This window comes from Lygodium microphyllum, chromosome 20 (genome assembly GCF_053477565.2).
Source record: "Lygodium microphyllum isolate KBCC chromosome 20, Lygodium_microphyllum_v1.1.10, whole genome shotgun sequence".
Taxonomy (NCBI): domain Eukaryota; kingdom Viridiplantae; phylum Streptophyta; class Polypodiopsida; order Schizaeales; family Lygodiaceae; genus Lygodium; species Lygodium microphyllum.
In genome coordinates this window covers 48,061,598-48,133,686 of record NC_141154.1, presented here as the reverse complement: position 1 = coordinate 48,133,686, position 72,089 = coordinate 48,061,598, and positions in this window count along the sequence as shown.

Below are 72,089 nucleotides of genomic sequence, written 5' to 3'. Positions count from 1 at the left end.
TTATAGCAGTCTTTAGCCATATGATCCATTTTACCACAATAGTAGCATTCAACATTACTGTTTGCATTTTGGCCTCTTTGCCATCCACCACGACCTCTTTGGCTCCCCCTGCCTCTAGAGTTACCACGTCCTCCTCCATAGGACTGGTTTTCTTGAGTTTGCTGCATATTCTGATTTCTACCATGGCCTCCAAATCAGCCTCCTCTACCTCTGCCTCTACCTCTTCCAGCATTTGAGTAGAAGTCAGCTTCTTTTGAAGTTCCTCCTGAAGAAGATGCACCACCATTTCTCTGCTCCTCAGAAATTAGAAGAGCAATCAACTCCTCAAAATCAGGAAATCTTTCACGGACGGAAATGGATGTTCGGAACTGTGCATAATCCTTTCCTAGACCATTCAAGGTCACAGAAACTAAATCATCATCTTCCACTGGCGACCCAATGGAAGCAAGTGCATCTGCAATCTTCTTCACCTTTATGTGGTAGTCATTGATGCTCATATTTTCTCTTTGCACATTGTGCAACTCTTGCTTGAGCTGCATTTTCCTGGCTTGCGTATTTGTACTATACATTTTTGACAAAGTATCCCATGCCTCCTTTGGCGTACTTGCATCTTGAATATGCAAAATCATAGAGTCTGAAATGCTGATAGACAGCCAGTACATAGCTTTCCTGGCTCTCTCATGCCATGCTTTAAATGCCTGCATTTGCTGTTGATTGGAAACATCAGGAAGAACTGGTTCTTCTTCATTTCCTGCAACAAATTTCCAATATCCTTTTCCCATAAGGAAATTCGTCATTCTAAACTTCCATGCTTGGAAGTTGTTCTTGTCAAGCTTTTCAGTGACAATCTGTGAAAGAGAATCAGATGCCATTACAGAACACTGCAAAAAATTTTGTCACTGCAAAGAACACAGCTTCAGCCTCACAAGGGCAAATCTGCAAAATTGGCGAAAGTGGTATTTGACCATACAGTCACTTCTTAGTGACGATTTTGCATATACAGGAACCAAGGATGATTCTGTAACTCCCAATGTCTCTGCACACGAGCATACGATGCAATATCTATGGTAACTTTTCACAGACCTGTAGAACAGTGGTCGCACAACATAAAATAGGGCTTTTTCCTAAGTGCATGCAGAAAACTTCCGCCTCCAAAACAGGCCCCGAAATGGCCTCAAATCAAAAAAACAGGGTCGCCAAGGGCTAAAGCCCTTGCCCGCAGCATATACTGCCCTCTTGCTTCACCGCGAAGGGCGTCTCAACCTGAGACAATGCACTCTTGCAATTTCCGGATGTGCTGCTTGCAGAGATCTGCTCCCAAAACAGAAAATGAAAGCAACACTGCTCCTCTTACCAGAACACCGCGAGCTTGGCTTGCTTTCTTGAGCTCCTTACCACGAACAAGGCTCTGGTACCATGTCAAGATTGTGGGAGAGAAGGAAGGAGTCTCACTTGTAGCTTTCTTGCTTGCACAATGGGGGAATACACACAAAGGTGGAGGCTAAAAATAGTTTTTCTCTTCTTAGTTGTGTAAGCCAAAAAGAAATCAAGTACAAAGAAATAGAAGAACCCTATATATGGGTCTCAAACCAAACTCAACTAACTAAGGTGGCATACTAACTGAGCCACGAACTAGAGTAGATAAGGATAGCTGTCATCTAGCTATTATTCATGGGCGGTGTACCAATCGCATCTGCAACTGACATGTCGGTGACATAAATACACAACGGTCACCCTGGCATATCACGAGTGGAGCTCGATATCTCAACAAAGTAGTCCATATCTTGAAGCATCTTTGAATTGCATATCAAGGCCTCAAAAAAAGCATCTGAAAAATTCTCCAGTTGTGGAGCATCATACAAAGGACTCTCTATCTACATAGCCTCTAGCTCATAAACTGTTTTAAGACAACAACTTTGTCCTACAAGTCATGTACATCTAGTAAGTCATGGATCTCCCTCTCAATCCCTACATCAAGTAAAACATGAGCTTTGTATGCCTCTTCATATGCACTAAGAAAATCTACATATGCAATGAGGCTGACTCTTTCAATAGAGGTTCTTCCAAGGCATCCATGGTATGGCTAGTCAACTTATTACTAGTCTTTGAAAATGTTTTTTGCTTTTTTGCATCTAGTAATACATGAGACTCATAGGCTTCTTCATAAGCACTTAGACAATCTACATATGCACTACCCTTGTCATCCATATCAGGCTCATTCAAGACATCATTTGCATAAGTACTCTCAGTATCAAAAGTATCTGCATTAACATCATCTATGTGGTGACTTAAAGCATCCATAATAAATATTGAGACCTCATTAGTATGGCACCTCAAAGAATTTCTAGTCATTGCATAAGCATCCTCTATAGCATAAGTGCTCCAGTCCTCAATAAGCTCATTAAAAACATTTGTAGCAATTCGACACTCAGCCTCAATAGCAAGAACTGAAGGCTTCTCCTCTCAAATCCTTTATTCTTCCTCTTTCTGTTTCACCCTTTCTTGATAAATCACCCACTATTGATAATTATATGCCACAATAAGCCTCATACATAAATCCCTAAATCTCTTCCAAAATTCATAATTGACGTAAGTTACATATCCAAGCTCAATCATCTATACATTGAAATTCACCATGTATCATTTGTTCTATGCACAAAACATATTTTTATTTCTAGAACCATCTTGTGTCGTCAAGAACTTAAAAGCTTCACTGAGCAGTAGCCATATAACCCAAATTTGTGTTCCAATTGCATCATCTATGTATCTAATCTCAAGCAACTTTTGAAGATACTCCATAACTTGCTCTAAATTTTTTCCCAAAAGGATTTGTGCATCTACATCCATACCTACATGCATACCTAATTCTTCACCCCCGCCTTCACATCGAGTTCATAAAAAAGATATAAAAATAATCCACACATATGCGAGCAAGAAGATACCACATCTCTAGTTGTGGGAGTGAATAAGAGTAGTAATGGATAGGTAGATGTATATAATGATAGAGAGATTCTTAAGTGAGGACTAATGGTATTAAGGGATTATGCAGATTCTTTTATGAGAGAAATGATGATGATAGAGATTACATAGAGTAGAGTGTAACGTGTCCACCTATTATCTTCAAGACACGTCTTAGCAGTCCATTCGAAAGTATATCTAGAAGGCTCTGCCCGGCACTCCCATGGAATGTTACGGGGTTTGCGATCTAGGACTCTCCGCGTCTGACACGTAGCGGAAGTATTCCGGCCGTTCCCACTTAGGACCAACCTGAATTAGGGTTTTCCTTGTTGGTCATTTCCTAACGGCAACTAACGTCGAACCCAAGCAAACTACTTTACGCAGAAACTCCAGGTTTGAAGCGGATTCACGCTGCACTTGGTTCAAGGAGAATGGGAAACGAAAGAGATGCCAAGCTCAATCTCTCTGCCATAAGGCATAGTCCCATTCTGTTCCCCTAAAACAACGTAAATCGGGATTAATTATAACTCTAGGTCAACGTTGTTGTTCGTGTTCTTTTGAATGATCTTCCTGCTGTCCATCATGATTTGAGAAAAGTTCCTGGCTAACCGGGACCACCCATCCATAGGACAACCTATGGCCCATCCACTGTACTTTCGTCGGGTTGCTTTAGTTATTTAATTACCTAACACATTTAGTTGGACATGTATCAATCAGCTTCCTTAATTAGCCGATTAGGCACTGGTTCCTTCACGTAATCATATCACTTGACATAGAAAAGCAATGTTAAACAAGTTCCTTGTTAATAGGTTATCATATTTATCTTGGAAATACATAACGTCGAGCCCGTAGGCTTATTCACAATCCGCCCGAAGGCTATCCAGCAATCCACAAGGATTACCAATCCAAGATTCCGCCCGTAGACTAGTATGCGGGCCTCGAGATTCAATCCTGAGTCATGTTAGCCTCTTGTGCAGGGCCCGGAAGGCGAGGGATTTACGGCCAGAGTCCCCTCTGGCACCCAAGCGTCCTCTTGCTCCAAGTAGCGCTTAACGGAGAGATCTTCCGCGGCAGGTTCGGTCCACCTTCCCGGCACAGTAAACAACCCCCTTGGTTAGGGTCAGGCAAGCAGTCGGGGGTAACTGAAGCTGCTTCTCCCTTCAGGCCTTCAACCTGAAGCATTAGATATTCATTTATCCTTTAATTCATTGATCAAACAAAGCAAAACAATGCTCTTAAATCTGTAACAAGCACAATCATTTCCATTGGTCGTTATTGTTGACCAACTGCTAAGGAGTGAATCCTTCTTTCCGAATGCCCCAGCACTTGATCCGGGAATCAATTGCGGTTTGGCAAGATCCCCTATATTCCAGGCTAGGGCGTACCCTATTAACCCGACTTGGTCAAAACCTTAAGTTCATAGGTTATCCCAATTTATCGACTGGTCTTTTGCTTCCAAGCAATTATCTTTACTCAAGAAAGATACTATATTAGGAAGATTATTCATCCTCTTGCAAGATAACTTGTGTAAGGATCTTCCAATCTCATTTTGAGGAATTGGCCATTCCCTTGTGATCCAATCACAAGATCATGCGACTCTACCACTTGTTGTACAAGTGTCGTATCAACTATGGGACTATTTACCCATCGAATGGAGTCACAAAATAGTCTATTCTTGATGGCATTAGGCTAACTTGTTAGTCCTATGGTTTTGAGTTTCATCATTTTAGCGAGAGATTCTTAGGAAAACCCTAGATCACTTCTCGCAAGTACGTCCTACTATCCCTACATTCCGTGAATGTGGGAAAGTATTTAGGGTTTAGGAGTTTCTGTTTTTGGCAATGCGTGCGACTAGGTAAATGTCTCCACCGGGCTAACCCTCGTCAGTTCCTTGAGATACGTCGTATTGACTTAACCCTTTTCTAAATGAGTACTCCGCAGTTTTTAGGTGTTTAGGTTTATGCCAATTTTAACCTATCTATTCTTGAAGATAATTATGCTATTATTTCCATAGCCACCTAACTTATTGTCTATGCGTAAGTTGAATTTTCAAATCCTAACTTTTCGATTTAAGATCAACCATAGATTAGGTTATAGCCTAATTCCGATCAATCATCCTATAACTTGCGAACAAGGTTCATGCTAAAACATGCAGCCTTTTCTATTAATTATACAATTGAAAAACAATATTTATACAAATTTATGCAACTTAGGAATCATTTCATACCTTGCAATTTCCTATGGATTATTAGCACTTTCCTTAATGACTCATTGAGAAGAAGATATGGCCTAATAATGCTACATGCAATTTTCTACTTCCATGCCTAAACGGAGTGCACTATCTTAATTCCGTTTTTGTAAATATGGACTAAATGCATATCAATTTTCTAAAGCATGTAAGACGAAAAATTCATCCTATTTCCGACAATTATCCTCGCACGATTATAACAATACCAAATAAAAATAAGAAAGGAAAACCTGGACTTGTGGTGAGATGTCCACGTGGATGCTAGGAGACGATCCTCCTGCGGTTGCGCCTTCGGCTTTTTTAGGAGCCATCGCAAATGCAGCCTTTCCGTCTTGGATGCGACTTTGCAAACTCCCTTTTGAAATACCACCGTCCTTTATGAGTCTTCTGTTCCTTCCTTTCGTAGAAGCTCTTTGAAGGGATACTTGTGGAGGAGGGGAGAAACCACGGAAAGGGTTTAAAACCCAGGAAGGGGGGTGTTTTCAAAAACCTCCATGAGTAAGGCCCATTAAAGCCACGGGAAGGGCTTAATGGCTTTCTAAGGACCCACAGGAAAGGAGAAGATAAAAGTTGTAAAAGACCTTTATGAGGGTTTTTGTATGGGGGAAGAAGGTGTCAAAAACCCCTAACAGTGGATTTTGTGTGGGGCTTAAAGAGGGGTCTTTTCATTTTGTGTGGAGGGGGAAAACAAAGATATAAAAGGACTAAAGAAGGGATTTTTGCATGGGGGAGAACAAGGGGCTTAAGGACCACTTAAAGGTCCTTCAATGGCAAATTAGGGGGGAAAAAAGGGCCTAAGGGAGCCCTTAGGAGGGAATTATTGCGAGGGTGGGGAAAAAAAGCTTAAGGGTCCATATGAGGTCCCTTCACGGCAAAAGTCAGGGGGGAGGGGGGGGAAGGGGGCTTATAGAGCCCTAAGGGAGAAATTTGAGGGGGGGGGTAGTCTTAAAGGCCACAGGAGGGGGGGCTTAGGAAGCCCACCCTTGGAAGCTTCTAAGAAGCTTCTTGGAAGCTTCTGTGCTTGTAAGGTGGCGTGGAGAGGGACAGCGAATTAGTGTTGGGGACTGATGGCGATGACAGCTGCGACCTGAGACGGAGTTGGCGGCAGCATTCAGCAACAAAGCTCCTCTCAGGCTTGCAGCGATCCGGCTCAGCTCCTTCTCTCCTCTCTCGGCTGGCAGTGCAATTTATCACCCCTCCTGCTCATCACCCTTCCAGAGCGTCTCGACTATTCCTTTCCTTCTCAAGGCTCCCCATAGCACGAGTTTTATAGGGAGAGGGAGAGGGAGAGGTTCCTCTCTCCCCTACGCGGCAGCGGCATGGCCTCCTTCCCTCTGCAAGCTCCAGCAAGGAGCTTGCACATACCTTCTATTCCCCTTCCCCTCCAGCACGATAGTCGGAGCAGTGGGCGAGAGAGAGAGGGCTTGAGGGAGGGATAAGCCGAGGGCATTGCCACTCTGCACAGATGAGGGCTGCCGAGTCGCTAGCCGCCTGTACGTCGCCGCCAACAGGCGGCTCCAAAATTCCCCCCCGTAAGCTTTTGGAAGCTTAGAAGCTTCCAAGGGGGGGCCTTCTTAGCCCCCTTTCCTTTGGGCTTGAAACCCCCTTTCCCCCTGCTTTAAAAAAATTCTTAGCCCCCTTTCCCTTGGACTTTGGAATTACTCTCCATCCCCCCTCCCCCCCCTGCCCCCCCGTGTTTAAATCCTTAAGCCTTTTCCCTTGGACTTTGGGATTACTCCCCACCCCCCCGTGTTTAAACCCTTAAGCCATTTCCCTTGGACTTTGGGATTACTTCCCCCCCCCCCCCCCCGCGTGTTTAAACCCCTTAGCCCTTTTTACCCTTGGAGCTTTGTTTTTTTCCCCCCCACTCGTAAATGAAAAGAGAGTGTTGAGGGTCTTTTTACACTTCCCCACGCAAAAGCCCTCGTAAGGGATTCCACACCTTTTCATTCCTCGTTTGTGCGAGTCATTACAAGGCCATTAAGCCCTGCCCATGGCTTTAATGGGTCTTATCCGCAAATCATTTTGAAACACCCCTTCTTTCGAAATCCCTACTTCAAGGAGGGAGCCTTCTAAAACTGCTTCCGACAGACGGTGCAAGTTATTGCAAAAGGGAGCCACAGTGGAATGTCAAAAAAGGAGTTGTAAAGCTTCTTTCACGTCCGAAAGACTACAATTGTGATGCCTCCTAAGAAAGTGCAAGGCGCAGCCGCCGCGGGAGGGTTGTCTCCCAACATCCACGTGGACATCTCACCCCAAGCCCAGGTTTTCCTTCCTAATTTTTATTTGGTATTATTGTAATTCAATCATGCAAGGTTAATTGTTAGAAATAGGATATATTATTGTCCTAAATGCTCACGACGAAGGAACTTAGTCATTAATACTTTTAATGAAACATGCAAAATAAAGAAAGCATAAATGCATTTCTAGCAAATAGCTTTATGCATTGAAATGAATTAAAAATTAGATTATTGTCCATTAAAATAGTATACTTCATTTAAGCCTAGAAGTATAAACTGCATATCACACTATTAACCCATATCCTCTTCGCAACGAATCATCGTGGAAAGTGCAAGGCATGAAATGATTCTTACAATGCATAACTCTAAGAAATTATCGTTGTCAACTGCATAAATTATCAAGTAAAAGGTTTCTTGTTTAGCATGAATTTTGTTCGCAAAGTATAGGAAGATTAGTTGGAATTAAGCTAACCTATGCTTGACCTCAAATCAATAAGTTAGGGTTGAAAAATCAATTTACGCATAGGCAATAAGTCATGCAGAAATGATCACATAATTATTTTCTAGAGTTAAATAAAGTGGCATAAACCTAAAACACCTAAGCCGCGGAGTACTTGTTTAGTATGAGTTAAAATCCAAGAAATTCACTAGGAAATTAATACATGACCTAATCGTATGTATTGCTAAAACTGAAACTCCTATACCTTAAATACTTGCCCACATCCACTGAATGTACGGACAGTGATGTAATTGGAAAGTGAGCTAGGGTTTGTCCCTAACAATCTTACAAGATGAAACTTGGAAACCCTAGGTCTAACGACGTTAGACTAAAGTAACTTGAAATAGATTGTTTCGTGACTCCAGAGTCTCATAGCTCGATGCGACACTTGCGCAACAAGTGCAGAGTCATATGATCTTGTGATTGGATCACAAGGGAATGGCCAAATTCTTGCAACGAGGATGGCAAGTCCTTACGCAAGTTATCTTGCAAGAGGATGAATAATCGTCCTAATTTAGTATCTTTCTTGAGTAAAGAAGATTGCTTGGAAGCAATAGACCAATCGATAAACTGAAATAACCTATGAACTTAAGGTTTGACCAAGTCGGGTTAATAGGGTATGCCCTAACCCAGGATATGGGCGATCTCGCCAAGTTGCAAGTCATCCCGGATCGAGTGCTGGACGCATTCGAAAGGAACGATTCATTCCTTAGCAGTTTGCCAACAAAAACGATCAATGGAAATGTTTGTGCTTGCTACAGATTTTAGAGTACTGTTTGGCTTTGTTTGATCAATGAATTAAAAGATAAATGGATATCTATACTTCAGGTTGAAGGCCTCAAGGGAGAGGCAGCTTCAGTTACCCCCGACTGCCTACCTGACCCTAACCAAGGGGGTTGTTAACCGCGCCAGGCATATGGACCGAACCCACCGCGAGAGGTCTCTCCGTTCAGCGCTACTTGGAGCAGGAGGATGCTTGGGTGCCAAGCGGGGCTCTGGCTGTCAATCCCTTGCCTTCCGGGCCTTGCACAAGAGGCTAACGTGACTTGGGATTGGATCTCGAGGCCTGCATCCTAGTCTACAGGCGGAAAACTTGGATTAGTGATCCCTGCGGATTGCTGGATAGTCTTCGGGCGGATTGTGGATAAGCCTACGGGCTAGACTCTTTATATTTCAAAGATAGATATGACAACCTGTTAATAAGGAACTTGTCTAATATTTTTTTTCTATGTCAAGTGATAAGATTACGTGAAGGAACCAGTGCCTAACGAGTTAATTAAAGAAGCTGGTTGTTACATGTCCAACTAATGTGTTAGGTAATTAAATAACTAAAACAACTCGAGGAAAGTGCAGAGGATGGGCCATAGGTTCGTCCTATGGATGGGTGGTCCCGGTTGGCCGGGAACTTTTCTCAAATCACGATGGACAGCAGGAAGATCATCAAAGAACACGAACAAGAAAAGCGTTGACCTAGAGTTATGACTGAACCCGATTTACGCTGTTTTAGGGGAATGGAATGGGACTATGCCTTATGGCAGAGAGGTTGAGCTTTGCATCCCTCTCGTTTCCCATTCTCCTTGAACCAAGTGCAGTGTGAATCCGCTTTGGACCTGGCATTTCTACGTAAAGTAGTTCGCTTGGGTTCGAGACTAGTTGCCATTAGGAAATGACCAATAAGGAAAACCCTAATTCAAGTCGATCCTAAGTGGAAATGGCTGAAATACTTCCGCTACATAGTAGACGTGGAAAGCCCTAGATCACAAACCCCGTAACATTCCATGGGAGTACCGGGCGGAGATCTCTAGACATCCTTTCTGATGGACTGCTAAGACGTGTCCTAAAGATACAAGTGGACACGTTATACAATGGTAGCTCTTCCTAACTGCATTGAGAGTCTTGGCATAGCCAAAATGTCCTGAGAAAGGGGAATCATGAGCTTCCCACAATATCTTCTGCTTAAGTGATTTGCTTGCCGGTATGCATAGCCTCGTTCTATAGTAGACAAGTCCATTATGGACAAAGAATTCATGATACTTAGCCTGCAGCTTTTGATCCTGATCCTTGATAGAGATCTCCCTTAGCATCTTTTAATAGGCTGGATCATGGCATGCTTCATCTCTAGCTAACTCAAGTATTGGATTGTTTGGCATAGATACTTTTGTAGCTAGAGATCTAGCCGTTGATGGGTTCTACAAGATTAGGGAATTAAGGAATGCCTTGCGACTAAGTGCATCGGCAACTACATTCTCTTTTCCTGGTCGGTACTTGATCTCAAAGTCATACTCCTCCAGCACTTCAATCCACCGACGTTGCCTCATGTTGAGCTCTTTCTGGGTAAAGATCCACTTGAGACTCTTGTGATCCATCACTAGAATAAACTTATTACCCAACAGGTAGTGTCTCCAAAGCTTTAGAGCATGGATGACAGCTAGCAATTCCAGATCATGCGTAGCATAATTCCTCTCATGACTCTTCAATTTCCTTGAAGAGTATGCTATAGGATGAGCTTCCTGCATGAGCGCACATCCTAAGGCAAGTGCGCTAGCATCAGTTACTACCTCAAACTCCTTACTAAGGTCTGGAAACTTTAGGATAGGTGTTGATACCAAAATTTGATTCAATCTGCTAGTTTGTTCGGGAGTTAACCATGCAATGGATATTTGCTTATTCAGTAAGTCCCTGAGAGGTGTTGCAATCAAAGCATAGTTTTTTATGAAGACCCTATACCATCCTATCAATCCAAGAAAGCTGCGTATTTCTTTGACAGATGTTGGTATTGCCCATTCTAGCACATCTCGGACCTTGGCTGGGTCCATTGAGATTCCTTCCGCTGATACTATGAATCCCAGATATTCAATCTGACGCTTAAAGAATGCACACTTCTTCATTTTAGCATACAGCTTATGTGACCTCATTGTCTCAAGGAAAATCCGAAGTTCGGGTTCATGGTCTTCTTCCTGTTTAGAATAGACTAAAGTGTCATCGAAGAAGACGAGCACGAATTCATCAAGATATGGCCTAAAAATATCTTGCATTAACCAGTTGAAGGTGTCAGGTGCATTCGTAAGTCCAAATGACATAACTAGGAACTGAAAGTGCCCATATCTTGTGTTGAAGGCTATCTTTGGCATATCTTCTTCCTTGATCCTTATTTGATAGTAACCTGACCTGAGATCAATCTTGGAGAAGATCTTTGCACCCTTAAGACGATCAAGAAGCTCATCTATTCTAGGAATAGGGTACTTGTTTTTTATAGTTGATTGATTCAATCCTTGGTAATCAATACATAGACGAAGTGTTCCATCTTTTTTTTTCTGGAACAGTACTGGAGCTCCCCATGGTGAACTGCTAGGATGGATGTAGCCCTGATCTAGCAGTTGCTTGAGTTGTTCCTTCAGCTCAATTGCTTCCGGTATAGACATTCTATAAGGTCTCTTTGCAATTGGTGCAGCTACTGGTACTAACTTAATCTCATGATCCACTTCTCTTTGAGGCGGGAGTTCTGTTAGTTCTTTAGGAAATACATCCGCGTATTTCTTTAGCCAAGAAGGTCCTTCACTAGACTCCTGCTTCTCATCTAAATTGTTGAGCTTAATCAAGTAGACAGGTAGTCCCTTTCTGACTCCCTTTATAATCCGAGATGCCTTGGCCAATTGAATTTTTGGCACTCCAGCCTCACCTTGAGTTGTGATTAAATCCCCTTCAGAGTTATGAAAGGAAATTTGGCCCTTCCCACAATGAATGTGGGTGTCATTAGGCTTAAGCCAATCCATTCCGAGTAGACACTCATGGATACCTAAATTCATGACTCTGAATTTGATCGAAGTCATTTTTTCTCCCAGAAAGAATTCCACCTTAGTCGTTTGCCTGGTACAAGTAACCTTACGACCATTTGCCAATTCCACAAGCAAGGTAGGTGCTTCTACTGTGGCTATTCCTAATCTTTTTGCACAATCTGGTGAGATAAAGGAATGTGTACTGCTACAATCAATCAAGGTCTTGAACTTTTACCTTGATAGTCTGACGGTGTCTGAATCACCGAGAACTAGCAATTCGGCTCTTTCTTGTGAAGAGCGGCATGGACTGTCGCCCTTTCAAATTTTGCTTCCATAGTTGGATCTTCTTCTTCTTCGCATATTTGCCTATTGGCAATGCAGGCGGTTCTTCCTTTGCCTCGGGTAGCGGCTCCCTAACCACGGCCTGTTCCTTGGAAAGGTGCTTGGCGATGTCCTCCAAGCTTGGGACATTGCCTCTTGAAATGACCAAGCTCGTTGCAGTGGAAACAACAGAGATTTCGGTCATTGCTTTGAGTAGGGACAAAGTTGTTGATGTTATTAGTTCTTGCTTTCTTTCTTTGTTCCTGATTCTGTGCTTGAACTCTCTTCATTTGAGGCCTGAATGCTCCTTTGTTCAGGTCATTATGAGACCAAGTTTTGTTACCCCTTGGTCTAGCCTGCACCTCTGAATTATAGGCGCAACTCGAATGAGAGCGTCCTGAAGATTTGATGGATGCATAGATTTGAGACAGGTATTCACTGCTGGGTTTAAACCAGCACAAAATTTGGACACCTGCTGTGTCATGTCCATCTGCGGTGCATACTTAAGAAGTGAGACAAATTTGGAGTAGTATGCATCGAGAGTGAGTCCCAGCTGTTTTAGCTCGTAGAACTCATTCATTTTCTGCGTGCAATATGAAGGTGGTAAATATCTTCCCTGCACACCTTTCTTCAACTTCTCCCAGGTAACAGATCCTTCCGCGATCCCTTGATCCCTGCACCATTGATTCCACCAAAGCCTGGCTTCGCCGGTGAGCTTCAGCTTGGCGAGCATAGCTTGATTGGCGGGTGTAGTACCGGCTGCTTCAAAGTAATCCTCCATGGATTCAATCCGAATTTCAGCATCTGCTTGAACGTTCCTGCCTCTCCCATCAAATTCAGGTGGCTTAATCTGCTTGAGAAGAAACTTCTTCTCCTAGATTATAGCAGTACTTGATGTAGGAGGCGAACTGGGAACTTGTACGTGGGGTTGTGCCTGGATAAAGGTTTCTTAATGTTATTACACGATAATCGTTATTGATTTATATTGCATCTCCAATTCCACTATCACCCAAGCAATCTAACCACTTAACTTTTTATCAATTCTCATGCAACAATCAGACATTGATAAAAAGAAGCCTTATTTGTATTTATATGGGCATAGCCCTTTCGGAATACAACATTTCTTGCGATGATAAGCCAACTGTTACATTTAGTTTGGGGAGAATAATGTTGTATTACATTTATCTACAGGAACTGTATAATAGTATGGTTTCGGATCATGGATCTTCAGGAATCGGTAAGTCATTGGAAGTTCAGGGTATCCTTTCCTTTGGAACCCATTCTTCTCATGGAGCCCCAACACTTTAATCCTGTCGGCAGGGATTACACGAGTCACTTCCTCATATACATATGAGTTCAGTTCAACCCTCCGACCTCAAATATGTAAAGTTGAGTTTACGTGAGCTTCCACAAAAATGAACAGCTTCACGACTTTTAGGTCTTCCAACCACTTGATCCTCTTTAGGTTGGTTTGAAGGTATGCAAACCGGTGGGCAACTATATAGTAGATTCCTGAGGCACCTGTCCATCTTTTTTCCATGTGCAAAGGTGATGGATTATAGATTCGCTCTAGAATGTTTATCATCTCAACCCTTTGTCGATAATGAGGGGAATGCATCACAGTCATAAACATGACTCGAAACACTAAGAACTTGTTCCATGCTTCGTAATTCTGTGAGACAGCATTGAAAGTAAGGAAATGTTTGGACAGCAACATTTGCTTTACTTTATCTTATTAAGAATTCACAAAAACAATTCCTTTGTTGGTTCGCTCTAACACCAACTGTAACATGTCCACTTGTTATCTTCAGGACACGTCTTAGCGGTCCATCGGAAAGTATATCTAGAAGACTGTGCCCGGCACTCTCATGGAATGTTATGGGGTTTGCGATCTAGGACTCTCCGCGTCTGCCACGTAGTGGAAGTATTCCGGCCATTCCCACTTAGAATCGACCTGAATTAGGGTTTTCCTTATTGGTCATTTCCTAACGGCAACTAACATCGAACCCAAGCGAACTACTTTACGCAGAAACGCCAGGTTTGCGACGGATTCACGCTGCACTTGGTTCAAGGAGAATGGGAAATGAGAGGGATGCCAAGCTCAATCTCTCTGTCATAAGGCATAGTCCCATTCTGTTCCTTTAAAACAACGTAAATCGGGATTAGTTATAACTCTAGGTCAATGCTCTTGTCATTCGTGTTCTTTTGAATGATCTTCATGCTGTCCATTGTGATTTGAGAAAAGTTCCTGGCTAACCGGGACCACCCATCCATAGGACGGACCTATGGCCCATCCATCACACTTTCCTCGAGTTGCTTTAGTTATTTAATTACCTAGCACATTTAGTTGGACATGTATCAATCAGCTTCCTTAATTAGCCCATTACGCACTGGCTCCTTCACGTAATCATATCACTTGACATAGAAAAGCAATGTCAAACAAGTTCCTTGTTAATAGGTTATCATGTTTATATTGGAAATACATAAAGTCCAGCCCGTAGGCTTATCCACAATCCGCCCGAAGGCTATCCAGCAATCCACAGGGATTACCAATCCAAGATTCCGCCCGTAGACTAATATGCAGGCCTCGAGATTCAATCTCGAGTTACGTTAGCCTCTTGTGCAGGGCCCGGAAGGCGAGGGATTTATAGCTAGAGCCCCCCTGGCACCCAAGCGTCCTCTTGGTCCAAGTAGTGCTTAACGGAGAGACCTTCCGCGGCGGGTTTGGTCCACCTTCCCGGCATGGCTAACAACCCCCTTGGTTAGGGTTAGGCAAGCAATCGGGGGTAACTAAAGATGTTTCTCTCTTCAGGCCTTCAACCTAAAGCATTAGATATCCATTTATCCTTTAATTCTTTGATCAAACAAAGCAAAATAGTGCTCTTAAATCTGTAACAAGCACAATCATTTCCATTGGTCGTTATTGTTGGCCAACTGCTAAGGAGTGAATCCTTCTTTCCGAATGCCCCAGCACTCGATCTGAGACTCAATTGCGGTTTGGCAAGATCCCCTATATTCTGGGTTAGGGCGTACCCTATTAACCCGACTTCGTCAAAACCTTAAGTTCATAGGTTATTCCAATTTATCGGCTGGTCTTTTGCTTCCAAGAACTTATCTTTACTCAAGAAAGATACTATATTAGGAAGATTATTCATCCTCTTGCAAGATAACTTGCGTAAGGATCTGCCAATCTCATTCCGAGGAATTGGCCATTCCCTTGTGATCCAATCACAAGATCATGCGACTCTACCACTTGTTGTACAAGTGTCGCATCAACTATGGGACTATTTACCCATCGAATGGAGTCACGAAATAGTCTATTCTTGATGGCATTAGGCTGACTTGTCAGTCCTATGGTTTCGAGTTTCATCATTTTAACGAGAGATTCTTAGGAAAACCCTAGATCACTTCTCGCAAGTAGGTCCTACTCTCCCTACATTCCGTGAATGTGGGCAAGTATTTAGGGTTTAGGAGTTTCAATTTTTGGCAATGCGTGCAACTATTTACCCATCGAACGGAGTCACGAAATAGTTTGTTCTTGATGGGCTAACTTGTCAGTTCTATGGTTTCGAGTTTCATCATTTTAGCGAGAGATTCTTAGAAAACCCTAGATCACTTCTCGCAAGTAATTCCTACTATCCCTACATTCCTTGAATGTGGGCAAGTATATAAGGTTTAGGAGTTTCATCATTTTAGTGAGAGATTCTTAGGAAAACCCTAGATCACTTCTCGCAAGTAGGTCCTACTGTCCCTACATTCCGTGGATGTGGGCAAGTATTTAGGGTTTAGGAGTTTCTGTTTTTGGCAATGCGTGCGACTAGGTAAATGTCTCCACCGGGCTAACCCTCGTCAGCTCCTGGGGATATGTCGTATTGACTTAACCCTTTTCTAAATGAGTACTCCGCAGTTTTTAGGTGTTTAGGTTTATGCCAATTTTAACCTATCTATTCTTGAAGATAATTATGCTATTATTTCCATAACCACCTGACTTATTGTCTTTGCGTAAGTTGAATTTTCAAATCCTAACTTTTCACTTTAAGTTCAAGCATAGGTTAGGTTATAGCCTAATTCCGATCAATCATCCTATAACTTGCGAACAAGGTTCATGCTAAAACATGTAGCATTTTCTATTAATTATACAGTTGAAAAATGATATTTATACAAATTTATGCAACTTAGGAATCATTTCGTGCCTTGCAATTTCCTATGGATTATTAGCACTTTCCATAATGACTCATTGCGAAAAAGATATGGCCTAATAATGCTACATGCAATTTTATACTTCCATGCCTAAACGGAGTGCACTATCTTAATTCTATTTTTGTAAATATGGACTAAATGCATATCAATTTTCTAAAGCATTTAAGACAAAAAATGCATCCTATTTCCAACAATTATCCTCGCACGATTATAACAATACCAAATAAAAATTAGGAAGGAAAACCTGGACTTGTGGTGGTGAGATGTCCATGTGGATGTTAGGAGACGATCCTCCTACGGTTGCGCCTTGGGCTTTCTTAGGAGCCATCGCGAATGCAGCCTTTTCGTCTTGGATGCGGCTTTGCGAACTCCCTTTTGAAACACCACCGTCCTTTATGAGTCTTCTGTTCCTTCCTTTCGTAGAAGCTCTTTGAAGGGATACTTGTGGAGGAAGGGGGTGTTTTTAAAAACCTCCGTGAGTAAGGCCCATTAAAGCCACGGGAAGGGCTTAATGGCTTTCTAAGGACCCACAGGAAAGGAGAAGATAAAAGTTGTAAAAGAACTTTACGAGGTTTTTTGTATGGGGGAAGAAGGTGTCAAAAACCCCTAACAGTGGATTTTGTGTGGGGCTTAAAGACATAAAAGGGCTAAAGAAGGGATTTTTGCATGGGGGAGAAAAAGGGGCTTAAGGACCACTTAAAGGTCCTTCAGTGGCAAATCACGGGGGGAAAAAGGGGCCTAAGGGAGCCCTTAGGAGGGAATTATTGCGAAGGTGGGAAAAAAAAACTTAAGGGTCCATATGAGGGCCCTTCACGGCAAAAGTTGGGGGGGGAAAGGGGGCTTATAGAGACCTAAGGGGGGAATTTGAGGGGGTGTAGTCTTAAAGGCCACAAGAGGGGGGGGCTTAGGAAGCCCACCCTTGGAAGCTTCCAAGAAGCTTCTTGGAATCTTCTGTGCTTTTAACGTGGCATGGAGAGGGACAGCGAATTAGTGTCGGACTGATGGCGATGACAGCAGTGACCTGGGACGGAGTTGGCGGCAGCATTCGGCGACAAAGCTCCTCTCAGGCTTGCAGCGATCTGGCTCAGCTCCTTCTCTCCTCTCTCGGTTGGCAGCGCAATTTATCACCGCCTCCTCCTCATCACCCTTCCACAGCGTCTCGACTATTCCTTTCCTCCTCAAGGCTCCCCATAGCATGAGTTTTATAGGGAGAGGGAGAGGTTCCTCCCTCCCCTACGTGGCAGTGGCATGGCCTCCTTCCCTCTGCAAGCTCCAGCAAGGAGCTTGCACATACCTTCTATTCTCCTCGCCCTCCAGCACGACAATCGGTTGAGGGGGGATAATGGAATATAAAAAAAAAAAGGGCCATTATCTAATTCAATTAACCTTTATAGAGGCGGTTCATGCGTGAAGTTTGGAATGTTACATAGAGACCAATAAGAGAAGAAACAATATACATTGAAGAGATCAGAGGCTCAAAGTATCCCAAAACCAATCCTTGATCAAGAAAGCTTGTTTATAGTGAGTCTTCCCTTCACCATATCATATTTTACAATGTTATGCCCAAAAACTTGCACTGAATATTAGCTTCTACTCTATTTCTTAGATGGAAAATTTGATGGCTCCATTGGATTTGAAAGGGTGTAAAACTCTAGGACACCTAATCAAAACTCTCCCAGATTTCTCCTTCTACACTCCTTCCCCACCTCGAGTGTTGTTTGCTATCTTCCAACTGCGATTGCATGTGATGCAAATTAAGGAGCCCTTCTTTCTCCATGAGATCTCCAAATTGACTGAGAAGCAACTTGTTTTATGCATGACACCCTATTCTAGAACTTTCATCTAGCTTTTGAGGAAGAAACTATGTCAAAAATGTCAAAAACTGTAAATTATTCAAAAATCCCATCATTTTGAACCACCCATACTATGGACACTAACACTAGTGACTAATATGACATTGATCCTCTAGATTAATAAGAAAGCTAGATGGTGATGCACTTGAGGGTTTTTCACATTGTGTTTGCATAGTGACTTGACAATGTTACCAATGATAACCCTCACATTCGGTCAAGCTACATAAAAATCTCTTGGTGCATTATTTCATGCTTGCATTCTCCATCCATCATCAATAACTATTGGCCATCTATTGTTCTTATAGAGGCTTCCTACAATAACCTTGATCTCTAAACCATTATCAATAAGTGCAATATATGGTGTTTCAACTTACCTTGCTAGTGTCTAAAGGTTGAATCCAAACATGAATTCTTAATCGCATTCCAAACCTCTATCCTCAAATTTAAAAATAATTCTCTTAATACTTTCTTAAACTTAGTTCAAAATTTGCATCTTTCATATAAAACTTAGTGACATGTGACTTTATTTTATGCACTCAAGCCACATCAAATACTAACTCCAATCAATTTCATATATCCCTGAATATCCAATTTGTGCATACATCATTAGATAGGCCAAAAAATTCTAACCATCACACAATTTCAACTAGCTTTCAAAAGCTTGCAAACATTTAGTGACAATAAATTCATGCTTTATAGATGTTTATAGAATTGTTCCGAATAGCATCACCCATCTTATAAATTTCAAATGATCTTTCACATTGGATTCACCAAATATTTGGGGGTTTTAAGTGAAAGGCCTTACTCACATGGATTCAATAATAACAATCACAGAGAAGAGAAATAATAAATATCTAAAAGAAACTTTTATATTCTACAATAAAGAGATAAAGAATATAAAAAACCCAACTAGTACAATAGATTCTTTGTAGCCCAACTATGGGAGAGTCTTTGAATCTAATCTTACATAGCATATAAGAATCCAATTCAAATAAGTTTGATATCATAGCTCAATATAATTTCAATAAGATGATAGCTCAAAAATACATTGCATGCATCAATCCAATCACACTACACATGATCCAAAATCAAGACATAGACCCCTTTCCTAGGAAGAGAACCCATATAGATATAGATTCCATTCAAGTTGATGTAGCCCACACAAATCCAAAATTCCTATGCTAGATCTCTTACAAGACAATTATTTCAGCCCAAAATAAACTCTTGCATGAAGAGCTTTAGTAGTAAATCAAGAAATTCTCAAATCTATCCATACTATATCTCACAATGTTAGCTATAGGTAAGACAATTTACCTAGATTTACAAAGCTATGATTGTCAAAGCTATAGACTATCACTGTTTAGCCTATATACATTGTATTATAGTAGTAATGTACTATATATTAGACCAAAATAGTCCTCAAATAATTCTCCTCCAACCATCAATACTTGCACTCTTAGTGATTCCCTGATATTAGAAGCTTGAGATCATGACCAAAATGCATATAGATCGGGAAGAGATAAGGACAATAGTAGTGCTGCCCCTATTATGCCCTACATTGAGCCATGAAATACTATTGATGTGTTTATAAAAGAACTCCAAGAACTCTCTTTCTCTTCAAGATATTTTCTCTCTTTATGTTACCCTACTATTAGTTACTTCTCTTCATGAACAAAAAGTACAAGGTATCTTCATTTTCTTTAATAGTTTTCATTAGTCACATCCAATTTCAACTCAAAATCCCCTTAATAAAGTTACCAAGAACATACATTAAGGCTAGGTAAAATGCTTCCTATGTAAAGTGTCCAATGGACATCTAAACTTAATCAAGAAATGCATGAACTTTTCAAGTAACATAAAGAAGACAAAAGTTCTATTGAGCATGTAAGACATTGTTAAATCTCCACATTCAATCGACTGAAGTAACTCAACTCCTCATGGAAATAACCCAAAAAGTGTCTATAGGTGTATAATGAAACTCCTTATAAAGACTATAAGGAGATAATATTTTACTATTTCATCCATTCAACATGATTCAACTAAGATGGCATTCAAACAAGAATTGATTCAACTAAGTCCACCCTTAATGAAAGGAAAAATAGAAAGAGTAAATAAAGTCTTGGGATAATCTCTCTAACAATCTCTCTAATATGTACAATCAATTATCATCAAGATAATTGGGTGGATTACTTTCCTTGGATGAATTCACATATAATAATGATATTCATATCTCCACTAGGTAAACTCCATTCCTTGCCAATATGCAAGAAAACCAAAGTGGGTATTTATACAAGTGATGTAGTGAAGAATCTAGTAGGTATGAATCTAGCCAAACATTTGCCAGTTGAAGAATCTAGTAGCTATGAATCTAGTCAAACATTTTCTAAAGATATGTAAAGAGTTAAAGTCTACTACTTAATGATCCCAAGAAAAAATAAAAAGATAATGTTAATCACAATTGATGCACCACCCAACTTACGACATTAGAGATCAAGTTTGGCATTTCTTGCCAGATTTTTGTTCCTTTCACCCTTCTCAAAATGTGGATTATCCAACCTTGAGTCATTCAATTTTTTTTTCTTACAATAAGATCTATGATATTTTCACCCTTCCTAGAAGATGCATGATCAAAATCAAGATCAATGCTCTCCTCCTCTTGCCCAAAAAATGAGTTGTACTAGACTTGGGCCACTCAAGATAATTTCTTAAGTGGATCCTATCACTTATCATCTCTAGACTCACCACAATCCATGAGGCTTCACCTAGTAATTATGTGTTAGTGTTGGAGCCTTTCTCTATATCCTAAGAAGTAGGACCCTACAACCACCACTACTTCTTGAAGTTGGAGGTCACCTAGAGTGAGAACTTGGGACTATCCTTGATTCGATAATCTCTTGCAATAGAGGCTTGAATACCTTGCTTAATAGGAGGGCTATGCTGTTATTATGACAGAATATGCAAACTTTCCTCACACCTTCATGAAGAAAGTATTAAAGTAAAGGACGTTGATTAAAGACGTCGATTGAAGCCAAAAGTATTACACCAAACTACCCCATCGCTCCACATGAAAATCACCGCTAAAGGAAGGGGTAATATCATGGAAACCAAGGAACCTAGCATCTTCTAGAAACTTCTAAAAGATTCAAGTCTTAGAAAGCTCTAAGAAGGTCCTAGAAGATTTTTTGAAATGTTGTAGAAGAGTGCTTGCATCACATTGCTTAATATCATCCCTTATATTAGCGATGCTTATGATATTAATGATGTCATCATCTAGAAGCTCTCCTTGACCTCCTCAATAGGCATCTACATTTGCTACTCTTCTTTTATTAGAGCATGTAATCCACACTTCATTTAGTGTACTATTAGTTTCTCGGGGAAGTTACTATATGTATATCTTCTACATCACGTGTGTTGAAGGCCTATTTATAAATATCCTTATCTATGATTTTTTCTTGAAAATTCATGAATAAAACATGATCCTTTTCTATTCAATCTACAAATAACCCCTTTATATTACACCCTTCTGTATGTAAAAAATGCATGAAAATGTTAGTTTAAAAAAACCTTATTTTGAGCCCACGTGATGCACACATATATTCATGAGTAACTTGCTCGAGATTAGTTTATGGCTCATTTGAGTAGCTATAGCCACACATTTTAGTCATAGAACGTTGCTCCTTCGTATAGTTTCCTATGTGCTATGCAAGCTTCTTAATGGAAGCACATGGTTGCCAAGCATTACCTATTTATTTTATTCAAGTAGTATAATCAAATATTATGATTTTGTATGTTCTATATTTATCCCTATCTTCAAAATTTCCTATACTCTGATAACATCATGTTTTCTTATAGGAAGGTAGATGTTTTATGCTTATGAGTGTTTCTATGGCACATTCTTGGAAAATCAAGGAAACATAATAATATTATATGACAAGTATGGATTGATTATTCACTTCTAGAGAGGACGTGTTTATCATGACCTTGTCATACATACTATCAATGTGAGTAGAGATGTGGATTTGGATTAGGTTAGTAGTTGGTGTACGCTAATAGCAAATGTAATGGGAGATAATGATGTTAATAATTAAAAAACTAGTAAAACAAATCATCAAAGGAAAGAATATAAGTTCAAAGGACTCAATGCTAACATTCCTTATCCATTTGATCTAAATAAATAAATAACTACATGTTTGTGTGTTTATTTGGGCATAAAATGAATTTGTTATTCATAAACATCAATAGTTTAGTTAATTGAGCTCCAATTATCCCAATGAATGCCATGGGCATTGATAATTGGTTGTGTCCTAAAAGAATATACGAATCTTGAGTGGGCATACAAGTCCCAAAAGAATATATTGTCATTAATCTTGAGTGGGCTCTTGATGATGGTTCTTCCTATGTTCAAATCCACAGCAAGGATAATGAATGAGGTGTCCAATTTTTTACTGTGTGTGTTAACCATCATCGAAAGAGAGATTGAATGCGTGATTATATTGTGTTTCCTAATGCCCGAGAATTCAAGGGTTTTCAGGCTACACTACTATAAAAGGAGGCTATGGCAGTGCGTCATGTAAAAAGATTGAACCTCCTTACACTACAAAAACAGTGTCTCTAGCAAATTTGTATATATATACAGCCAATAGTATGGGCTGTTATAAATCTCTTCCACCCATGACTAAAGCTGAAAGAAAATATTTATGTCATGTAAAAAGGGTGCTGAAAACTTATGACATGATGGCTGAAAATGAAAATATTTCAGGCATTTTTTTTAAACTGATTACTACTGACACATTGGTTGAAATATATGCAGCTACTCATACAGAAAATCAGGTTGAAAATCAGTCCATAGAAGTATGTACATTGAATTTTTATCAAACAATTCAAGAAATTGTTGAGCAGGAAGACATTAGTTTACTCAACAAGGCTAAAGCGCAAGTGGAGACAAAATACAATACAATGGATAAGAAAGTCAAGCCTATGGTAGTCCCACTGCTTGTTGAAAGTGAAGGGCTGCTGATAGGGCACCAAATCAGCAAGTTCTTCATGGGGCAGGAAATCAACCAAATCTTCTTGATCCTTCCAACATTGGTCAAAAGTTCACATGTGAAAGTATAAAAGAGCTTAAAATAGGTGAAAATTATTTCCTTTCGCCAGCTGAAAAATACTCTTTTATGCAAATGCTAATGAAACATGGAAGCTTTTGCATTTCAACCAAGTGAAGTGGCTTCTATTGTCATTTTTACGATCCCACATGTGCCTTGGAACCTCAAGCCCATTCCCGTTCCAAGGGCGCATTTGCTCAAATTATTGGAACTTCTAAATGAGAAGATCGCAATGAAGATTTTAGAACCTTCTTCAGTACCTTACTCAAATCGATGGTTTACCGTACCCAAGAAAAATGGATCTTAACGACTCATCCAAGATCTACAGCCTGTTAATCATGTCACAATCCAAAATGTTGGTTCGGGTCCAATTGTTTACGAGTTTGCTAAAGCTTTTGTGAGTAGAGCAATGTGTTCTATGGGCAACCTATATTCAGGATATGACCAATTTTAGCTTTCATTAGAAAGTCGAGACATTACCACAATAAAGACACCTCTTGGATTGGTCTGCATGTACACTCTACCATAAGGTGCAACAAACTCCATAGCCCATATGATGAATGACATGCACAAAGTCTTAAGGGACTTACTTCCACAACTTACTCTTCCATTTCTTGATGATGTACCTATCAAGGGATGCAAAGTTAATGAAAGGAATGAGGAGCTTGATGAAGATGGCTGCAGAACATTTGTAGTTAACCATATTCATGATTATGATAGGATTTTGGCAAGGCTAGAAGAGGTATATCTTACCCTTTCTAGAGCTAAGTCGATTTTTGGAGTAGAAGAAGTCCTAGTGGTCGGGCATCTATGTGGCCCCTACGGACGTAACCTTCACCAATCAAGATAGATGCCATAAGCAAAGTGCAAGAAAAATGAACAAATATTTCAGAGGTGAGAAGATTTCTTGGTGCATATGTATTCTATCTCATATGGATACCACATTTTGCTCATGTAGCCAAAAATATCTATCAATTATTAAGAAAAGGCCAAATATTCTATTGGGGGAAAGAGCATAAACAATATGCATTTATAAGACTTCTACTATAAATTGAGAGGATTTTTTGGATGCTCTACCTAATCAAAGATTATTTAAAAAGTTGCAATTTGGAAAGTGGATGTAGATGAAAATATTGAGATGGACTTGGGATTGATACGAGTAAGGACAACAATAAAAAATAGATCATTGTTATCCTAGTGAAGGCTACCTTCAAGATTTAAGAAATACTAGATTTTGATGTATTAAACAGAGCTTCATGGTGGATAGGGAGACATTGAGGCACTTTTTTACAATATTACCATACATGATCCATGATTTCAACCTACAAATTTAGGAAAAATGAAACTAGCTACTCAAGAACTACATGAAAAATGTATCCTCATCAAGCTAAGTGTAGATGAAAAGTTTAGATGGACTCAAAGTGTACAAGATTTTGGATAAAATGACAAGGACACCCTTGATATAAAGGGTATCATCAAGTTATTCAAATCACCACATTCTAATGCATCAAATGGAGCTTGATCTCAAGGATAGAGAGAACATACTACTTTTCCATCACACTAGTGCATGCAACCCATGTTCCTGATCGAGAAAGCCCACCTAGATATGAATTTATAATGAGTGTCATCTTGTTTCAAACATTTTACGTCTTGGTTTTATATTTTTAGGAAAACTTTTTGATGAGTTAAAGGGTACCATGGCCATAAGAGCTCATTCTATTTAATTCTAGAATCTTATTATTATTACAGTTTACTCTATCATGAAGTTTTCATGCATCAATAGAGAGACAAATAGAGAGAGTAGGAGGGAGAGAAATAGAGCAAGAGATCACACATATATTCTCAGGGTGCATATATCCTTGGCATATATCTTAGTATTGGCCACCCAATCACAAAGAAACACTATAAGATATAGGCCTTATACCAACGTTAAAAGTGACGAAAATGTAAATAACAAAATCTACCCCCGTCATCGCAAAAAGCGTCGTTATTGGTGATGGCATAGAACAGTCGGTATCAATATCGGTATCAGCATCGTTATTGGCGTCGCTATCAGCTGATACCAACGCCAATAATGACGCTGATATCGACGTTCTACGATGATAATAATGACACCAATAACGACATGAGCAGTAAATTTGCGATGCTAATAGTGACGGTAACAGGGGAAAAAAAATTGTGGCAAGGCAGCAAGCTGCCCTGCCACATATAGCACTGTGTGCTTTATTTGGGCCATACAAAATAGTTTCTGCACTGTGTATAATGCTCGTGAAAACAAAAAAAAATTATACTGAAATCATAACACTGATACATGAAATAAGTACACGATCGCATAATGAAAGCGATTGGTACAATCATGACAAGATATCACTAATACATAGAAAATGTCTACACATATCAGGTGACCAAAAAAGAAAAGTGTGTAAGCTCCAGGGATCCAAGGGCGAGCTACATATCCTCGCCATGCAAAAGCTTGTCCTGCCACAAAGGAGCATCGAACAGACTCTGCAAAAAAAGAAACAACAACACATCAGTCCACCATACAATAATGCATTCTAATTAAACATGGTAACTACGGACAAGAAAGATGAGTGACTTATAGGGCTATCGTGTCTATACAATCAGTCGATCAATGCAGTGAGACCGTGCCTCTCTGTATATCGAGTCTCAAGGCCAGTCGGATCGCAATTTGTAATGGAGTGCTGCAAAGAAAACAAAATACTAACTGTTAGAAACATGATTATCAGTATAAAGGATATTGCAAAAAAATAAACAAGCAAAACAAAAGAAAAACTTACAAAGTCCTCTAAATATGTCCTGTGGCTACCACTCCCAAGATGATGGACCACTCCAGCCTCGAGTCATGTCCTCACCGCATTGCGATGCTGACTCCAACATCCTGGAGAATCTGTATCCTCCTCCCTCAGTCGGCACAAGTCGTTCGCATCTAACCACTTGGGCTTTGCAACCCCACTCTTGAGTGCCTTGCATGTGTCCGATCATCTGTGTGACATATATGCACGTATACAATCCATCATCCAGCCCGTAGAAAATCTATCTACTGAGACTGGAACCCGAAACTCCTCATGCAAGGATGCTACTATGTAGTCGTTGCTCCCCTCCAGTATGTTCTTCCAATGATCTAAGACATTGTGCCAAAAAACTTGTTGGCACAACTCTCTCATGCGAGCCATCACCCTCCTCCCCTCATCATTCATGATGATGGCTCCTAATCTATCATCGACTAGATGTGCATATCCCCTTGGGGTATGTCTAAGATGGGTCCTCTCCCATCTGCGTTCACGCTACTTAGCATATCCAGGAGACCCCTGTGCATCCGGTCTACCGACCGGGGTAATATCTATCGGAGTGGCACCCATAGGGGTGCCACCTGTGCAGATGGCTGAGCAAAAGTCAGAGTAACTAGAGTAGACGTCCCCACAGGTGTGACAAATCCCGGAGCTGACGCAACTCCAGCTGAACAATGAGACAGAGACACCGCGTACGTGCCTCCACAGCATTTACCTGAGCCTGAGCCATGCTCCCTAGAACCGCCATGAGAGCGAGGAGTCACACCTGTATCCCATGCCGATCGAGAGCTCATTGCCTCCGTATCTTTGCAAAATCCCTCTGACCCTGAAGCACTCCCTCCCTCTGGCCCAAGTTTGGAGTGTTGACCTTGTCTGCTCGAAGCTGAAGCATCCGATTGCGCAGAAGTAGATCTAGCAGAGCGGCCTGACGATGTCCGAGACAACTCCTGGTTTGCCATATCTTTGAATCTCACGATCTGTTCTGGAGACATGCTCGTGAAGATATCCTGCAACTCCTTATCGCTCATCCCTCGACTCATCCTGAAAATATCACCTACACAGACAAAAAATGATGTTAAAATAATCAATTTAAATCATACAAAGCACGATAATATAAATCCTAAAAAAATAATCTCACTTAAAATGCATATCTTATGTACCTTTATAAGCGATTGGTAAATGAATTGAGTAAGTGCATGCTCCAAGTATGAAGTATCCTATGGTCCCATGTCAATCTCCTGACACAACTCCGTATACACTGGAAGATCGATAGACATGTCACCACAAAAGGATGAGTCCACCTCGTTCTCAAAGAATTCTTGGACTCCTATATTTCCATCATTGTTAGTTTATGCTGGCTCCAAGCTTTTGGTGGCCTCCACCCCTTGCAATATCGACCCCTCTATTTGCATATTGTCTTCATCTATGCTCGAAGCATCGCTTTTATCATATACTCTCGCACTTCAGGGAGCTGAAGGTATAACATACCACCATTGAGGTTGTCGGGCGTTAAGATAGAAGATTACCTGTTCACAAACATGTACAAGAGAGCTTAAACTATTGTGACATGTATCATGTCGTAATACAATTAACAAAAAAATGAGTCAATGCACCTATTCACAATAGGCCGGCAACACAAAGGTATTGCACAATTAAATCCGTCAATTTTTTTTCAGAATATATTTCGAGAAATCGAGATGGACCTTGTCGAACTGTTGCTCCAACTCCTTCAAGTACCACTTTGAACCACTACACATCGAATAGTATCATGGTGAAGCTACGGTAATCCACCGTAACAATACTTTGCAAGTTTCCAAAATACTCCATCTCATCTATAACCGTGTTTAGATCCGTTGCTCGTCACCCGCTCTCTTGCTCAAACCTTGCCATGATACCACAGTCCATTGTGGAGTGCATTCTGTCAATATGCTCCATGCGAAAATGATGTCCACATGACGATGCTGCACTATATATTTTGTATTGTACATTGAAACACTCAAATTAGATGTCGCATATAAAATATAGATACGAAAAATTCTAAACACCTCATCACCTTTGAACTACATCCCCTCAAGAATTCCCACTCCTCCATTGAGACCTCAGCCCCTTCGTGAGACGCTACGGTCAAAGCTCCATGCAACCATCATGTTGACATGAATCGTGCCATCTCCTCCATGCCTAGGGATATCAAATCGGTCAATGATGCGTACTACGTTGGAATTCAGATCGCGCTTCCTCTCTTGCCTAGCGATCTCGTACTTGGCGAGCCACGTCTCCATAGAGTCATGGTGCAACATACAAAAGCGATTCACCTTCTCCTCCATTGTAGCATCCATTCTTTTTTCTACCCCATTTCCAACCACCACATCTCCAGTCAGTCTATTATTGTCCTTCAGCGCGACCACAGCATTTTGTTGTCTGGATCCACCGTTGGTAGCCATTGTGAAATATGCACTAGCGCCTTAGACACCAACCAACCTTCAGCCATGCTACCTTCTGGCCGAGCTCATTGTCGCACAAAGCCTTTCAAGGTTTTCATGAAGCGCTACAAGAAGAACATTCATTGTGTATGGACAGGTCCAGCAATCTCCACTTCATCTACAAGATGCACAAGAAGGTGGATTTGTATCGTGAGCATGTTGGTGGAAAGGTATTTCTCAAAGAGACAGACCGTCTCCACTGCTCCCCGCCTCGCGGATTCAATAGAGGATGTCTTAATCTACTTCTGTGAGATCCATTGCACCAAAGTCGACAACCTGTACACGGGCCCGCATATTTCTGGAGTAAGACATCCTGCGATCGCGATCAGTAGTACAAACTGCGATAAATGAGAAAGCATTATGAATAATGGCTACACTCCAAATAGCAAAATGCGCACGCCAATTACAATCCATTTGTAGTACAAACCTAACATATCTTATGTGAGTCACGGGATTTTAGCCCTGATAATTAGTCGTCTTTAAAAAATACAAACCTGAGAGAACACATCATACCCGTTGGAGCGGATAGACTTGACTACTTGCTTCACAATGCGCTCTTCATTAGTGGACAAAACCTAAGAAGCACGAGGTAGCTGCATGAGACTATCAGCACTCGATTGCGGCCAAAGCGCCTCCATCTTACCTACCTCCTTCAAATCCATTCCTGCCCCTATAGTGTCTCTCTTTCCTGTGATGTGGTCCCATAGTAAGCTGCCCATATTCTTGAAAATATGCATGGGATCCAACAAGTGACCTGTAAGTGGGTCCAATATGGCAACTCGTAGAAAACTGAGAACTGCTACATTCTGTTTGGATGTGACTCCGCGTGGACCATTTTCAGCTTGTACCAGCTTGCAGCGTTCATATGTGTTGGAGGTCGTCCAAGAAAACCTTCCTTGAGCATGATCCTCTGGCAAGAAAGCGGCGCGTCCTTGATATACCATCTTCTTCATGGTTCGTGACCTTCGGGAGTCTAACTGTAGTCTGCACAATGGACATGCATGATAACCTGAGGTAACCAGACCTGTTCCAACACCACGACCTAGTGAATACAAGCTTGAATGAGATAAAATATAGATATTACCAACGAGAACGAAGGCCTATTCACTTGAGCACTCTCCTAGTCTCGGAAAGTCATGCATCGTCCACATGAGAATGGGTCGAATATTGGCAGACCGCCGACCATCACGCTTGCTCATATATTGCATGGTGACCCCCTCCTCCCACAAAATCTTAAGTTCATCGACTAATGGACGAAGATACACGTCCATATTTTTGACTTTGTAGCGACTGGGGACGAGTAAGCTAAGGATGAGATGTCCTTTCTTTGTAGAAAGCCATGGAGGGATATTGTAGTTGACAAGGACTATAGGCCACACACTGGAAGAAGTTGAGTGCTGATCGAATGGGTTCACGCCATCCATTGGAAGACCGAGCCGAAGATTCCTTGGCTCTCGGGCAAAGCCTGGGAAGGTAGAGTCAATGTGGCTCCATACACGTGAATCCGTTGATATTCGTTGAACTCCATCCGTGGACCTATTCTGCGCATGCCACGTTGTTAAGCTCGCCATGTCGGACCTACGAAACATGTGGTTTATGCGGGGGGATAAGTGGATAGTGTCTGAGAACTTTTTGAGGGATGGTTTGCCCTTGCAAGTCCTGTCGATACATGTGAGCACCACAATTTGGACATGTCTCCATAGTCTCATATTCTTCTCTAAACATTATGCAATCACTGATACATGCATGGATGTTGTTGTAGTCTATGCCAAGCTTTCGTAAAACATGTCGTGCGTCATCACGAGACTCAGGCATGGTATTTGCAGGTGGTAATATATAATATTTCAATAACCTGAAAAAAATCATAAAACACCTTGAAAAAACACAAATTTTTTAAATAATAGTGCTGAAAAAAATCATCGAAGCGTATGTACAAGGTACTTAAACAACCGGTCATACTCGCAACTCTCCACCCGTATTTTGCTTGCACACTTAAGAGTGCAAGCAGTGTCTTCAGGTGAGATACTCGACACCCATCATATAATGGTATGGATGCTTACTCTCTAAGCGGATCAGAAGTTTCGACATCCATGGGAATCAATGCATCGATCATTGCCTCCATCTCAGGCTCCAAGATTGTAGGCACGTTTGGAAGGCTGCATGTCTCCTCTGGCATTGACGGTATAGATTGGCCTTGCAAGCGGTGGATTGCCTCATGTACTCCATCCATCGCACGCCCATGAACTCTTCTAATTGGCCGCACAGGGTGCACTCCTCCTTGGGACGAGAGGTCACCTCCCTAGATAGAAAATTTTCCATCCCAACCTAATCTTATTGTATATGATATTCAATTAGATTGCAAGTACAATGCATGATTGATATTAACTTTTCTTACCGTGTGCTGAAAATCTGCAATTGCCTGATCAATGATCTCAGATTGAAACTCGCTAAATCGTCATATGTGTTCTATAGACAATCGACGTTTTCGTCTAATTGCCAGCTTGCATTGAGAGCAAGGATATGGGAATGCTGATTAAGATATGTTTCGCGATCTTGAACAACAAGACCTTCATCGTTTTACATTTTGTCTATGTTACGACAAATAATTTGTTTTTGCTACCATTCTTTTTTTTTCTTAAATTGTTATCCTCTCCTTTCATCTCTCTCTTTTTTTTTCTTTCTTAAATTGTTATCCTCTCCTTCCATCTCTCTCTCTTTTTCTACGTTATGACTACGACCACGACCATGACTACGACTACGACCATGAGCACAACTACGACCACGACCACAACCATGACCACGACGACCATGACCACGATGACTATGACCACAACTACAACAATGACTACGACCATGACCACGACGACCACGACCATGATGACTATGACCACGACTACGACAATGACTACGACCATGACCATGACCACGACTACGACTACGACGACTACGACCATGACCACAACCATTACTAGGACTATGACCACGACCACGACCACGACCACCACCACCACCACCACCACCAGGACTACGACTACGACCACGACTATGACTAGGATGACTACGACCACGACCCACGACCAGGACTACGACTACGATGACCACGACCACGACCACTACCACAACTACGAATATGACTACGACTACGACCACGACCACAACTACGACCATGACCAAGACCACGACTACGACTACGACTACAACTACGACTACTTATAAAGAGATGAAGAGAGAGACAAGAGTTGAGAGAAGAGAGAGGAGAAAGAGAGAGAGATCCGACTAGAGCATTTGACACCCATAGTCAACACACCTTGGAAAACACAAGCACAAATTGACATTGAATTATGGCAAGAAAATCCACCACAAAATAATAGTTATAATACTCGAGGTAGGATTTCAAAGTCTTATTGATTTCAATCGATCATGGATTCCATACTATGGGTTGGTTGCACTCACTAAGAATAGGATTGGCGATTCACCTCATCTTCTCTCCATCATCAATAGAATTCTCCTTTACCATTTACAACTCACCCACCTTCTCTCCACACTATTGCACACTACAATCTCTATGAGGGCATGAGATTGGGATCTCCACAGATACCAAAGCATGATCTCTAGCTTGATGGTTGCATATATACTACTACTACTCGTGGAATAAACCTTAAAATAGTTATTATGCTCAAATATATGCTTGTTAGAGCAGAAATTTGTTCCTAAGACTATTCTAAGGAAGAAAGAGGGTTAATGATAAAAGAGTGTCCTTCTTTGCAAGTGATTTTATATTATATTTATTAATTAAAATTAATAGTTGAAGATGAGTTTCCTAAGAGATCTTGTGGTGATGCTGTTTTAGTTTTTTGTATTTGTCTTTTTAAGAAGAGATTGATTTTTATGGAATATCCAAAGTTATTTTTGGATTTACATTATGAAAAATGAATGTTTCTCATACTGATAGGCTGATTGCCTTTGTTGTATACTTGCATGGTGGAGGCTAGGACAAGCCCCATGTATGAGAGGTCTCTTTGCAAGAAGAACATTATGCTAGGAGGCACAAGTATGCTAGGGCTCTCTAGCCATATATCCCTTAGGTTTGTTGAGGATCGGCCTAACCCCTATGCGCCTAGGATGAGCTTATTGTAAGGTCCTATTTACTTTTCTCTCTTTTTCTCCCTCTCTCATTTCCTCTCCCTCCCTCACCCTCACCCTCTCTTTCTCTATTTCCCTATTAGGTTTAATGATTTTTCTATCTCCTCTCTCTCTCTCTCATTTTTTTTCTCTCTCCTCTCCCTCTCTCATTTCCTTTTCTCTCTTTCTCTCTCTGTCTCATTTCCTCTCCCTCCTTCACCCTGACCCTCTCTTTCTCTCTTTCCCTATTAGGTTTAATGATTTTTCTCTCTTTTTCTCTCTCCTCTCCCTCTCTCATTTCCGTTTATCTCTTCCTCTCCCTCTCTCATTTCCTCTCCCTCCCTCACCCTCACCCTCACCCACACCCTCTCTTTCTCTCTTTTTCTATTATGTTTAACATCTTTTTCTCTCTCGTCTCATTCTCTCTTTTTTTCTCTCTCCTCTCCCTCTCTCATTTCTTCTCCCTCCCTCTCCCTCTCTCATTTCCCTATTATGTTTAATGTCTCCCTCCCTCCCTCTCTCCCTCTCCCTCTCTCATTTCCCTATTATGTTTAATGTCTCCCTCTTCCTCTCTTATTTCCTCTCCCTCCCTCTCCCTCTCCCTCCCCCTCTCTTTCTCTCTCCCTCCCTCTCCCTCTCCCTCCCTCTTCCTTTCCCATTTCCTCCCCCTCTCCCTCTCCCTCTCTTTCTCTCTCTCTCCCTCCCTCTCCCTCTCTCATTTCCTCTCCCTCTCCCTCTCCCTCTCATTTCCTCCCCCTCCCTCTCCCATTTCCTCCCTCTCCCTCTCCCTCTCCCTCTCTTTCTCTCTCATTTCCTCTCCCTCTCTCAATATACACAAAGTATACAAAAAAAAGTAAAAGAGAGAGAGAATGTACTCTCCCTCCCTCTCCTTCTCTCATTTCATTCCCCTCCTTCTCCCTCTCCCTCTCTTTCTCTCTCATTTCCTCTCCCTCTCTTAGTATACACAAATTATATTAAAAAAGTAAAAGAGAGAGAGAATGCACTCTCCCTCCCTCTCCCTCTCTCATTTCCTCCCCCTCCCTCTCCCATTTCCTCCCTCTCCCTCTCCCTCTCTTTCTCTTTCTCTCCCTCCCTCTCCCTCTCTTTCTCTCCCATTTCCTCTCCCTCTCTTAATATACACAAATTAAACCCTAAACAAGTAAAAGAGAGAGAAAATGGACTCACTATAAAGATTCGAAGAAGGGTTTGGCGGCTACTCTTCGTGACGACGGCTCCTCCTCTTCTTTGTGAACAACAACGGCGGCGGCAATGAGAAGCCTTCTTTCTCTCTTTCTCTCCCTCTAAGCAAAACGATTTCTCTCTCTCTCGCTCTCCCTCTCAAAAACTTTCACGAATGCGCGAAATGAAATGCGCTCGGGTTTTGGCCCGCGTTTTTTTTCTTTGTGGAGTGTCGCTATTTGCATCGCTATTAGCATAGCGATGCCGCTATTTATCATCGCTAATTGGCGTCGTGATGGCCTGATATCCTTGTAGTGATAGTATGATAATCTAGAGGCCTCTTGCAAGGAAGGGAAAGCCTTCAAGACTTTGAAGAAACTAAATGATCACTGACTTAAAGAGAAAGAGGTTCACCCTCTTTCTTCCCAGGGCACATATTGTAGACAAAAACATAAGACCATCCATGTGTTTGGCATTTTTGTTGTGTGCGGGGAGTCATTAGAAGCAGCACATGTCATGGGCAGCTTCATACTCGAGTGCCAGCATCAATACTATCCTCTTTTCTATGGTATAGTTCTACATAGCGATGGATTTTATGTAAACAAAGGGTGCAACGTTTAAGTGCCTCTCATGGTAAAAGCATGGATCACTTAGCATGGTAGTGTGAAGAGTAAGTTGGCACAATAATCCATCATGGTTATTTTACATGCAAATTATAACGTTGATAAGGTGTGCTCATGTGGTTGAGATCTCCTATGGTTACTGCGTAGACAAAGAACATGTGGTTGTGGTCATCAAAGATGGGAAGATTGTAAGTAATGTGAAATATAATGGACCAGGGTTGGCAAAATTTGCTACCAATCCCATGTTTGAGGAGTTGTATAGTACGAAGAATGTGGGAAATGTCCCACAAGACTTGAACTTGGGAGTTAGTGCTACTGAACCCAAGAACATTGAGGATGACATGCTAGATATTGAGCACACTAGGGACGTTGAGAAAGACTCTTCAATTGATGAGGTAGTGCCATATTCTATTGGAATCAAGGGGGAGGTAGATGATACTATTGATACCAAAAGTGGGGAGGGGGACTACTGATGGGCCAACGGGGGACCAGAAGGGGGATGACAAGAAGACAAAAAACGCCATGGAGGGCATGGTTCATGACAATTGTAGAAAGCTGGTGGACAGACTATAAGGTCAAAGGTCTATGCAGATACTACTAAGGAGCAAGTGTAGACATAGGGATAACCAAGGGTGTAGTTGATAGCCTAGCTGGTGATACAAGAGGAGTTGCCAAGGCGACAGATGCTAATCTGGAGATGGCTAGTGTGGCATCAAAATCTCTAGACAATCACACCTTGTCAGATCTCTTTTCTAAGAGGTAGGGAGGAAGCTCTCTCGTGGTCATTGTAACAAGCCGTGCCCTTACAAATTGTAACTAATGCAATAACATTGTCATTGATATAATGCACATGGGGGATTTTTTTCTCCTTCCATCACCTTCTATTTTAAAACTTGGATATTGTACCCTATTTTCCTTGTGCACTCTTTTAATCCTTGAATAGACATTTGATTTTAGAATATAGTACCAACGTTATGTTGGGGTCTATAATAGAGGGCTATTGTCCAATACTAGGATGGAATGTTCTTATAATCACACTTTGCATTATGTGGTTCTTACACTAGCCATCCACAAGCTAGGTCACAACCAAACAATAGGAGGGAACTCCACCAATGGAATGGAACTCTCTCACTTGGTGCTGACCCATACAGTGTTCACACCACATGCACGGTTCACACCACATGTAGGACACCACCAAGAAATAACATGCTACAACTCCCTTGGATGGTGCCTCCTTCACATGGTGGTGGTACGTCCATTCAGAACCCTCCACACATGATGGTGATCTACTCAACATAATTCCCCAAAATGCCATAGTTACCATTAAAATTTTTAAGAGCCCAAAGATCACCACCTATCGCTACCTATAACATTGTTTCACACTTGGCTCTTGTGGTTCTTACCCTTGCCATCCACAAGGGCCGCCACTACGTCATAGGAGAGAACTCCACTATTGCGATGATGCTCTCTCATTTACTAGTGATCCATGCAGAGTTCATGGTATACAAAGGTCACCACCAAGCAATAACCAACCATATCAACATGATGGTCACGTCTTCAACATAATTCCCTAATATACCATTGTCAACATTGGAATTTTTAAAAGCTCAAAGATCACCACCTATAGCCACATGCAATATCGTATCACACTTGGCACTTTTGGTACTCACCCTCGCTAACCATAAGGATCACCACCAAGTGGTAGGACGGAACTTCACTACTATGATGGAGCTCTCATGCTTGGTGGTGACCCATGCAAGGTTCACAATACATGGAGATCGCCACCAAGTGATAATAGGCCATATCAACATGATGGTCACCTCCTTAATATAACTCCATAAGATACCATACTCAACATTGAAATTTTTAAGAGTCTAGAGATCACCACCTATAGCCATCAAAAATTTCATGTTACACTTGGCACTTGTGGTTCTCACCCTTCCCACCCAAGAGGATCACTACCAAGTGGTAGAAGGGAACTCCACTACTCTAATGGAGCCTCTCGCTTTGTGGTGACCCATGCGGGGTTCACATCACATGCAAGTCACCATACCAAGTGATAAATGGCCATATCAACACAATGGTCACCTCCTCAGCATAGCTCCCCAAGATACCATAGTCAACATTGACATTTTTAAAATCCTGGAGATCCCCACCTATCGCCAGACCTGCAATATAATTTCACCACATAATCACAATAAAATCATTTAATATATAGTGCCTACATGGAGAATGAGGCTTTGTAGTTCTCTAAATATCTCATGGTGTCTGATAGTGCTTATAGCACATATTATAATACCATGATCAAAATTTATATTCATAGAATCTCATAGATCACTAGATATTGCCATCCACAGCATCACATCACCACATAAGTTACAAGAATAATTGTCTCATAGAATTGGAATCATTGATGCCACCTCCATGATTAGTTGCCTTTTGAAAAGCACATCGAGCTTGCCAATGAGATCCATCCATGCCTTGAGTTGACTATACTGCCAAACTACCTTTATCTGCAAATTATGGACCATGTGCTTCAAGTATATGCTGCACAACAAGAGAGATTAGAAACAAAAAATAATTCAAAATGATGATTTTTTTTTGTAATGGTGACAATACTGACCATGTAGTGTGTTATACTATTTGTCGTCCATGCCTTCACCATGGACATGAAATTTAGCAAATATCTCTTTAAATGTATTGGAATCACCATCCCTAAACCTCAACTTTTGTAAGAGAGTTACTAATCTATCTAGGTGTATCCACACTTCGGCCTTTGCAATCCTCATTCGTCCCCCGTTGCTCCAATCCAAAACAACAAGGTGCAACTTTTTCCATGCTTCATACTTCTCTGGTTGTTTTACAAGTATATTATTGCCTTCCTCATCTCGAGGTGGAGATATAAACATCCTAGCCTTGGGTCCACCAAAGCATGGTTTATAAGGGATATTTCCACTCTTTCTCGAATTTTTCTTGTCCTTTTTTATTTCTACTTGGCTCTCGTGCAATCCAACTTCAAAGAGGGCTCATTCTATCTTCTTGCATGTAGCATCAGCTTCTGACACTGGCTGCATCTTGTATGCAAAGTTCATATACTAGCTTCTCAATTATTCAAACCAAACAATGCAATGTGCAAAAGTAAACCCTTGTCTTCCCTCCAAAGGTGAACCTTTTGTGACCACTCGTCAGCTTTTCTCTAATGAAGAGATTCAGAAGCTGTTGCAAAAGCAGACAAGGGAAATGCTGGATGTTAAGAAGGTGATTAACTCTTCAGGAGTTTCCTTTTCTATGATCACTGATCCCGTATGGAAGACGATCTGTCAATTTCTCCAGGACAGGTTTATGCCTGCCAAAACGCCATCCCAATATTTGTCCAAAGAGCTTTTTACAGCTTCCAGGATGGTGTTAAAAGGAGTTGCTATTGATTGGAGCACTTACCTCCTCACTAAAATGGATCAGCATTTCGTCAAAGTCACCAGGGGTAACGTTACCAATGTCACATATGGATCATATTTGTCTGCCTTCTTGACCTATTCAAGTTTACAGAAGACTGTGCCTCCACCTCCTCCATCTGTTAAAAGTGACACATTCACTCTTCTAAACTGTCTTGTCTTCCTTGTTAACTGTCTATCTTCACTCTTCTAAACATCCCCTTCATAGTCAAATCTTCTTTGATTCTTCTTCATAAGGTTTCTGTCTTTAAGTTAATCATGGAATCATCTTACTCTGATAGAAGATTCTCTAGCATTATCTTCAAAAGATATTTATATTCTCTTTGCTTAATATTGTGATCTAGGTTGTTGAGGCAGCTTTTTAGTTGATTGGCCTCTATGAGTCATATTTGCTTCACCTCCTAGATCCACAATGATCTCTAGTATCTTTGTAGAATCCTTTCCAGCTTGTTCTCTTCTCATATCACTAAGAAGACGTTGAATAAATTCTTCTTGCTCCTTGATTTTTTGCTCAAAGATTTCCATCTTTAGATTTGAAAATTTCTTTAATACCACTTGTAACACAACTTCTTTATATTCATTTATATCCTCTTCTGATTGGACATGATCTTCCTCATCAAAATCAGAAACTTGATCTTCACTTTCATTTCTCTTTTGATTTGGCCTTTGCATCTATAGAGTCTCTCTGAGAGAAGAACATGCTCTTTGTCTTTGCTTTTACCTTTATATCTGGCTTTTCTCTAGCTATATAATAAGGAGAATAATACATCCATGCCTTTATCTTACTATAGGAATCAATTTTAGAAGTCATCCTAGTTTACGCATGAGATATTCACCCATTGACAATGACTTGCTTCTTTTGGGAGATGGCTTAAGTGCCCACTGTTAGGGACTGTGCATCAGGTTTCTTTGGGAGGATTTTATTGGCAACATTTTCTTTGGTTGATGTTCTGTCCATCGCTTCATTAGAAGTATCAGATAAGACTTCTATGGAGGTGGATCCATGTGCTCTCTATGAATCATAAAGCACTAGCACCACTTTTTTGGATCCCTTACTTAGGATTAGAGTTCCTTTGACTGAATCAGTCCTTGCTTGTACCTCAAATAGCTATGATCTTCCAAGAAAAATAAGAGATAAGATGTCCCATAAGAGTTTGGCTTCACCACTAAGTATGCCAGCCAATAATTTCATCCTATAACTATCTTCATGATATAAGGAAGGATGCCTAAGGGCTTGATTCTACTCTAATCTACTAGTTTGATTAGCCATATGAGCTATATGCCTTGTGCAGTCTAGATCTTTGATCATCATCACATCCATCATTATACTTAATGAGAAAGTTCCCTATCAATATACTTGCAATGGAGAAACCTTCTATCTAGACACCACTCTCTAGGGTGATAGGATCCAAGAAGGCATTGGCCATTCCTACTTCTTTCATAGGCCTTGGGACCTTATTGGTTTTGGTATAATTGTAGGGTGGGTAATCCTTAGGCCCTATCTTCACATAAGAATGCATTTGAACTTCTTTCTAGAAACTGGGAGACAACATCAATATTTTTTGGAATATCGAATCAGGATGGAATATATTGAAGTCTTTCACCAAGTTATGCTCTTTTATGGGATCCACTTGCTTCTCCAACTGACTAGGGAATGGCAAAATGTCCACTTTGATTTGTTCTTATTCTTCAATTAGTGGCTGCATCACCACATCTTCTATTACTATAGGTATATCCACCTCTTCCATATCTTAAATCTCTAGTCCTTTATCATGGATTGTCTCAGTATCTTTTTGTGGCACTCAATGATTTGCACTACATTGCCATGTACTTACTACTTTGTGGCTCTTTTGGGAGTTTAAACTTTACAACATTTGTAGGAAAACATTTCCTTTGGGAACTATTGGTTCTCTTTTCTTGTCTCGTGTAATTGTAGCTAGTTCTAATTCTACCAGGTTAGAGGTAAAGTCTTGATCCTTTTACTAGTTATCTGTGGCATTAGCCTTGATAGGGGTTGTTCCACTTATATAAGTGTCTATAGTGACATTCCATCTATAGTGACATTCACATGCAATGGTGTCAAAGGAGGTTTTGCTAGTTGCTCATTCTCAGCTCTGATTTTTACATTGTATCTCTTATATACCTGTAGATTCATTCTCATGCTTAACTCTTTATCACATCATTCATTAGGGAGTTAGATCCACCTTGTTTGTTAGTGTTCTACAGAAGGGAAATATATAGGGGCTCTAGTCTCTAGAAGACTCTCTTGTCAACATTTCTTCCACTTCTTTCTTTTCATAGTCTTTGCATTCTAATTTCACGCCACTATAGAGGGAAATGCATTCTATTCTAAAGGTATCAAAATTCATTCTTTTGAGAATTGGCATAGTGCTATAGTTTTGATAGCACCAACTTTGAAGGGTTTCAATGGCACGGGTTGTGAAGAATACTATTATTAGCTTCTAGTGGATTTCCAATTGGACAGAGAGAAGTTTGTTAGTATATGAGCTCTCAATGTATCATGTTGTTGTGTATCCATGAACAAGTCCTAGCTCTTTTCCTTCTTATTCTTGTGAACCTCTGATGACCACGACTCTTGGAGCTTCTTCACAATCTCTCACTTGATAATGTCTGGAAAATCTTCAATGAAAGTTATATGTTTCATTGATATTCATTATTTTTGTTTTTTCTTCTTCATTTTTCTCCCAAATAGATTGATACAACAATGCAAATATGTTGAGATATCGAGCTTCACTCGTGATACGCCAGGGTGACCGTTGTGTATTTATGTCACCGACTTGTCAGTTGCAGATGCGGTTGGTACACCACCCCTGAATAATAGCTACATGATAGCTATCCTTATCTACTCTAGTTCTGGCTCAGTTAGTATGCCACCTTAGTTAGTTGAGTTTGGTTTGAGACCTATATCTAGGGTTCTTCTATTTCTTTGTACTTGAGTTCTTTTGGCTTACACAACTAAGAAGAGGAAAACTGTTTTCAGCCTCCACCCTTGTGTGTATTCCCCCATTGTGCAAGCAAGAAAGCTACAAGTGAGACTCCTTCCTTCTCTCCCACAATCTTGACATGGTATCAGAGCCTTGTTCGTGGTAAGGAGCTCAAGAAAGCAAGCCAAGCTCGCGGTGTTCTGGCAAGAGGAGCAGTGTTGCTTTCATTTTCTGTTTTGGGAGCAGATCTCTGCAGGTAGCACAACCGGAAAGTGCAGGAGTGCATTGTCTCAGGTTGAGACGCCCTTCGCGGTGAAGAAAGAGGGCAGTATATGCTACGGGCGAGGGCTTTAGCCCTCGGCGACCTTGTTTTTTTTATTTGAGGCCATTTCAGGGCCTGTTTTGGAGGCGGAAGTTTTCTGCACGCACTCAGGAAAAGGCCCAGTTTTATGCTGTGCAGCCACTGTTCTACAAGTCGGTGAATAGTTACTGTAAAAATTGCATTGTATGCTTGTGCGCAGAGACATTGGGAGTTACAGAATCATCCCTGTTGCCTCTTAATGCAAAATCGTCACTAGGAAGTGACTATGTGGTCAAATACCACTTTCGCCAGTTTTGCAGATTTTCCCTTGTGAGGGTGAAGCTGTGGTTTTTGCAGTGACACAATTTTTTGCAGTCTTCTGTAATGGCATCTGATTCTCTTTCACAGATTGTCACTGAAAAGCTTGACAAGAACAACTTCCAAGCATGGAAGTTTAGAATGACGAATTTCCTTATGGGAAAAGGATATTGGGAATTTGTTGCAGGAAATGAAGAAGAATCAGTTCTTCCTGATGTTCCCAATCAACAGCAAATGCAGGCATTTAAAGCATGGCATGAGAGAGCCAGGAAAGTTATGTATTGGCTGTCTATCAGCATTTCAGACTCTATGATTGTGCATATTCAGGATGCAAGTACGCCAAAGGAGGCATGGGATACTGAGAGAGGGATAGAAAGAGAAAGAGAGGGAGAGTGCATTGTATCTCTCCCTCTCCCTTTTGCTTGGAGGATGTTTAAATCACTTTATTTTTTGCTTGTTTAGGAAATGAGAGAGAAAGAGAGATAGAGAGGGAGAGGGAGAAAAAGAGAAAGAGAGGGAGAGGGAGAGGGAGAGGGAGAGGGAGGGGGAGGGGAAGGAAATGAGAGAGGGAGAGAAAGAGGGAGGGGGAGGGAGAGGGAGCGAGGGAGAGGGAGAGGGAGAAAGAGGGAGGGAGAGGGAGAGGGAGGGGGAGGGAGGAAATGAGAGAGGGAGAGAAAGAGAACGAGAGGGAGAGGGTGAGAGAAAGAGAGGAAGAGAGGGAGAGGGAGAGAAAGAGAGGGAGAGGGAAGGGAAGGAAATTTAAGATAATATACGTATTGATAATGGTATGCAATGTGCTTTGCATACGGCCACGTACTTCATCAAAATGAACCCAAAATTATTGTTATAGAAGAAGAAACCCTTAAATTGAGTATAGGATAATTTCTCTCAGGTCTTATGACTATGAGTAGAATTGATTGAAATAAATTTTATTACTATAGTTATAAAATTTCATAGATGGCGCACATTAATTTTAAAATGGATTACTTATACTCAAAGCCGAGATATAACAAAAAATTATCTACCGGGACAAACAAATCGTTGAGCATGATACAAGGCCGAGATATAACATCGGAAAATCTCTCGACTACTATATACAATGCAAGGTTTATGGTCAACTTGCAACTTGACGTACATCTCCATAAAGCTATCCATTTAAGCCTCGTTTGCTGTAATGTAGATAAGATGGCCAACGAAAAAGGTCCTATTGTTCAAGACTGCGAGTCGTATCTGTAATATTCCCGTTGAAAATGTTACGAGGCCGTGTGAAGTCTCGGGCAAATGATAATGCTAGCATTATGTTAACGGACAGTGCGATTGTATACGATAGTGGCAGAAACGACGACTAATGGTTTAAAGAAACCTGCATATCCTCGTATGAACCTCCTCTTGGGGGGGAGGTTAAGAGGATAATATTAGATTTATTTCAAATTTTTTTTCCCTCTTTCCCCCAGCCGAAGCGTGGCTGAGGGAAGAGGATGGGGGCTATGTTGGGAAATAGGAGAGGTGGAGGAAGAGGAGCCATGCAGGCACCACGTGGGGGAGGGAGACCTTACCCCCCTTCCTATAAATACCCCCCTCTAAGGGGTGAGAAAGGGGGTGGTGGGAAAAGCTGAGAGGCCGCGGAGGGGCCGTGAGGAGGCTGCCGCGAAGGAGAGGGGACTGAGAGGACGCCATTCTGCCCAAAAGAAGGAGGGAAAAGACTGTTGTTGCAAGAGGCCGCCGTGCAAGAAGGTCGCCGTGCAAGAAGAGCTGTCGTGCTGCTCTGGGGTCGCCGCCGTCATGGAGGGTGCCAAGATCACCACTGCTGCCTACTGAATCCGCCGCCACCTCACAGGCTGAAGCCGCCATCGCCAGTCGTCATATTCTTCCCCCTCAATCATCTCGTTGATCCACATACTCCTGGGAAGCAAAAGATTCCTAAAGATTTGGAAGCTTCTTAAAAAAAAACAAGGCCTAAGACCTTGTGCACATAGGGTCTATTCCGGGGGTTAAAAGCCTTCCCTTGAAGCCCATTTCCCATAAGCTTATTTCCCGCAGCTTCATTCGTAAGAGCTCTTTTCCGCAAATAAGCTTCAAATCCCACAAGCCATCCATAAGTCCATTCCTAGCCACCCGCGGTTTTTAAAAGAAGCTCATAAAGCCTCCATTCTTGCAAGCTCCATTCGTAAGAGCCCTTTCCGCAAACCCCCTCGTAAGGCCTCAATTTCCGAAACTCCATTCGGGCTCGAGGAAATGTCCACGTGAATGTTAGGAGAAGATCCTCCTGGAGGTGCGCATTGTGACTTCTTACGGGCCATCGTAGGCGTAATTACGGACTTCTGGTTTGGCTTTTGCCCTTACATGATCGGTGAAACTCCTCAGCCTTCGTACACAGTCTCAAGATCTTGCCCTCCTCCCTCGTACGCGGGGGATCCCTTCCAAAGTGCGGACGGGATTTGGGCTTATGGGAGGCCTTGTGGGGTTAGAGCTTGGATTGTGGAGATGGGCCTTTTTTGAGAGAGCTGTGAAAATGGAGGCTTTATGAGCTTCTTCTTCTTCTTTTAAAATGCGGGATAGCTAGGAATGGACTTATAGAGGCCTTGTGGAGTTTGGTTTGTGGAAATGGGACTCCAAAAAAAAAAAACTCTTGGGAATAGGGGCTCCAAGTTTTTAGTATTTTGATTTCACGCAAAAAAAGTAATGCATTAAGCATGAGAACTTCATGGACTAGGAGACACCTAGGCATGTCAAATGCAATTGGAAATAAATTGACTATTTGAACAATTACTGGAATTAATTCATGACATGAAATTGGGTCATCGGTATTTTCAATATGATGAAATTGGGTCATCGGTATTTTCATTCATCAAGAGTGGTATTTAGGGAAAGGCTACATGGTTTATTAAAGCATGAAATCTTAAAAGCTTAGAAAAAGAATTGTGGGCATGATTCTTGGATGCAAGTCCTGGTAGGATCAATGGAAGTTATGCCGCAATTTAACTTGCGTTTTGATCTTAAAAAGAAAAGTTAGGGTTATTGCAAATTTAGGAGCATGTAGAAACAATGAATTGCGTGTTTACGTGAATTGTGAGATATTACAACTAGCTTTCTCCTTTAATATCAAGTTAACATCTCTAGGGATGGTTCGTCCTTGTCGCAAGACAAGTGGATCTAATTATCTAAAATGCCTAAACCGCAAGGGATTCGCATAGGATGGCTCAACCGATACGATAAATAACCCAAGTGCTAACTAGGGTTTAGCACGTTAAGGACTGAGCCTAGTTCCAACTTGTTGCCAATTCGAAACTGTTGAACCGAAGGTCCTACCCACATTCGCGGAATGTTGGGTCAAATTGGACGCTCATGCAAATAGCCATCTAGGGTTTCTACCTTAAGGATCATTCATTCAAATGTTAAAACTCGGTTTGAGTTAGGAATCCCTAGGACCGATCGTGTCGGCCTAGTGCAAATTGAATTGGGTTGGGTAAGAAGACACCCTAAACCCTGCTTCTTGTCTAAACATAGTTCTTGACCAGAAAATTCCGTTCAATGGGTGAAATGATCCCATGGAATGGATGAGACACTTGTGCAACAAGCAGCAACGTCGCATGGTCTTGTGGTTTGATCAGAAGAGATTTTTGCCATTCCTTGGAATGAGGTTGGCAGGTTCTTGCACAAGTTTAACTTGCAAGAGGATGAGTAATCATCCTGCCACATCACCTTTCTTGGGGAAAAATTGCCAAGTAAAGGGAAGTTAGGTATTTGCTTGGAAGCAAATGATCAATCAATAAATTAGAGCGACATGGTCGCCAGAATTTACTATTAATAAAACCTAAGGTACTGGTTAAGTTGGGTTAGCAGGGTATGACCCTAACCCAAGGACAAAAGGGTGAACAAACAAACCCTTGGGGATCTTGCCAAGTCGCAATGGATCCCAGATCGAATGCTGGGTGCATTCGGAGAGAAGGATCCACTCCTTAACAGTTGGCCAAATTAAACTACCACTGGAATTGATTGTGCTTGTAACAGTTTAGAAATCACTGTTTGCATTGTTTGCTCAAGGAACTAAAGGATGAAAAGATATCTAAATGCTTCAGGTTGAAGGCCTAAAGGGAGAGGCAGCTTCAGTTACCCCCGACTGCCTGCCTGACCCTAACCAAGGGGGTTGTTGACCGCGCCGGGAACGTGGACCGAACCCGCCACGAGAGGTCTTTCCGTTGAGCTCTACTTGGAGCAGGAGGACGCTTGGGTGCCAGGGGGGCTCTGGCCGTAAATCCCTCACCTTCCGGGTCCTGCACAAGAGGCTAACGTGACTCGGGATTGGATCTCGAGGCCCGCATACTAGTCTACGGGCAGAAGCTTGGAATAGTGATCCCTGGCGGATTATTGGATAGCCTTCGGGCGGATTATGGACAAGCCTACGGGCGGAACTCCTTGTATTTCAAAGATAAAATGATGAAATGATAATAAAGAAGTTGTTTGATATTGTTTTTCTATGTCACGTGATAAGATTACGTGAAGGAACCAGTGCTTAACAGGGTTAATTAAAGAAGCTGATTGTTATATGTCAAATTAATGTGTTAGATAATTACATAACTAAAACAAACCGAGGAAAGTGCGGAGGATGGACCATGGGTCCGTCCTACGGATGGGTGGTCCCGGTTAGCCGGGAACTTTTCTCAAAAATCTCGAAGAGCAGCGGGAGGTTCATCGAAAGCAATGACCTAGAATTATGTTTTACCCAATTTACGCTGTTTTAGGGGAACGGAATGGGACTATGCCTTATGGCAGAGAGGTTGAGTTTTGCATCCCTCTCGTTCCCATTCTCCTTGAACCAAGTGCAGCGTGAATCCGCTTCTGACCTGGCGTTTCTGCGTAAAGTAGTTCGCTCGGGTCTGGCGCTAGTTGCTGCTAGCTAATGACCAAACAGGAAAACTCAAATTCAGGCCGATCCTAAGTGGGAACGGCCAGGATACTTCCGCTACGTGGCAGACGCGGGAAGACCTAGATCGCAAGTCCCGTAACATTCCATGGGAGTGCCGGGTGGAGCTTTCTAGACATCCTTTCCGATGGACTGCTAAGACGTGTCCGGGATGATTCTAGTGGACACGTTACAGTTGGTATCAGAGCGAACCAACAAAGGACTTTTTTTTAGAGAAATTTTAATAAGAAGAAGTAAAGCAAATGTTATTGTCCCAAACATTTCCTTACTTTCAATGCTGTCTTGCAGAATTATGAAGCATGGAACAGGTTTTTAGTGTTCCGAGTCATGTTTATGACCGCGATGCATTCCACGGATTATCGACAAAGGGTTGAGATGATGAACATCCTAGACCGCATTTACAATCCATCGCCTGTATACATGGAACGGAGATGGATGGGTGTTTCAGGGATCTATTACATAGCTGCCCATCAACCTGCGTACCTTCAAATTAACTTGAAGAGAATCAAGTGGATGGAGGATTTGAAGATCGCGAAGCTGTTCGTCTTTGTTGAGGCTCACGCGAACGCGTCCCTACAGGTCGGGGGTCGAAGGGTTAACCAGAATAAGTATGTGTACGGAGAAGTGATTCAAAGAATCCCTGCCGACCGAATCAAGGTTTTGGGACGTCATGTGAAGAATGGATATCAAAGGAAAAGATACCCTAATCTTCCAATGAACTATCGATTCCTGAAAATCGATGACCCCAATCCGTACTACTACTCAGTTCCTGTAGCTGAATGCAATAATATCTTATTCTCTTCGAATTAATGTATCAACTTGTTCCATCGCCCCAAGAAATAATTGTATCCCGAAAGGGCTATGCTGATATGAATGGAATAAAACTTTTTTTTAAATCAACGATTGTCTTGACTATGAATATTGATAAAGAAGTAAAGTGATTTGGTCACTTGGCTAAAGGAATACGGGGACGTAGTTTCTGAAGAGTTAACAAAACTCCCACTTCAAAGAGAAGTAGATCATGAGATCAAGCCAGTAATAGGAGCTGCGCCAATTGCGAAGAGACCCTATAGAATGTCTATATCGGAAGCAATTGAGTTGAAGGAACAACTCAAGCAACTGTTAGATCAGGGTTACATCCGGCCTAGCAGTTCACCTTGGGAAGCTCCAGTACTATTCCAGAAAAAGAAAGATGGGACACTTCGACTATGTATTGATTACCATGGGTTGAATCAATCAACAGTCAAGAACAAGTATCCTATTCCTAGAATAGATGAGCTTCTTGATCACCTTCAAGGTGCTAAGAACTTCTCCAAGATTATCTTAGGTCTGGTTACTATCAGATAAGAGTCAAGGAAGAAGATACCCCAAAGACGACCTTCAACACAAGATATGGATACTTTGAGTTCCTAGTTATGTCATTCGAGTTCACGAATGCGCCTGCCACCTTCAATAGGTTAATGCAGGATATCTTTTAGGCCATATCTTGATGACTTCGTACTCGTCTTCTTCGATGACACTTTAGTTTATTCTAAACAGGAAGAAGATCATGAACCTCAACTTCGGATTGTCCTTGAGACAATGAGGTCTCATAAGCTGTATGCAAAAATGAAGAAGTGTGCATTCTTCAAGCATCAGATTGAATATCTAGGATTCATAGTATCATCAGAAGGAATATCAGTAGACCCAGCCAAAGTCAGAGATGTGCTTGAATGGCCAATACCAGTATCCGTCAAAGAAATACGTAGCTTTCTTGGCTTGACAGGATGGTATAGGGTCTTTATCAAAAACTATGCTTTGATTGCAACACCTCTTACCGACTTACTAAAGAAGCAGACTTCTATTACATGGTCAACTCCCGAACAAAATAGCTTCGACCAATTGAAGCAATGTTTGGTATCAGCACCTATTCTAAAACTTCCTGACCTCAATAAGGAGTTCGAGGTAGTAACTGATGCCAGCATTCTTGCCTTGGGGTGTGTACTTATGCAGGAAGGTCATCCAGTAGCATATTCTTCAAGGAAATTGAAGAGTCATGAAAAGAATTATGCCACGCATGATCTGGAATTATTAGCTGTCATCCATGCTCTAAAGCTTTGGAGACACTACCTGTTGGGTAACAAGTTTACTCTAGTAACTGATCATAAGAGTCTCAAATGGATTTTTACCCAGAACAAGCTCAACAGGAGGCAACGGCGGTGGATTGAAGTATTGGAGGAGTATGATTTTGAGATCAAGTACCGAACTGGAAAGGAGAATGTAGTTGTTGATGCACTCAATCGCAAGGCATTCCTTAATTCACTAATCTTGCAAAATCCATCAATAGCTAGATCTCTAGCTACAGAGGTGTCCATGCCAAACGACCTAATACTTGAGCTAGCTAGAGAGGAAGGATGCCATGATCTAGCCTATCAAAGGATGCTAAGGGAAGTCTCTATCAAGGACCAGGAACAAAAGCTAGAGGCTAAGTATCATGAATTCTCTGTCAGTAGTGGACTTGTCTACTATAGGACGAGAGTATGTATACGAGCAAGCCAGTCACTTAAGTAGAAGATATTGTGGGAAGCTCATGATTCCCCTTTCTCAGGACATCCTGGCTATGCCAAGACTCTCATTGCAGTTAGGAAAAGCTACCATTGGGAGAGGCTTAATGGTGACATTCTCAAATATTTTGCTGAGTGTTTGTCTTGTCAACGTATCAAAGACAAACATGTCAAAATGCCAGGGAAGTTGCAACCACTCGACATTCCCCAAATAAAAAGGGAATTCATCAGTATGGACTTTCTTGATTGACCTACCCCAAGTTCAGAGAGGATACCACTCCATCATGGTTGTGGTTGACATGTTGACTAAGGTTGCATGCCTTATTCTGGTAAAGACAAACTATAAAGCCTCAGACATTGCAAGGTTGTTTATCAAGGAGATATTCAAGCTACATGGGTTACCCAGAAGAATCATTAGTGATCATGATTCTCTCTTCACATCACACTTCTGGAGAGCTATCTTTGGAGCTATTGGGACTCAACTCTGTTTTAATATAGCTTACCATCCCCAAACTGATGACCAAACGGAGCAAATAAATCAAGTCATCAAGGACATGCTTAGGGCACACTGCTGTCGTGAGCCAAAAAGGTGGATTCAATACTTGCCTTCAGTTGAATTTGCCTACAATACTTCTTACCAACAAGGTATTCAGATGACCCCTTTCCACGCATTGTATGGTCATGACTGTTGAAGTTCCCTAAACTTCTCAGATCCAACCTTGAGGGTTTAACCTTCAAGGTAGATGTTGGAAGAGATGGATGACCAAATAAAGTTAATAAGACAGGACATCCAAGCCACCAAGGATAGACAAAAGGCATATGTAGATTTCAAGCTTCAATCTTCGAGAAAGGAGACATGGTCTTCATTCGCATACGCACAAAGAAGAGTTCCCTAGCTTAGAAGCTTGCAGGAAGCTAAGTCCAAGGTATTGTGGACCATACAAGATCCTCAAGTGCAACTCCCTGAGAACCTAAGGGTTCATAATGCATTCCATATCAGCCTACTGAAGAAGTATATACCTAATCCTAACCATTTACTTGATGACCAACAAGTTGTAATACTTAGTCAAGGAGTCCTTGAGCTATGGCCTGATAGGATCTTAGATATTAGAGAGAAACAACTGCGATCCAGAACCTTGAGAGAATGCCTCGTCCAGTGGAAAGACTATCCTGAGGAGGATGCCACTTCGATCGATGAAAGCACTCTCAACCATCAATAACCCAGTTTATCTCGAGATGGGGACATCTCGATTCCTCCAAGGGGGAGAGAATGTAATATTCCCGTTGAAAATGTTACGAGGCCGTGTGAAGTCTCGGGCAAATGATAATGCTAGCATTATGTTAACGGACAGTGCGATTGTATACGATAGTGGCAGAAACGACGACTAATGGTTTAAAGAAACCTGCATATCCTCGTATGAACCTCCTCTTGGGGGGGAGGTTAAGAGGATAATATTAGATTTATTTCAAAAAAAAATTTCCTCTTTCCCCCAGCCAAAGCGTGGCTGAGGGAAGAGGATGGGGGCTATGTTGGGAAATAGGAGAGGTGGAGGAAGAGGAGCCATGCAGGCACCACGTGGGGGAGGGAGACCTTACCCCCCTTCCTATAAATACCCCCCTCTAAGGGGTGAGAAGGGGGGTGGTGGGAAAAGCTGAGAGGCCGCGGAGGGGCCGTGAGGAGGCTGCCGCGAAGGAGAGGGGACTGAGAGGACGCCATTCTGCCCAAAAGAAGGAGGGAAAAGACTGTTGTTGCAAGAGGCCGCCGTGCAAGAAGGTCGCCGTGCAAGAAGAGCTGTCGTGCTGCTCTGGGGTCGCCGCCGTCATGGAGGGTGCCAAGATCACCACTGCTGCCTACTGAATCCGCCGCCACCTCACAGGCTGAAGCCGCCATCGCCAGTCGTCATATTCTTCCCCCTCAATCATCTCGTTGATCCACATACTCCTGGGAAGCAAAAGATTCCTAAAGATTTGGAAGCTTCTTAAAAAAAAACAAGGCCTAAGACCTTGTGCACATAGGGTCTATTCCGGGGGTTAAAAGCCTTCCCTTGAAGCCCATTTCCCATAAGCTTATTTCCCGCAGCTTCATTCGTAAGAGCTCTTTTCCGCAAATAAGCTTCAAATCCCACAAGCCATCCATAAGTCCATTCCTAGCCACCCGCGGTTTTTAAAAGAAGCTCATAAAGCCTCCATTCTTGCAAGCTCCATTCGTAAGAGCCCTTTCCGCAAACCCCCTCGTAAGGCCTCAATTTCCGAAACTCCATTCGTAAAAGCCCCTATTCCCAAGAGTTTTTTTTTTTTGGAGTCCCATTTCCACAAACCAAACTCCACAAGGCCTCTATAAGTCCATTCCTAGCTATCCCGCATTTTAAAAGAAGAAGAAGAAGCTCATAAAGCCTCCATTTTCACTGCTCTCTCAAAAAAGGCCCATCTCCACAATCCAAGCTCTAACCCCACAAGGCCTCCCATAAGCCCAAATCCCGTCCGCACTTCAGAAGGGATCCCCCGCGTACGAGGGAGAAGGGCAAGATCTTGAGGCTGTGTACGAAGGCTGAGGAGTTTCACCGATCATGTAAGGGCAAAAGCCAAACCAGAAGTCCGTAATTACGCCTACGATGGCCCCTAAGAAGTCGCAATGCGCACCTCCAGGAGGATCTTCTCCTAACATTCACGTGGACATTTCCTCGAGCCCACGAGTCCAGGTTTTTAGTATTTTGATTTCACGCAAAAAAAGTAATGCATTAAGCATGAGAACTTCATGGACTAGGAGACACCTAGGCATGTCAAATGCAATTGGAAATAAATTGACTATTTGAACAATTACTGGAATTAATTCATGACATGAAATTGGGTCATCGGTATTTTCAATATGATGAAATTGGGTCATCGGTATTTTCATTCATCAAGAGTGGTATTTAGGGAAAGGCTACATGGTTTATTAAAGCATGAAATCTTAAAAGCTTAGAAAAAGAATTGTGGGCATGATTCTTGGATGCAAGTCCTGGTAGGATCAATGGAAGTTATGCCACAATTTAACTTGCGTTTTGATCTTAAAAAGAAAAGTTAGGGTTATTGCAAATTTAGGAGTATGTAGAAACAATGAATTGCGTGTTTACGTGAATTGTGAGATATTACAACTAGCTTTCTCCTTTAAGATCAAGTTAACATCTCTAGGGATGGTTCGTCCTTGTCGCAAGACAAGTGGATCTAATTATCTAAAATGCCTAAACCGCAAGGGATTCGCATAGGATGGCTCAACCGATACGATAAATAACCCAAGTGCTAACTAGGGTTTAGCACGTTAAGGACTGAGCCTAGTTCCAACTTGTTGCCAATTCGAAACTGTTGAACCGAAGGTCCTACCCACATTCGCAGAATGTTGGGTCAAATTGGACGCTCATGCAAATAGCGATCTAGGGTTTCTACCTTAAGGATCATTCATTCAAATGTTAAAACTCGGTTTGAGTTAGGAATCCCTAGGACCGATCGTGTCGGCCTAGTGCAAATTGAATTGGGTTGGGTAAGAAGACACCCTAAACCGTGCTTCTTGTCTAAACATAATTCTTGACCAGAAAATGCCGTTCAATGGGTGAAATGATCCCATGGAATGGATGAGACACTTGTGCAACAAGCAGCAACGTCGCATGGTCTTGTGGTTTGATCAGAAGAGATTTTTGCCATTCCTTGGAATGAGGTTGGCAGGTTCTTGCACAAGTTTAACTTGCAAGAGGATGAGTAATCATCCTGCCACATCACCTTTCTTGGAGAAAAATTGCCAAGTAAAGGGAAGTTAGGTATTTGCTTGGAAGCAAATGATCAATCAATAAATTAGAGCGACATGGTCGCCAGGATTTACTATTAATAAAACCTAAGGTACTGGTTAAGTTGGGTTAGCAGGGTATGACCCTAACCCAAGGACAAAAGGGTGAACAAACAAACCCTTGGGGATCTTGCCAAGTCGCAATTGATCCCAGATCGAATGCTGGGTGCATTCGGAGAGAAGGATCCACTCCTTAACAGTTGGCCAAATTAAACTACCACTGGAATTGATTGTGCTTGTAACAGTTTAGAAATCATTGTTTGCATTGTTTGCTCAAGGAACTAAAGGATGAAAAGATATCTAAATGCTTCAGGTTGAAGGCCTGAAGGGAGAGGCAGCTTCAGTTACCCCCGACTGCCTGCCTGACCCTAACCAAGGGGGTTGTTGACCGCGCCGGGAACATGGACCGAACCCGCCGCGAGAGGTCTTTCCGTTGAGCTCTACTTGGAGCACGAGGACGCTTGGGTGCCAGGGGGGGCTCTGGCCGTAAATCCCTCGCCTTCCGGGTCCTGCACAAGAGGCTAACGTGACTCGGGATTGGATCTCGAGGCCCGCATACTAGTCTACGGGCAGAAGCTTGGAATAGTGATCCCTGGCGGATTACTGGATAGCCTTCGGGCGGATTATGGACAAGCCTACGGGCGGAACTCGTTGTATTTCAAAGATAAAATGATGAAATGATAATAAAGAAGTTGTTTGATATTGTTTTTCTATGTCACGTGATAAGATTACGTGAAGGAACCAGTGCTTAACAGGGTTAATTAAAGAAGCTGATTGTTATATGTCAAATTAATGTGTTAGATAATTACATAACTAAAACAAACCGAGGAAAGTGCGGAGGATGGACCATGGGTCCGTCCTACGGATGGGTGGTCCCGGTTAGCCGGGAACTTTTCTCAAAAATCTCGAAGAGCAGCGGGAGGTTCATCGAAAGCAATGACCTAGAATTATGTTTTACCCAATTTACGCTGTTTAGGGGAACAGAATGGGACTATGCCTTATGGCAGAGAGGTTGAGTTTTGCATCCCTCTCGTTCCCATTCTCCTTGAACCAAGTGCAGCGTGAATCCGCTTCTGACCTGGCGTTTCTGCGTAAAGTAGTTCGCTCGGGTCTGACGCTAGTTGCTGCTAGCTAATGACCAAACAGGAAAACTCAAATTCAGGCCGATCCTAAGTGGGAACGGCCAGGATACTTCCGCTACGTGGCAGATGCGGGAAGACCTAGATCGCAAGTCCCGTAACATTCCATGGGAGTGCCGGGTGGAGCTTTCTAGACATCCTTTCCGATGGACTGCTAAGACGTGTCCGGGATGATTCTAGTGGACACGTTACAGTATCTTAATCAGCGTGTCCCATGTCCTTGCTCTCAATCCAAGTTGGCAATTAGACGAAAACGCCGATTGTCTATAGAACACGTACGACGATTTGGCGAGTTTCAATCTGAGATCATTGATCAAGCAATTGCAGACTTTCAGCAAACGGTAATTTGAAGTTAGCATTTTTCATGCATTGTACTCTCAAGCTAATTGAAAACCATACACAATAAGATTGGGTCTTGTTGGCAAATTTTGTATCCAGGGGGGTGATGTCTCAACCCAAGGGGGAGTGCACCCTTTTCGGCCAATTAGAAGAGTTCGTGGACGTGCGATGGATGGATTGCAGGACCCAATCGACCACTCGCAAGGCCCTTCTATACCGTCAATGCCAGAGGAGACAGACAACCTTCCCGACTTGCCTACAATCTTGGAGCCTGAGATGGAGGCAATGATCGATGCATTGATTCCCATGGATGTTGAGACATCTGACCCGCTTAGAGAGGAAGCATCCATACCATTATATGATGGGTGCCGAGTATCTCGGTTGAAGACATTGCTTGCACTCTTAAGTGTGCAAGCAAAATACGGTCGGAGCGATACGAGTGTGACTGAGTTATTCAGGTACCTTGCACACAGACTTCATTGTTTTTTTTTATAAACAGTATTATTGCAAAAATGGATGGATTTTTCAAGGTGTTTTATGATTTTTTCAGGTTATTGAAATATCATATATTGCCACCTGCAAACACCATGCCTGAGTCTCGTGATGATGCACGACATGTTTTACGGAAGCTTGGCATGGACTACAATAACATCCATGCATGTATCAACGACTGCATATTGTTTCAAGATGAATACGAGACTATGGAGACATGTCCAAAGTGTGGTGCTCACAGGTATCGACAGGACTTGCAAGGGCAGACCATCCCTCAAAAAGTCCTCAGACACTTTCCGCTCATCCCCCGCATAAACCACATGTTTCGCACGTCTGCCATGGCAAGCTTGACAACGTGGCATGTGCAGAATAGTTCCACGGATGGAGTGCAACGAATATCAGCAGATTTGCGTGCATGGAGCCACATTGACTCTACCTTCCCAGGCTTTGCGCGAGAGCCAAGGAATCTTCGGCTCGGTCTCGCCATGGATGGCGTGAACCCATTCGGTCTGCGCTCGACTTCTTACAGTGTGTGGCCTATAGTGCTTGTCAACTACAACATTCCTCCATGGCTTTCTACGAAGAAAGGACATCTCATCCTTAGCTTGCTCGTCCCGGGCCGCTACAAAGTAAAAAATATGGACGTGTATCTTCGTCCATTAGTCAATGAGCTTAAGATTTTGTGGGAGGAGGGGGTCACGGTGCAAGATATGAGCAGGCACGATGGTCGGCGGTCAGCCAACATTCGAGCCATTCTCATGTGGACGATGCATGACTTTCCGGGATTGGGAGAGTGCTCAGGTGAGCAGACCTTTGTTCTCGCCGGTAATATCTATATTTTATTTCATTCAATCAAGTATTCACTAGGTCATGGATCGCCTTGCAGGTCTCGTTACCTCAGGTTATCATGCATGTCCATTGTGTGGGCCACAGTTAGACTCCCGAAGGTCACGAACCATGAAGAAGATGGTATATCAAGGACACGCAGCTTTCTTGCCGGAGGATCATGAACTCAGGGAGGGTTTTCTTGGACGACCTCCAGCACGTATGAACTCTGCAAGCTGGTACGAGCTGAAAATGGTAAACCCGGATTCACATCCAAATGGAATGCGACGGTTCTCAGTTTTCTACGAGTTGCCATATTGGACCCACTTACAGGTCAACCACTTGTTGGATCCCATGCATATTTTCAAAAATGTGGGCAGCTTGCTATGGGACCACATCACAGGAAAGAGAGACACTATAGGGTCACGAATGGATTTAAAGGAGGTAGGTAAGATGGAGGCGCTTTGGCCGCAGTCGAGTGCTGAAGGGGGAGTGCAGCTTCCTTGCGCTCCCTGGGTTTTGTCTACCAAAGAAGAGCGCATTGTGAAGCAAGTAATCAAGTCTATCCGCACTCCGACGGGTATGATGCGTTCTCTCAGGTACGCATTTTCTAAAGATGACCAAATGTCTGGGCTAAAATCCAATGATTGGCATAAGATATGTCAGGTTTGTGAACAGAATGGATTTTAATTAGCGTGGACATTTTGAAATTTGAAAAGTGACCATTATTCTTAATGCTTTCTCATTTGTGGCAGTTTGTCCTACCGATCGCGATCGCAGGATGCCTAACTCCAGAAATTCGCGGGGCCATTTACAAGCTGTCGACTTTGGTGCAATGGATCTCACAGAAAGAGATTAAGACGTCCTCTATTGAATCCGCAAGGCGGGGAGCAGTTGAGACGGTCTGTCTCTTTGAGAAATACCTGCCCACTAGCATGCTCACGATACAAGTTCACCTTCTTGTGCATCTTGTGGATGAAGTGGAGATTGCTGGACCTGTCCATACGCGATGGATGTTCTTCCTGGAGCGCTTCATGAAAACCCTGAAAGGCTTTGTGCGACAACGAGCTCGTCCGGAAGGTAGCACGGCGGAAGGTTGGTTGGTGTCAGAGACGTTAGTGCATATCTCACAATGGCTACCAACGGTGGAACCAGACAATGAAATGCTATGGACGCTGAAGGACGATGACAGGCTGACTGGAGATGTGGTGGTTGGAAATGGGGTAGAAAAAAGAATGGATGCCTCAATGGAAGAGAAGGTGAATCGCTTTTGTATGTTGCACCATGCCTCCATGGAGACGTGGCTCGCCAAGTACCAGATTGCAAGGCAAGATCGAGAGGAAGCGCGAGCTGAATTCCGACGCAGTACGTGTCACCGACCGATTCGATATCCCGAAGGCATGGAGGAGATGCCGCGGTTTATGTCAACACGATGGTTGCATGGAGCCTTGACCACAGCATCCAGCGAAGGGACATAGGTCTCAATGGAGAAGTGGGAGTTCTCGAGGGGATGTAGTCCAAAGGTAATGAGGGGTTTAGAATGTGTCGTATCTAAATTTGCTTGCTACATCTAATTTGAGTGTTTCAATGTGCAGTACAAAATATATAGTGCAGCGTGGTCGTGCAAGATGGTATTTTCGGGTGAAGCGTATTGACAAAATGCGCTCCACAATGGACTGTGGTGTCATGGCAAGGTTTGAGCAAGAGAGCCGACGACGAGCAACGGATCCGAACACGGTTGTGGATGAGATGGAGTATTTTGGGAATTTGCAAAGTATTATTACGGTGGATTACCGTAGCTTCTCCATGATAATATTCGACGTGCAGTGGTTCAAAGTGGTACTTGGAGGAGCTGGTACAACAGTTCGACGAGGTCCATCTGGATTTCTCAAAATAGATTTCGAAAAAAAATGGATGGATTTGCGCGACATCTTTGTGTTGCCGGCCCATTGTGAACATGTACAACTAGTCATTTGCTTGCTAATTGTAATACGACATGGTTTATGTCACAATGGTTTGAAGACGGTTTGTAAGTGTTTGTGAACAGGTAATCTTCTATCCAAATCCCTGACAACCTCGATGGTGGTATGTTATACCTTCAACTCCTCGAGGTGCGAGAGTATACGATCAAAGCGATGTTCCAGGCATAGATGAAGAAAATATGCAAACAGAGGGATCGAAATTACAAGGGGTGGAGGCCACCGCAAGCTTGGAGCCCGCATCGGCTAACAATGATGGAAATACAAAAGTCGTAGAATTTTTTGAGAACGAGGCAGACTCGTTCTTTTGTGGTGACATGTCTATCGACCTTCCAGTGTATGCAGAGTTGTGTCAGGAGATTAACATGGGACCATAGAATACTTCATTCTTGGAGAATTGTATTACTCAATTCGTTGTTTAGATCTTCCATAAAGGTAGATAAGATATGCATTTTAAGAGGGATTTTTCAAAAATGATTTATATTAATGTGCTTTGTATAGTTTAAATTGATTATTCTAACATTATTTTTTATCTGTGCAGGTATCGACATTTTCAGGATGAGTCGAGGGATGAGCGATGAGGAGTTTCAGGAGATGATGGCACGTATGTCTCCAGATCAGCTCGCGAGATTCAGAGAGATTGCAGATCAGGAGCTGTCTCGTTCTTCGTCAGGGCGCTCTGCTAGATCAGCTTCAGCGCGATCATATGCTTCAGCTTCGAGCATACGATCTCGACGCTCGCGACTTGGGCCAGAGGAAGGGACTGCAACTGCAGGAGGATCAGGGGGGTGCTGCTGTGGAGACACGGACACGGTGTCTCCGTCTCGTCGTTCAGCTGGAGCTCGGTCACCTCCACGATTTGTCACACCTGTGGGGACGTCCACTCCAGTTACTCCGGCTTTTGCGCAGCCGTCGGCAGATGTCACGCCTTTTGGTGGCACTCCTTTTGGTGGCACCCCCTCTGGTGGCACCCCTTTGAGTGGCACTCCGGGAGAGGGTACCCCCGTCGGTACACCGGATGTTCAGGGATCTGCTGGATATGCCCAGGAGCGTGGACAGAGATGGGAGAGGGCCCATACAAGGCACACTCCTAGGGATTATGGATACCTAGTGGATGGCAGGTCAGGAGCCATCATCATGAATGATGAGGGGAGGAGGGTGATGGCTCGCATGAGGGAGTTTTGCCAACAAGTTTTTCGGCACAACGTCCTGGATGATTGGAGGAACATACCGGAGGGGAGCAAGGAGTACATAGTAGCATCCTTGCACGAGGAGTTCCTCGTGCCAGCCGCAGTGGATAGATTCTCTACGGGCTGGATGATGGATTGCATGCGTGCATACATGTCACATAGACGATCCGACGTACGCAAGGCAATCAAGAGTGGGGCTCCAAAGCCCGAGTGGTTAGATGCAGACGACTGGCGCCGACTGAGGGAGGAGGCTACAAATTTGCCAAGACGTTGGAGTCAGCAGCGAGAGGCGGCGAGGGCACGAATCGAGGCCGGATCGGTACATCATCTTGGGAGTGGTGGCCACAGGATATATTTGGAGGACTTTGTAAGTTTCTCTTTTGTTTTGCTTATTTGTTTTTTTGAGATATTCTTTGTACTGACAATCATGTTTCTAACAGTTAGCATTTTGTTTTCTTTGCAGCACTCCATTACAAATCGCGATCCGCAAGGCCTTGAGACTCGATATGCAGAGAGGCATGGTCTCAGATCATTGATCGACCAATTGTATAGACGCGGCGGCCCAGTAAGTCACTCATCTTTCTTGTCCGTAGTTACCATGAGATATTTGAATGCATTATTGTATGGTGGATTGATATGTTGTTTCTTTTTCTGCAGAATCTGTTTGATGCTCCTTTACAGCGGGAAGAGCTTTCGGGGGACGACGATTTGTAGCTCGCCCTTGGATCCTTAGAGCTCACATACCTTTAGTTTTTAGTCGCCCGATCTATGTAGACATTTTCTATGTATTAGTGATATTGTTTTATGATTGTACCAATCGCATTTTATGCGATATCATGTATTTATTTCATCTATCAGTTTTATGATTTTAGTATACATTCTTTTTGTTTGCAAACGCTTTGTATGCAGCAGTGCAGAAACTATTTTGTATGGCTCTCATACAGCACACAGTGCTATATGTGGCAGGGCAGCTTGCTGCCCTGCCACAATTTTTTTTTCTCTGTTACCGTCGCTATTTGCGTCGCAAATTTACTGCACGCGTCGCTATTGTCGTCGCTATCAGCGTCGCAAATTCTCTATAACCGTCGCTATATGCGTCGCTATATGCGTCGCTATTTACGTCGCAAATGCGACGCATATAGCGACGATTCTATGGCGTCGTCAATAACGACGCTTTTTGCGACGATGGGGGCAAATTTTGTTGTTTGTATTTTCGTCGCTTTAAACGTCGCTATAAGGTCTATATCTTGTAGTGTAAGATATCTTTCATAGTGAATCTTGACTGTTTAATGAACTTTCCTCATCTATCTTACTTTGTGCTTTTATCCTCCAAAATTTGTGGCCAGCCATCGCAATGTCCTTCGATATCTCTGTTACCCACTAAGTGAAACATTGACATGAAAAACTGTAGGATGGTAGATTCTTTGGGATCTATATGTATGCCTAAGTCTATGGATGATATGAGGTATCTTTTGTAGGATTTAAATATGTGTATGCAACAACAACAGTAGCAACATCGGCAAGAATTGCAACATCCATTGTTGTTGCATCAATAGTAAATAATGTAGCACATGCAATTGGAGGCTAATGCTCCATATGAGAATTCAACAATGAAACCTATGGGAGTTGTGATTAATGGAAAAAAGAAAGATGCTATGAATGTGTCTAGTTACTTAAATTTATATCTAGCATAGTTGGATTTGTTTGGAGTCCCTACATAGTTGATGAGGCAATTCGTCTTGTAACCTCTTTATTGAAAATATGTATAAATTAATTGTTTTTATACGCTACAGATCTAACATTGGAAGTGAAATCAGGGGAACTATTGGAGTATAGAACTAACCCAATGGGGCTTAAAATGGATTGACAGGATACTAAGGATGCAATCTCTAGGATGATTAAGAGAGAAATGTAGAAATCTAGATTGCAAAATGAGTCTATTATACTCATATCTTCTTGTACTTCTACTTCTTCTAGCACTCTTTTACCATCTGAGCTATTGCCAAGGCCATAGCAGCCTATGGTATCTACACCTATTCCAAGAAAGGATGATGTTATTGAAAACTAGTGAAAGGTTGTGGGAGCTTTCGCTCAACTGCCAAGACCCTCGGACCGCTTATTCTTTCAAGCATTTCAAGCGAGCTCTAATGGCTATCTCTCACCTAGCCGACACGCCGTCGATCCTACGAGTGTAGTGAGCTTACCTTGATGCTCGATTGAGTACCCTCCTCTCTCTTGCACTCCGGTAACTCCACGATCCTAGATGCTAGCTCAAGCATCCTCAAGCCTCCTCCATCTCCAAGCTCCATCCTCCATAGCCGCGCGTGCAAGAGAAGAGAAGAGAAGAGAAGAGAAGAAGAGGAGAGGAGATGGTGAAGAGCTTCACCCTCTTGATCCCTCACTCTCACACACACTCACTCCCTTACACTCTCGCACTCCCTCTCTTAAGAGCACACACAAGCAAGAAGGAGAGAAGAAGAGAGGAAGAAAAAGACTCCTTTTGCCACACACCAAAGAATGAGCTTCTCATTCACTTTTCAACTTTATATACATGCCCTAATTTCCATGGGCGGTCATCCCCCTTTTTTACATGGCCGGCCATTAGCCTAGGCCCCTTTTCTCATTGTCCTTCTATCTTCCTAGCTTCCTTTGCACCGCCTGTCTACATTTACAAATTGCATGGGTGAGAGCCCAGCGCTCTTTTACAAGATTTCAGGGTACGCCTTTTTATTTTAAAATGTGCCTTTCCCCTTTTGCATTTCCCTTGGACTTTTAAGGTTGCCCTTGCGCTTTTGGTCTTTTTTCCTCTTCTTTCTTCAGTCAGGCTACCTTTTTTCTGCCTTTGCCCTGCGTCTTTTCCACTTTCTTTTGCTTTTTTCTTTTGCTTTCTTCGTGTTGGGGTTAACATTACCCCCCTCCTAGACGAGTGCCAGTCCCATGGCACTGTGGTGGGAAGTAGTGGAATAGATGATGCTATTGCTAGGTGTAACTGGTGGGTAGATGACACTGAGGCTTGTGAATGAGAAGTGATGGAGTTTGATGACGATGACCAGGAGAGATTTCGGCGTGCTTTAGGTTTCCTGACGATTGGCGGCATCTTTCTCACTGTTCTGACACCCCTATGGAGCCGGTCGTCTTTTGAGTATCCGAAACGCTTGAAACAATAAGCAATCCCTTAGGAGGATGGTATTGGAGGGATTTATTCTGGAGAAACCCTCCAAACGCTGTTTGCCTTGAAAAGCCATGGCCTGGGCTGAAAGCCCTTGTCGGGGATTAGAGGATCTTCAAATTTGAGTTGGAAGTCTTCAGGCTTTTGGTGTTAATAAGCGATCCGTAGATCTTGAGGCGGTGGGCATGGATCATCGGACGGTGAGGTTCCAAGATCTATGCCAATGGCAGCCCATCCCGGGGTTTTCCTTCTGCTTGATTTGGTTCAATCATGGCAGCCATCAATATAGGCGGATGACTGGCAATATGAAATCCGTTGAACCATTGAAACGTTCGTAGCGAAGCTCCGGAAGTTGCTGTAATGGGGTCATGTCTGACTCTTGGAAAAATTCCTTGTCATTGGAGGATGTAGTAGATGATCCCCTTCAACCCAACATCCCGTTCTTGAAACATGAACATAGCATACAAGGAAAGTGGTGCACTTCCTAGGGGGTGTGTCTGTCTCACTGTGTAGTGCATGGTGCCCGTGCCAATGGAACTGGGAGATGGGTCTAACCTTGGGCAAGCCCTTGGTAATGTCCCACACTTGAGGACCCAGTTCGTGCGTTGTTGGTGGTGCAGTGCAAGTCTTAGGGTGACAGGTCTGAACATCCTGCCCTTGATGTATCCTAAGTGTGAAGTGGGGGGGTGCTAGGGAGGGTCCTAGGTGCGGTGATTGTGGTGCGTCTTTCCGTTTTTTGTTTTTTTGTTTTTTTGTTTTTTTGTTTTTTTGTTTTTGTTTTTTTAATATAATAGCATGAGGAGGCGTATACATGGAGGCAAGCGGTACAAGGGCATGACAGGAGTTTACTCCTCATCATCTGAATAGTGGGTAGGGGTTGGTGGAGGGCAGGGGGCCTTATTAAGGAATTTTCGACTCAACAAGTAGCCTTTGATGTGGAGGCGGGTTTTGAGGGTGGTGGTAGAAAGGAAGGGGTGGTTGCACTGGGTGAATTTGCTGTCGTTCATGTCTTCGAGTAGTGCACCACAGAAAGATAGTAAAAGAGAAGCACGCATCATGAGGCGAGTCATGGTGTTGCTGTCTATGCCGTTGGGGTCAAAATAGAGGGGTGGGAGGTGGTGTTCTTGGGGTGCGGGCTCTTGGTGGACTAGGATCCTAATTAACCTAAGATAATTACAAGTGGTGATGAATGCGGGGTCGGGGCAAGAGGTGAACTCGCTAAGAAATTTATCTATAGAGCTATACAAGTCGGGGAGGGTGAAAAGAAGGGCGTTTCTATGGGAGGTGCTATTGGTATTATAAATGATGGAGAAATCGAACCTGCCGTGGATGGATGGATTGAAGTCTACCCCTACCCTTCGAGGATACGGCATAAAAGTGGGGTCGTTTCTCTCTGAAGGGAGGGTGTTGCAAAATGCCATCCACGCTTCTAGGTTGACATAAAAAATGCGTCTCCTCCAGATGGGTTGGCAATTATAGCCTTCCGCTGATCTAGGCACCTGGAGGACTTTATCTTGCCAAAACTCGCGGTCCTCGGCTTCCCAAGCAGTTGGGTGAGCCTCACGCTTCGCTAACCATTTGGCTTTGAGCCTTGCCCCCATGGCAATGACATCCTCCACCAGTTGAATGGGTAGTACCCTATTCAAGGCAGTGGGAAACTCAAAGCGCAAGTCGAAGGGGTCGCGGTTATACTCCTGTTGTTCCCAGATAATCAATTCGGCATGGAATTCAGCAGGGGAATCTTGGGTGCGCAGTAGGAGAGGGGCAGGCTGTCTTGGGACAGGTCTGGCATTCAGCTTCCTTCTTGCCTTCTCCACCATCTCTTTCCTACGGTTGGTTTGGGCCGCTCTTCTCTCGGCAGATGTATCAGGGGGCTGCACTTCGGCTTGTTGTGGTTGAGGGGGTGGTGGGACATATTCCTCCTCCTGAGGTCCCAGATCGAGCTCCGGTTCACTCCCTTCTAGTTGCTCGTCTTCTTGTGTTTTTTCCTCTGTGAAACCGAGGTCATCTATCTCCTGCACCGTCAGGCCTACCTGTGCAAGATATCTTCTCTGCTCTTCTAGGCTCTGCGGCGGGCCTCCTAGCTGCAGCGGCACGTGCAGGCCTGTTGTGAGAGCTCTGCGCGCAACGGTTAGTTTCCTTTGCACAGCTGATCATTGGCTTCATCTCCTTCTGGTCTGGTGGCGTGGAGCAGCGTATTGAGAAAGGTGTGCTGCTGGGCTATCATGGAGAGCTGGGCCGCTTCTGCCTGATTCTTAGCTAGCACCCTGTCTCCTTCGACCTTGGCTAGCCGGCGTGCTAAGTCCCGTACTCTATGCTCATTATGATCGAACCATTCTTTTGCCCTTCTTTCCATATCTTCCAGGCTCTCCCCCTGATGGAGGGTCATTGCCATGAGTTGTTGCTGCTGGGCCTCGAGCTCACGGTGCAGGCGGGACTGCTCCTGGCGTTCCTCTGCGATTTGCGCATTGAGCTGGTCCAGCTTCACCTGCATCCTTCGCACCTGTTCTGCCCTTAATTGGTCCAGCTCTGCAGCCTCCTGTCTGATTTTGTCAAGCTGGCTTTGCGCTTCCAGGTTGACTGCAGATAACTGATCATTTTTGCGCCGAAGGTGGGCATTCGTTTCCCTCTCCCCGTTGAGATGCTCCATCAAGATTTTTCTTCTTCCCTCCCAGGCAGCGTCACGTTCCTTCAGGGCTTTTAATTCTTCCGCCTCCTTAGTGCTGGCTTCCTCCCTGAGCACAGCGATTTCCCTTTGATATTCTGTTATCTGCTTCATTCTTTCTAGCTGGAGGGCGGCTTGTGATTCTCGTTCCGCTGCCAGCTCCTCCGCGGCTATCCTCCTTTCCTGTCTGGCCCTTTGCAATTGCGCGAGCAGCTCCTTCACGTACTCATCATATTGGCCTGCTGGAGGTGGGGGGTGGGGCATGGTCGTAGTGGTGGCGAGTTCTAATTTTTGCCTTTTCAGTTCTGACCTTGGCTCCAATTCGGCCGTGGCTGCCCTTTTGGCTCCTAAAGCTGGGGTGGCCACGGCCGCTTCCCTTGCCAGCTCCCTTTCCACCAGAAACTGCAGCCAGGTGACCACATTGCTCTCGTCGACTTTTGGGGTGTGCCCCCGGGTAGTGGTGGCAAGGGGTATCATCATGAAAGGGGTGGCTTGCATGGGTGGTATGAGGAGAGGGGAAGCTGGCCTGATTAGGTCCTTTCCTTTTCCTTCCGTAGGGGGCAGGGATGCAATTTCTGACACACCAGTACTGGGACCGGGTGCCTCAGGTTGGTGCAGACCCTCTGCTCCTTCCTCGTCTCTTCTTTGCTGTTCCTCGATGGAGTGACGGGTTGCCAGCTCCAATTCTTCCTCTTCCTTCCTTCTCAGCTCCTCCTCGGCCTTCTTTTTTCTTTCCTCCTCATCCCTTACCAACTCCCTTTGGGCCCATTCCAGATCTTCCTTCTCTTTCTTCTTTCGCTCCTCCTCTCTTTTTCCATGTAGGGCCTTAGTTCGTTGTTCCGCCTGCCTGGGATTCTCCCTCCTCATCGGCGTCCGTTTCCATTTCATCAGACGACCTCTGCTGCTCTTCCGCGTGAGGCTGGGACTGTGACGGTGATTCGCCACTTTCCTCATCACCTCCCTCTTTGTCTTCTCTTGCTTGTCCTTGCCCTATCGCTTCTTGAATGATTGCCATAAGGACACCTCCAAACCCTATGGTGGAGGCCTTGGAGGATGAGGCTTTACGGGTCGATCGGGATGACGGGGACTCTCCTGCCACGGCTCTTCCTCCTGTCGCCAGGACCTTTGCCAAAGCCTCAATTGTCTTTCTTACGAACCCATTGAGGTTCACCTCGTCCAGCGATTGCGCCGCGATGCTGTCGAGCAGAGGTACATTGATTCGGGTCATAATGCTGTTGTACCTCTGGCTTGAGAACAGGGCATGCACCATCTTTGCCTGCACAGCTGAATTTCTTGATTGGGGATGTCCGCCAGGCTAATTCCGTCATTGGTGTGAACCTTCACTTTATCCATTCCCAACATGGCATAGATGTCTCTTTTTGGCTTCCTTTCCACCATATTTGGTAGCCCTAGTGCCCTTTCCACCAGCTCGGGGGTTAGCTCGATCTGCACCTGTCTGGTAGCTTCCTTGTCACGCACCGTGACGGTGCCCCTGTTTCTATTGAAGGTATGCAAGAAATCAGCGCCGCACAGGGTGTAGTCTATCCTCCGGCCCACTGCATCCAGGTACTTCCGTAGGTGGCACTGCTCTATAATTTGACGTACCGTCGGTTCTTCGATGACTACGTCTTCTAGGTTGAATACGTGGCGGAACTTTAACTAGTTGAAAGCTCTTGTTTCCACCGTGAGGCCATACTTTACTTGTTCTTCCTCCGAGAAGGGGAGCTTGGCTGCTTTGTCCTGGCTTGCCATGGTCGCCACCTGCACATTTAGCCATTTCCCTCTTTAGTATTTTTCGGCAACTAATTTGTTGGACGACCAAAAGCATAGCAGATTTTATTGCCCATAGCCTTAACTTTTCCTTTCAAACTTCTATCACCTCCTTTTATATTGCATTTCAATTTTGAGCGTTTCACACTTGGTTTACTTTTTAGATCTTATTTCGTTTATCCCCTTACTGCCCCTTCCCCCTTTTGGAAAAGAAGAATTCATCCCAGGATTGGAGGTTGTGGGGCCAAGCCATTCATGTTTATTTGTGTAGGAGCCAAACGTAGAAGTTGGGGTTATATTCCAGTTGTGCAGCGCAGTCCAGGTCACAGGGTCGAATGCCTACATGTGTGATGTACGTGAGGACATCTGTGAGCAAATCACCGGAGTCGACCCGACTTGCGATGTGGAGCTCTTCCTCTGTTAAGAGGCAGTTGAGATAGGGGTGCCCTGAGATATGATCCTCCATGGGCCGACCCGGAAGAGTGGTTAACCCTCTATACGAGGTAGGCGCGACATAGGTGGGATCATACTCGGCCGTTTTGATGGCTCGGCGTTGTTCGGCGTTGGTCATTATGCGACATCCGTCGACTTCCCACTGCAACCTAAGAGTGTACCACTGCTTCAAGAAGGGTGATCCCGTATCCGCCAGGTGGGATAACCTTGCGCTCTCTTGGTCAGTGATGGCAAACGTTGTCTGTGGGTCAAATGATGTGATGAGGCGTTGCTTAATGGCTTGCTCTTTGGAGACCTCGCTAGCGAGCAACTCAGCGGCAGAGCGAGAAGCCTGTGCAAAGGCAAATTCAAAAGTCTCCCAAGAGCAAGGCATATTGCGCACGTCTGTTGCAAAGGGTTCTGCTAATAGATCCAAGTCCAGGCGGTCATAGCTGAGGGCCAGTGCAACAAAGGTGGCATTGAGCTGTTTGATGCAGTCCACCACATCATCTCCAGTGTCCTCTGCAAGGTCAGCGGGGCCAGCGTTAGAAATGACTTTCGTTCATAGGAGGGCTTAAGGCCGACGGGTGGTTGAGGTTTTCTGGAACTGGAGGTTATGACAGTACAGAGTTGCGGCTAGGGGTCCGTTTGAGTCGGCAACCTGGCTGTTGGCAAGATGGATGGGTCGGGTTTGATCTCAGCAGTTATGCTGCTGCAGTCAGCTAGGCTGCGGAGCGGCACGTTGACTTGGTTGGATGATGCCACTTGTGGTGATGGCCGTTGTTTGGGCCGATAGGCGTGTGCGACTCTCTTGGGTTGACGCGTAGAGGGGTCGGATGAGTGGGGTGAGCACTGCGATTCATGGTCTTGAGGCGTCGAGGGACAAGGACTGATCAGACTTGAGGTCGACGTAGAACTAGTGCTTTTGGCAGTTGGGATTTTAGGGATCCACAGTGAGGCATTCCCCTCATAGTAGCCTTGTGCACGCAGGAGGATTTTAGGGACCCATATTTGTTTAATCACGTGGCACTTGCGGTGATGGCGTTTTGGTTTCCTAGATTTAGATTTATAGGTCTTATGCAGACATGCGCGTCTAGTTCTAGGCGGTTCTCGAGGCTATTTAGGTACCCATTGCAAGTGAGGCTGTTGGGGTTTTGCTTTGGGCATTGCGGCCTACGGTTTATGGGGATCTAGGTGCAGTAGATATACATGACCCCCCTCCTTAGTCCTACCTACGGTTGTTTCTATCGGTGGCCCTGTGAGTGGTGATAGGGTTATGAGGCCCTTGCTGAAAGTCATGACAATACGCACGTTGCCGATCGTTAAGTGGATGCGCTGCGACTCATAATCAACATTGCAGTGAGTCTGCTTTTTAAAGGTTCGCCCGAGCAATGACTCTGTGCTTGCATCCATGGTACTTGGCAACACGTAAAACAGCATGGGGATAGTTTCAGACTCGATAGAAACGGTGACTCGGCATGTGCCGACAAGCGGGTAGGATTGAGCCCCGTATGGGCTTAATTTGGCTGTTGTGGGATGAAGTATTGGCTTGCCGAGCTGGATCCAATGTTTGTGCGTTAAAACATTGAAATCTGCCCCCTCATCAATCAGGGCGTTGAAGGAGCACGTTTGCTTGGCAGTGACCGTGACACGAAGGTAGGCGGGTTCTACAGGCTCCTCCTCATTCTCGTAGATTTCCGTAATTGTGCCTACTCATATTTTGACGGATGGTTCTACCATTGGTGGCTCGTGCAAAGGATGAGTGGGCGGGTAGTACTTCTTGACACGGCTGCCATTGAAGAAGCCCATTCCTTCACCATCCAGTGTCTCAAGCTCGACATTACCAGTTCGGCTGATTTCCCGGACCTTGAAGGGTCCGAGACCTCTGAATTTCATCTTTTGCTTATGTCCTTTAACTGAGTAGAGGAGCACTAGGTCACCCTGCTCAAACTCCCGTTGCTTGACATGTTTGTCAAACCAGCTTTTGTGTCGGGCTTTCTCGCAGATAAGTGCGTGGATGGCTAGAAGACGAATCTCTGATAGGCGTTCCAGCTCAACCAAGCGTTGCGTCCATGCTTCCTTCCCTTCCCACCATTCTTGAGCGCTATTCTCAGGCTAGGGATGAAAAATTCTAATGGGAGAATGGCTTCAGTCCCATAGGTCAGCCTAAAAGGTGTTTGACCGACAGCCATTTTATAAGCTGTTCGGTAGGCCCACAAGGCTGCCATCAACTTGTTATCCCAGTCGCTTCATGAGGCTGAGACCACTTTAGTCAGGACATTGATGAGAATTTTGTTGGTTGATTCCGCCTGGCCATTAGCCTAAGGGTAGTATGGTGAGGATTTGCGATGGATGATAAGAAAGGCAGATAGGAGATGGGCTATCACTTCATTGATGAAGTGTGTTCCCTAGTTGCTAACCAGTTCGATGGAGCAACCAAAGCACGAGATTACTTGCTCCCATAAGAACTTGGCAGTCATCCTAGCATCATTTCTCCGTGTGGCTCTCGCCTCCGCCCATTTGGTGAGGTAATCCGTGGCCACCACGATGTACTTGGCTTGTGACTATTGCGCCGCGGGGCTGATGAGTCCTTTGAAGTCAATCCCCCATTTTTCGAAAGGTTGGCGAGCAAAAACAGGGGTTAACTCCATCTAATCCTTACGAATCGGGACTTTTGTCCGTTGGCACTCGTCACAATGCTTGACGAATTGTGTAACATCGCGGAAAAGTGTGGGCCACCATAGCTGGGACTGCAGCACCTTCCGTGCTCTCGTGTCTCCGCTAAAGTGTCCTCCTGCAATACCGTTGTGCACCTCTGAGAGCACATCGTGCATCTCATGCTCACATACGCACCTACGTAGCAATCCGTCTTGCCCCAGCCTATAGAGTTGGCCTGCAATCAGCTGGTAGGGCTGGATTTTCAGGATCAAGTGCCTAAGTCGTGCCCGTTCTATTGGTCGTTCGGGCAGCCCATGCTCGAGCACTTGTACTATGTCGTCTGCCCAGTATGGTGTCAGATCAGCCCTGAATAGGTCTCCTTCCTCGCTGGACAGATGGAATAAGTGGCTGTCCGGTAACTCTCCATGATGCCTTGTCCAGCGGCTTCTCCTATGGGTATACGGGACAAATGATCAGCCATGTAATGTTGTTTTCCCTTCCGCACCACCATGGAGAAATCGAACTCTAGGAGCAGGAGAAGCCATCGAGCTATACATCTTGTAGCACAAGGTTTGTTCACTAAATAGAGCAGGGCTTGATGGTCTACGAAGAAGGTGAAGGGGGTGGCTAGCAGGTAATGCCGGAACTTCTTCACGGCGAACACCATGGCTAATCCCTCCCTTTCCGTTGTCGAATAATTCATCTCTGTCTCAGTGAGTTGCCTGCTAGCAAAACTTACTGGGTAATCTAGGTTATGCTCACCAGGTTGGCACAACACTACCCCCACGGCAAACTTAGAGGCGTCAATGTGTACGTGGAAAGTAATGGTCCAGTCTGGGGCTCGTAGAATAGGTGCCGTTGTTAGAGCCTTTTTCAATTCTTCGTATGCCCGTTGGCATGCTTCGGTCCACTCGAAGACAATTAGCAGCTTGTACAATGGCCTAGCGATCAGCGCGTAGTTCAGTACAAACCACCGATAGTATCCTTTGTGACCTAAGAAGTATTGAACTCCCCTGTAATTACTTGGGGGTGGAAGGTCAACGATAACTTTGACCTTCGAGAAGTCCGTGGCAATGCCGTTCTTTGACACCACGTGTCCTAAGGTGCATCCGTGCTTCACCCAAAACTGACATTTCAAGGGGTTCAGGGAGGGACGGTATAAGAGACACCGTTCAAAGACCGCGTGGAGTTTGTCTAGGTGTTCAATCCAGGTCGAATGGACACACAGGTCATCGACAAAGACCTCTAACTCCTTGCAAAGCATGTCCTTGAATATGGTGCACATGAGGCGTTGAAAAGTGGCAGGGGCATTAGTTAACCCAAAGGGCATGACTACGTACGCAAAGATGCCCCACTCAGTGGCGAAGGCGGTCTTGTGCTTGTCTGCAGGATGCACTTGCACCTGGTTGTACCCTGAGAAGCCATCCAGAAAACTGTAGGCTTCCTTGTCTGCCACTCTCTCAAGCATGTGCTCGGTGTACGGCAAGGGATAATTGCCTCTCTTTGTAGCGGCGTTCACTTTTTTGTAATTGACGCACACTCGGATCTTGCCGTTTTTCTTCATCACAATGACTATGGGTGACACCCAGTCTGTGTGCTCAATTTCGTAAATGAATCCAGCTGTCATTAGCTTGTCAATTTTCTCCTTGACAGCATGGGCATGTTTTGGATTCATGGGGTATGGTCGTTGCTTGACCGGCGTTGCGTCCGATGTCATGGGTATATTGTGAGTCACAACACTCGGATCTACCCCTCGTAGCTCTTCTAAGGACCAAGCAAATACGTCTATGTACTCCCGCAAAAGAGTGACAAGACTGGACTCTTCTTCAATAGTCAAGTCCTTGGCAATGAACACTGATCGGGGCACTTCTGCTTCCAGGGCTAGGTTTACCTCCTTGACCTTGGCTAGCCCTTCGATTGGTTCTCTGGTTTGCCCTTGGCGCTTGGCACTTAGCAGAACCACTACCATGTCCCCTTTTTTGAATTTAGAGAAGCGTTTAGGGAGGTCTTGCGGCTTCCTTTGTTCCTCTGATCGTGCATCCTTGGGACGCGTTGCCTCATCCTGCCGCAACCGTCTGCGCCTCAGGTGGACAGGTAAGTCCCCCTTGGTGCGTCTGGTCATGGGTGGCCTAGGGATTTCTGGGTCACTATCCGAAGTAACTTCCGATTCAGAGTTAAACCCCCCATTTTCACTAGAGGAGGTGGTCTCCCCTGGTGGCCGCAGTTCGGATGGCGATTCGGTTCTAAGTATTGACGTCATTCTTGCTTGGGCTAGGCCTGCCTGCTCCAAGTCTATGGCCCCCATACATTCCAACCACACACGATCACATTCCATGCGCATGACTCCGTGCTCCAGTCTAAGGGCCTGCCTTTGCTGTGGCTTGGCGTATGCTCGTATCTGCTCAATTTCGCGTCCATTCGTGTCATACTCTATGGTGTCCACTTCACCCTCGCTCTCACCGCTGAAAGATTGGAAATCTTCGTATTCATCGTAGGAATCTGTGTCGTTCAACTGCCCATTGTCTCCTAGGGCTTGGAGTGCTCCGTCTCGTTGGTCTCGTATTAGAGCCCAGTTATACATGAGGTTCAGCTCGTGCACTCTGGTCCATTGCCACTTAGGATCCTCTAAGAGATCCTGGAGCAGCTTGAAGTTGGTAGCCGGGTTACCCGCTAGCTGGTCTGCTAGATATTCCAGTACCCCTTGGAGTTCCCTTTTGTTG